The 72,089-nt window shown below is 43.4% G+C and overlaps 1 long non-coding RNA gene across 1 annotated transcript; it reads left to right on the top strand.

Annotated features, from left to right (window-relative positions):
* The first annotated feature begins 56,054 nt into the window (after positions 1-56,054).
* Positions 56,055-56,277, top strand: LOC147849971 (uncharacterized). The gene is made up of 2 exons (XR_015531713.1): positions 56,055-56,088; positions 56,176-56,277. It is a non-coding gene; the product is annotated as an uncharacterized LOC147849971 (long non-coding RNA).
* The last annotated feature ends 15,812 nt before the right edge of the window (positions 56,278-72,089 follow it).

Below are 72,089 nucleotides of genomic sequence, written 5' to 3'. Positions count from 1 at the left end.
ATGACTTTCTCTAACCATTACCCGATAGTTGGTTATTTTCAATTGCACTCAAAATGGGGGCCATTCCAGCATCGCATCCCACACACTATTTACACAGTGATAGAAGTGAAGGAACAACTCTCCAACAAATGGTCATTACCCATCAATGATTCATCACTATCTGGCAAACTTCTAGCTAAATTAACAAGAGCCTCAACTCTCCTACATGAGATTGTCAAGACCAGAAGCAAGGAGGCTCAGGAAAAGCGATAGAAGACAAAACGGGAACTAATAGCCTTACAATGACTCCAACAGAGATACCCGTCATGTAGTTGGATTGCAAGACAAGTTGCCATGGCTAAACATGAACTCAGCATGGCGGAAAAGGAAATATATGAGATGGAGTTTCATGGAAGCATGGTGCGATGGATTCGAGTAGGGGACAAAACCACAAAGAAATTCTTCCGCTCCAAAGGCCCAAGGCATGCTAGAACGATGATGCGCAGCCTCAACCGAGAGGATGGAACGACCACTGGGGATGGCGACGAAATGAGGAATATTGCCACAAGTTACTATAAACGCCTACTTACCGAAGATACTATGGCCATAGGGGAAGACATAAGAGAAGATATTATCCTCCAAAGCATACCCGAGAAAGTCACGATGGAAATGAATACATGGCTCGTGTGTCCCCTATCAATCATCGAGATATGGGAGGCCCTCTCTGATTTGGATGCAGATAGTTGTCCCGGAATCGACGGCCTCCCCCCTCACTTTTTCACATGCCTTTAGGACACTATTAAAGAAGACCTCCTCCAGGCATATGAGGAGATCATCACCTCTGAAAACATGCCGGAGGAATTTGGACAGGGGATGATACATCTCATTCCTGAAAGTGGTGGGTGGGAGTGCCAACGACATTAGTAAGTGGCGGCCCATAACTATTTTCAATACCATCTATAAGTTGCTCGCAAAAATCGTGGCACGCCGTTTAACACCACTTCTCCCTCAACTCTTTCATCCGTCCCAAACAAGTTTCATTAGAAATCGAAGCATCCTAGACAACCTATTCTCATTCTGGGAGGTAGTAGCCCTTGCGAAGAGTACCAACAACAAGGTAGTGGTGGTGCTACTAGATTTTGAGAAAGCATATGACAGGGTATGCTGGAACTTTCTAGAAAGTGTGATGGGGAAACTCGGCTTTCAAGAGACATGGATCAAACTCATTGCAGGACTTTATAGGAACGACAACAGTTGCATTTCACTGGCAGGTGAAAGGGGCCCCTTTTTCAGAATATCCCAATTTGTATGATAGGAATGCCCACTAGCTCAATCCTGATTTCTATTATACGCCGAAGCACTCTCTTGCTTTCTCAACTCGCGACATCTCAGCCTATGTGGTCTTCACGTACCTCATTTTCACCAAAGCATACTGGATATAGAATTTGTTGATGATAAATTGTGGTCTACCTACAAGGGCACTTGGAAAACCTCCAAAAGCTAGAAAGTGGGTTAGCCATATTTTGCAAGAGATCCAATGCCATGATCAATTGGCACAAATCGTGTGCAATATGGTTTTCTCATGAAACGCATCATGCGTGGCACCCACATCCCGCCTTCAAATGGATCAATCAAGGAGCGAGCACCAAATATTTGGGTTTCCAAATTGGTTTCAACATACCGTCCGAGTCTATGATTGCACCCGTTATCCATTCCATTCGACAAAAGTTGATACATTGGAGTTTGAAAAAACTGTCGCTAGCAGGTCGCATCATAGTGGCAAACCAGGTACTACTTGCAACAACATGATACAGTCTATCATGTTGGACAATCTCCAAGGAAAGTATACATCAGATTCAAGGACTGGTACACAATTACATTTGGTTTGGTAAGGAAGATCATGTAACTTGCGCCAAGGTGGCTTTGATGTGTGGTTTTTCACACACGATATGAAAACTTATAAAAAATTTATTTAAGATTATCTTAATGTATTTATATATATAGATGTCTTCAAGAGTTTCATAGCGTATTTTACTACGCATGAAACGGATAAACAAGTATCAAGCTATGTGAGTGTGAAGTTTGAAGAAAAAGAAAAGACAAGAAAAAACTGTGGGATATCCCACATAGATAGGACAACATTGGAACCTAGAATATATAAGGAAAACCAAAACATATTCATTCTATCAATGTGTGGAGCATAGAATGTTCAAGGTGACTTGGGCTATACTATGTGGTGTGCACACTTCGAGTGTACATGCGTGTGGATGGTCGCGTGGACGTTCTTGGACGTATGTGCGTGTGCAATTTTTGGGCGTACGCGTGTATGTGCGGACGAGCGCGCGGACGCGTGTGTGCGCACGCGCGCATGCGTGGATGCGTACACTACAGTGTGGTTGAGACTTTTGCGCGCGGATGCATACACGGTGCAGGTTGGACACGCGTGCGTGTGGATGCATACACTACGGCGCGGTCGGGACATGCGCATGCGTGGATGCGTACACTACTACGCGGTCGAGACTTTTGCGTGCGAACGCGTCTACGGTTTGGTTGCGACGCACGTACGGATTGTGCACGAGCTAAACTTTATGGATGATTGTGTCATTTGACCAAATTATACGGACAATCGCATGCCACCAAAAGCCAAGGCCATGCAACTAAAAGTAAAAGGCATGCAACTAAAAGCAGAGGCCATGCAACTAAAAATAGAGGCCATCCAACTAAAAGTGGGCATGCAAAGTAACATTGGGGAGGAGTAGCAACGAGGAGCTCAATATATGTCCCATTTTTTCCCTCGTAGTTTTTTTTTTTCCTTCTTCTTCCCTCTCGGATTCAAGAAACAAATTATCTCACATATTGATATCAAACTCTTAGCTTTGTTTACTTGATCTTTCTTGTAAAAAATTATCTATGGTATTCATATCGGACCACTCCTTGCATTGTTGTGGGCTCCTTTCTTTGAAAAATTAATCTCTCATTTCCATACCCAACCCATTGTAACACGATTCTGAAATGATAAAGTATCGATTTTCTTTTGCAATAAACTAATGATTTGTCTCTCCCACTTGTCTTATGCTTAAAACTTGCTTGTGTTGTACATGTTGCTCTAAATCCTTCTAGTCCAGAACCCTCGCGGTTCTGTCTCACGATCCGCAAATAGTGTCAGATTTTCACGACATAGTTAAGTGGTGAACCTGACATGAAAGAGGCGGTAGGGAGGATAGCAAGTGCAACGATGGCTTCCACAAGCGGAACTCAAGGAGAGGAATTAACGAAAGGCATGGTGTCCGTAGTGGAATACATGCTGAAGGTGAGAGATTGAGAAGCTTTAATCGACAAAGCTGTTTATCATACGATCGAGATAGCTGGACGATTTGGTGGCAAGAACATCACGGATTTTCTTGCTATCTATCGGAACGAGATGCAACAAAGGGATGTCAATGATCTCAAACAAATTTCTAGCTTCAAACGTGTGGTGGAACCAGGGATCCTTGAGCGCGTCATGGAGATCCTAAACGAGCATGCAACTTGGGCAAAGTTCGAAAAGGCGCTTCTCGCTGAATACATGCTTGAAGACGCATCACAGATGACTCGACATATGCTAATGACATGGATCGAGATGAAAGGGAAGAATATGTGTGCGTCGGGAGTATATGCAAAATTCGACCAAAAGTACAACCGACTTCCGAGTGTTGATCAACGAGTTCTCGATGGAGATAAAGTCCTACTATTCCTGAAGGCAGTGGATGCAAAAGATCGGCGAGAACTGGGAAACTTTTTGGAGGACGAAACACAACCGAATGGCTTGGTAGCGGACTGGGCGATGGTGAAGAAGGCTTGTAGCCGTTTTGACAAGCGTCGACAATGGCAAGAGGAAACTGATATGGAGAATCCACAATCGTGGAGGAGGAAGGCACCTGTGATGATTGAGTCTAACAAGCAGATCAACAATTTGGACAAGAAAGCGATGTTAGGAATCTATAATCGAAGAGCTCTCCAAGAAGTTTGAAGCGGCATCGCTGGACAACTTAGGTTGACGCGGGCTGAAGGGAAAAGAAGCGTATAGATGTGTGTGGTGCGACAGTTTCGAGCACTCGCGAAGGGAGTGCATTGACTTGCAAGACGTGATTCGCAAGAATGTCGTCTATTTGGACGGCAACATGATCCACTCGAGTGAGACCCGAAAGCCACTATGAGTGAACTTCGGAAGAGGCGAGCTGAATAAGATCATGGAAGAGGAAGATGCGAGGCATGTGGAAGCCATGTACTATGCCGCATCGGCCGGGATACGAGTCGGAAGAGAGAATCTAAAGACGATCAAGCTAGGAGTTGGGTTTTGGCCAACGGTATTCGAGTGTGAAAAGAAAGGAAAAATAGATTTAGAAGATCTAAAGCATGATGATCGGAATGTGCGACGAGTTACCGGATGGTCGGATCCAGTCGACGATAACACAAGTTTTGCGGAGGTTGTGTGCGACAACTATGAGGCTCTTCTCGAAGAGAAGAGGAAAAGAACCAGTGAAGAAGATGGCACCTCAAAGCGTCACAATACAAGGAATGCAGGGAAAGAAGGACAAGCCCAACCTACGCCATGAAAAGAGATAGGAGAGACAAGCATGAAGCCCGGTGGATCGAGCCAACCTTCTCAGATGGAAGTTGATGAATCTTTGAAGAAAGGAAAGGAACGAGTGGCGCCGACTTACAAGCTAAGGTCGGACATAGAACAAACAACCAACTTGCGGAAGGTCCTTGAGGAGAAGGTTTTAGACAGTCATGTTGACCTTACTTTGAGAGAGCTACTTGGGATCGCTAAGAAGGAGTTCCACGATACTATCGTGGACTTGATTAAGCGGAAGCGGCAACAATCGGATGAAGAAGAGGTGAAAACAAGTTCCATAACCATGGCAAGATCCGAAGAGGAGGAGGAAGAAGAAGTGATGGCGGACAACCATTACTCTCGGCCTCATTGGGCAAGAGCGACAACGGAGACGCCGGTGAAGATCGGAGAGAAGAATGAGACCGTGGTAGCCTTGATTGACCATGGTTCGGAGATTAACCTCATGTCAACCGAATTCTACAAGAAAGGAAGATGGCCGATCAACACAAACCACGGATGGAAGATATGAGCGGCAACGAAGGCCACAGAAGACCTATACGGAGCTTGCCCCAATGTTAAAGTGACGATCGGAGATGTGGAGATGGATCAACACTTCTTCGTGCAAGACTCGGCTTCACATTCCGTCATCCTAGGACAACCATATATCACATCTTCCCGTATGGAGACTAAGGTGTTCAATAATGGAGCGGCCTTCGTGCAAGTCAAGAGCCTTGACAATCAAAGATCTGTTCAATTCCTTACGGTGCGGGCTAATCACGAAAGGAACCGAGATAGCCTTGGAGGCGAATCCTTGGATTTTTAGAGCGGACTATTGAAGTGTGGGGCACAAATAGTCCGAGCAATCATAAGTCCCCACAAGGAAGCGAAATAAGTGGATCACAAGGAGAAGCAACATGTGTGACACCTAGTGACGCATGTAAACTAACACTACTCAACAAGAAGGACAAGCGTAAGATACAAGACTTCGAGAAGATGCTGAAAGAAGAAAGCATAATCGAAGAAGAAGAATTCTTGTCTCATATTATAGAGGAAGCCTCATTTAACGACACCATCGATGAAATCGAGGAAGTCGTGGACTTGAGCTACCCTCACGATCAAAATGTGATTTCGGTTAACTCCGTCAACATGTACGCTATCATCGATGAATATCATCGAGGTATCTTGATGGAGGAAGCTGAAGTCAACACAAAATATAAAACGGTGGATAAGAAGATCAAGCTAGTTGCGGTTCCGCTACCGGAAGATAGCTGGCAAAAGATGAAGGAAGTTGCCAATGATCCGAGCTTAAGGGATCCAAAGGCAATAGGTCATGTCTTCACCAAAGAGATGAAAGGAAAGCTCCAAGTTGGAAGGGAAGATTTCCTTCTCCCCGAAGAGGAGAGAATGTTCCGTGGAATGCTTGAGAGACATGGGAAAGCCTTTTCCTTCTCTCCATAAGAGATCGGATGTGTCGACCTGAAGATGATAGAGCCGATGGTGATTTTTATGGTGCCGCATGTACCTTTGAACCTCAAGCCGATACCGGCTCCAAGAGCTCAAATTCCAAAGTTGATTGAGCTTCTAAAGGAAAAGGTTAGGATGGGAATTCTTGAGCCATCCAATGCTCCCTACTCTAATAGATGGTTTACGGTGCCGAAGAAGAATGGGTCCTTACACTTTATACAAGATCTCCAACCCGTCAACAAGGTGACGATCCGAAATGCCGGAATTGGTCCAAGCGTGGATGAATTTGCCAAAGCCTTCACGGGAAGATCGATCTATTCCGTTGGTGATCTCTACTCGGGCTATGATTAGTTTCAATTGGCCATCGATAGTAGAGACATAATGACAATGAGGACACTGATCGGGTTGGTAAGGATGTGCACCTTACCCCAAGGTGCGACAAATTCCGTAGCCCACACGGTGAATGCCATGAACAAAGTGTTGAGGGATTGTATCCCTGATATCACAATGCCCTTCTTAGACGACATTCCAATCAAAGGATGCTTGATGGAAGAAAAAGATGAATCAAAAGATGACAATGGTTGCCGAAGATTCGTCATCGATCATATAAAGGATAGCGAGAAGGTGTTGCAAAAGCTTGAGGATGCGAATCTCACATTTTCGGGAGAGAAGTCTGCATTTGGTCAACTAGAAATATTGGTAGTAGGACACTTATGTGGGTCTTATGGCCGGAAGCCATCTCCATCCAAGGTGAACGCTATTCAAGAGATGAAAGAAGAATGTGTGTCTCAAACGGAGGTGCGAAGATTCTTGGGAGCATGTGCATTCTATCACATATGGATTCCACATTATGCCCATGTCGTTGAACCATTGTATGGACTATTAAAGAAAAGGAAGAAGTTCGAATGGGAAGATGAGCATACCTACGCGATTCAAAAGCTAAAGAAACTATTATTGGAAGCTCCAACATTGCGCAAAGCCGACTACACTGATGGTACCCCGATATATGTGACGGTGGATACGAGCCCAACCGGAATTGGATGGGTGATAAACCTAGAAGACAAAGAAAAGAATCGGTATGCAATCCGATTCGGTGCGAAGGTGTTAACCGAAAGACAAAGGAAGTATGCTCAAGTAAAGAGAGAGCTATGGGGAATAGTATCCGCGGTTAAAACCAACCGTGACTACCTTATAGGAACAGAGGTCATAATCGAAACCAATTGTCTACCTATTCTTGGAATGATATCCGGTTGTGCTACACCGGATATTGCTATGCGGCGATGGATTGCCTATATCAAGTCCCTCAACCCCGAGATTCGGCATATAAATGGGAGGCATAATGTGGTCGCCGATATGTTGTCAAGGGCGAGGTATGAGGGTGAAGAAGATTTGCACTCCGACGAAGAGGATGTTGGCCTAAACTTCTTTACGGTTTCTTGTGCTCGGGTGCTAGCAATGTTCAAAGTAGAAGATTATGAGAGTGAATTCATTGAAATTGGCAAATACTTAAGCTCTCTTACAAAAGATGAATCATGGTCAAAGGAAGACTTCTACCGAATTAGGAAGAAGGACAACAAGTTCTTCCTCAAAGAAGGACATATATGGAAGTTTCCGAAGAAGAAGAATGGAACTCCACTTTGAGTGGTGTGCAAGAAACTGGATCAACAAACACTAACTGCTGAATCTCATGATAGTGTGTGGGCAGGTCATCGTGGTATATGGGCAACATTGCAAAGCTCAAAGAGAAGTATTGGTGGTCGGGTGTTTACAAAGATGTAGCAAGCTATGTTGAAACATGTGAGCAATGCCATTTATACTCGAATATTCAACATAGGGATGAACTTCATCCGACATATCCATTATCAATGCACTATAAGTGGTTGGTAGACATAGTGGTTATGTCGATGGGATTGGGGCAAATGAAGTATCTCGTGCTAGCAAGAGAGGATCTCACCAACCAAGTAGAAGGACAGGCGCTAAGGAATAAAACAACTTCGGCGGTTTGTAGATTTCTCCTTGAAGATGTTATTTGTCGATACGGATGTGTCGGCAAAATAGTGGCCGATACAGGAGAATTAGATGCGAATGAAGGTAAAGAGTTCTTTTCAAGAATAGGCGTCAAATTATCGCTCACCATGGCATACAACCCGGACGCAAATGGGAAGGTAGAACGAGGACATAGTCCAATTGTAAAAGCTCTAGCAAAGGCTTGCGACGGCAAAATGGGAAATTGGCCACGATTACTACCTTATGCATTGTGGGCAAATAGAACTACACATAGCACGACTACGGGATATATGCCCGCCGAACTCATATTAGGACAAAAACCAATAATGCCTATTAAGCAAAGTGTTGCTTCGTGGACATCTTTGCCATGGTAAGAGGAAATGAGTCGGGAAGCCTTGCTAGCCACGAGGATTCAACAATTAGAACGGAGGTTCGAAGATGTCGAGTTGGTAGTAGAACGGTTGCGTCAAGCTCGATTGAAGAACAAGGAGAATTTTGATAGAAAGCATCGTCTTCGACAAAGAAAAATTGAAGAAGGAGATTGGGTTCTTGTCTATGATAGTAGTTTCGATAATCAATATAGCACTACTCGAAAGTTCGCAAAACGATGGTTTGGCCCGTATATGGTCAAGAAAATAGAAAGCAATGCAACCTATTTTTTAGCAGAGTTAGATGGAACTCGACTTGCTTTGCCAATAGTAGGGAAGAGGATCAAGATCTTTATGAGAAGAGAAGCCAAATCTTGAGATCGAAGATCTAGATGATGTATCCTCGAACATCGAGGTTGAAGAAGAGTAATTAAAAAAAACAGGGAACCTCACCACAATTGGCACATACCGGTGGATGTGTAGGTTTGGTGGGGGTGAATGTCATGTGGTTTTTCACACACGATATGAAAACTTGTAAAAAATTTATTTAAGATTAGCTTAATGTATTCATATAGATAGATGTCTTCAAGAGTTTCATAGCGTATTTTACTACGCATAAAACGGATAAACAAGTATCAAGCTATGTGAGTGTGAAGTTTGAAGAAAAAGAAAAGACAAGACAAAACTGTGGGATATCCCACATAGATAGGACAACATTGGAACCTAGAATATATATAGGAAACCAAAACATATTCATTTTATCAATGTGTGGAGCATAGAATGTTCAAGGTGACTTGGGCTATACTATGTGGTGTGCACACTTCGGGCATACGCGTGTATGCACGAAACACTTCGAGCGTACACGCGTGTGCATGGCCGCATGGACGTTTTCGGACGTACGCGCGCATGGACGTCTTCGGATGTACGTGTGGACGTTTTTGGGCGTACGTGTGGACGTTTCAGACAGATGTGTATGTGCGGACGAGCGCGCGGACGCGTGTGTGCGCATGCGTGGATGCGTACACTACAGTGCGGTTGAGATGTTTGCGCGCGGATGCGTATATGGTGCAGGTTGGAAGCGCTCGCGCATGGATGCATACACTACGGCGGGCATACGTGTGGACGTTTTAGATGGATGTGTATGTGCGAACGAGCGCGCGGACGCGTGTGTGCGCATGCGTGGATGCGTACACTACAATGCGGTTGAGACTTTTGCGCGCGGATGCGTATATGGTGCAGGTTGGAAGCGCGCGCGCATGGATGCATACACTACGGCGTGGTCGGGACATGCGCATGCGTGGATGCGTACACTACTATGAGGTCGAGACTTTTGCGCGCGGACGAGTCTACGGTTTGGTTGCGACGCACGTACGGATTGCGCACGGGCTAAACTTTATGGATGATTGTGTCATTTGGCCAAATTATACAGACAATCGCATGCAACCAAAAGCCAAGGTCATGCAACTAAAAGTAAAAGGCATGCATCTAAAAATGGAAGCATGCAACTAAAAGCAGACGCCATGCAACTAAAAGCAGAGGCCATGCAACTAAAAGTAGAGGCCATCCAACTAAAAGTGGGCATGCAAAGTAACATTGGGGAGGAGGTGCAACGAGGAGCTCGATATATGTCCCATTTTTTCCCTCCTAGTTTTTTTTTTTCCTTCCTTCTTCTTCCCTCTCGGATTCAAGAAACAAATTATCTCACATATTGATATCAAACTCTTAGCTTTGTTTACTTGATCTTTCTTGTCAAAAATTATCTGTGGTATTCATATCAGACCACTCTTTGCATGGTTGTTGGCTCCTTTCTTTGAAAAATTAATCTCTCATTTCCATACCCAATGTTGGGATTTCGGTCCCTCCGAATGGGATGTCCGGTTACGGTTACGGTTACAGTTACGGTTACGGTCCCGGCTACGGAGCCGGATGATGAAGACCCCGGCTACGGAGCCGGATGATGAATGTACCCGGAGCGAGATCCGGATGCGGGGACATATTTGTGAATATGTTTGCCAAGGGCCCTTGTGGCTATATTTGTAAATAACCCGAAAGTCATATGTGTATAAATATGACTTAGGGCAAACAGTTTTATGTTGCTACTCATTTTTCTGTTTTTTTCACTCAAGAGGAGTGAAGAGAGAGCAGCCGTGAGAGAGAGAGAGATAGAGCGCGAGAGAGGAAGAGGTAGACGCCTCTGTGTATTTCCGCCGCCTGTGGCCAGGACAGCGAGCTCAAGGTCGTCGCCTTGCAGCTCGTCATTGTATATTTCTCTGTGCATAGTTTTGGTTTGGAGTCTTGTACTCCCGTGGTTTTTCCCGTACAGGGTTTTCCACGTTAAATCGTGTGTCCATCTATTATTTCTGCGTTTCCCATTTTCTGCAACAACGATTCGTGTGGTTCCTTGGTTGTGGACGAGAGGTGAAGATCGGAAAGGATCGATTATTTCCATCAATTTGGTATCAGAGCGAACTGCTGCAGAAAATGGATGGCGGCGGCAGCGGGCAGCCGGGGATGATGGTGCTGAATGCGCAGAATTACGCCGACTGGAAGATCAAGATGGAGGATCTTCTGATTGTTCGGGACCTGTACGAACCGATTGACAGGTCGGAAATACCGAAGGGGGTACTTGAGTCGGAATGGAGGCTTCTGAACCGGAAAGCCGTTGCAACCATTCGGCAATACGTCGACGTGAGCGTTCTACAACATGTGGCGAACGACACCAACGCATATGAGATGTGGCGGAAGCTGTCGGGCCTCTACGAGAGGAAGAATGCGTTGAACCGGACCTCCCTGATGAGGAAGATAGTGAACCTCAAGTACCGGGACGGCGAGAGTATGGTGGAACACGTAAGCACGTTCATGGGATTCGTGAACCAGCTTGCGGCGATCAAGTTCCCGTTGGAGGATGCAATGCAAGCCATCATCCTGATGTGTACATTGCCGGAAAGCTGGGAGAACCTGGTGGTGACTCTCAGCACCTCCTGCACGAAAGATAACTTGTCCCTACAAACGGTAAAGACAAGTATTTTGAACGAAGAAGCGTGTCGGAGAGATAAAGAACCGGCCTCCGACTCGAAGGCGCTGCTTACCGAATCGGAACGGGGAAGACACTGGAACCGGAGTCCGCAAAGACGGGAGAAGTCGGGGACCCGGTCGCAGTCAAGAGGAAGACCCACATGCTTCCACTGTGGGAAGTCGGGGCACTTCCGGAAGAATTGTCGGCATTACCGAAAGGACAACGGAGCCGACGACACCGATTCGAAGAAGTCACCGGAGAGAAGCGGTGCATACCGGGGAGCCACGGACCGGAGAGGTCCGGATCGGCGAGGGCAGGACCGGAAAGGAACGATGGCACTCGCGGCAAGTGAAGAAGAGATAATGCTCATTACCGAAGAGACGGAGCTGAACCTTGCCGGTGAAGAGATGACTTGGGTGGTCGATTCCGGAGCGTCGTTCCACCTGACCCCGGAGAAGAAATACTTCTCATCCTACACAGCCGGTGAGCACGGCTGTGTCCGGATGGGAAATGAAGGTACATGCCGGATTGCCGGCATGGGAGACGTGTGGCTGATGACATCAACCGGATGCAAGATGCTGCTGAAGGATGTCCGACACGTTCCGGAGGTTCGATTGAACCTGATTTCGGCCGGGAGGCTAGACGATGAAGGCTACACGGGTAGCATCCGGAACGGCGTCATGAAGTTCAGCAAAGGGAGCCTGATAGTGGCTCGGGCCCGGAAGATCAACACACTGTACCTCATGAATTCCCGGCTATGTCCGGAGGAGCTGAACGTGGCAGCCGATACTGCCGGCGAGTTGTGGCACAAGAGACTGTGTCACATGAGTGAGAAGGGGATGAAGAGGCTTGCAGAAGACAACCTTATTCCAGTGAAGCATGTGCACCTGGAGAAGTGCACCGATTGCCTGGCCGGTAAACAGAACCGAACCTCCTTCCACTCAAGGCCACCGACGAGACGAAGCGCACCATTGGAGTTGGTGCACACTGACGTGTGTCAAGTAGAAACGAAGTCACATGGCGGAGCCCAGTACTTCGTGACATTCATTGATGATCACAGCCGGAAGCTGTGGACGGCACCGTTGAAGACAAAGGACCAAGTGTTGTGCGTCTTCAAAGAACTCCACGCGAGAGTGGAAAGGGAATCCGGCAAGAAGCTGAAAGCGATACGAGCGGATAACGGAGGGGAATACCGGGGGCAGTTCGCGGAGTACTGTCGCTCGAAGGGAATCCGGCTCGAGTTTACTGTGCCGAAGACGCCGGAACTGAACGGGTTGGCCGAGAGGATGAACCGGACCATAATGGAGAGGGTCCGGAGTATGCTGGCGCATGCGAAATTACCCAAGGGGTTTTGGGTTGAGGCAATGTCGACGGCGACATACGTGATAAACAGATCACCCTCAGTACCTTTGGACGGAGACACACCGCAGAGAGTGTGGACCGGTAGGGAAGTATCCTACCGGCATCTGAAGGTGTTCGGGTGTCTCGCATATGTGCATGTGGCTAAGGACCGGAGAGGAAAGCTAGATCCAAAGACCTGGCCATGCATATTCCTCGGTTACGGCGATGACGAGTTCGGCTACCGAGTATGGGACCCGGTCGACAAGAAGATATTCCGGAGTCGTGATATCATCTTCATGGAGAACAAGACACTCGCCGACTGGGAGTCGGAGAAGAAGATGAAGAGCTCCAAGTCGACCGGTGAGGATCAACTCTACGAGGAGCAGTCCCGACCGGCAAGGGACCGGTTAGCACTCGAGGATCCGGCCGAAGACGGTAAAGAAACAGAACCGGCCGAAGAAGATGAAAATGATACCGGAACCGGCCCCGATCCCGAAATGGATTCGGATGAAGAAGAATTGGAAGAACCGGTTACCGAAGCTCCGGAACGGAGATATCCTCTAAGAGAGAGAAGGGCCCCCCGGAGATTTCCGGAACCAGAGCACGTGCTGCTAACCGATGAAGGGGAGCCGGAGAGCTTTGAAGAAGCAAAGAATGACACCCAGAGCCGCAGGTGGTTGAGTGCCATGCAGGACGAGATGGATTCCCTGCATGAGAACCACACATATGAACTTGTGGAGTTGCCAAAAGGAAAGCGGGCACTTCGAAACAAGTGGGTGTTCAAGCTGAAACCGGGAGATGCCGGAAACCCCCCGAGATACAAAGCCAGGATCGTGGTGAAGGGGTTTCAGCAGAAGAAGGGCGTCGACTTCGACGAGATATTTGCCCCGGTAGTGAAGATGACCTCCATCCGGACGGTGCTGAGCATAGCGGCAAGCATGGACCTCGAGATAGAACAGATGGACGTGAAGACGGCATTCCTTCACGGTGACCTCGAAGAAGAGATCTACATGCAGCAACCGGAAGGATTCGAGAAGAAAGGGAAGGAGCACCTGGTATGCCGGTTGAAGAAGAGCCTTTACGGACTGAAGCAGGCTCCCCGGCAATGGTACCGGAAGTTCGACTCCTTCATGACCGACGAAGGGTACCTCAAAACGCAGTCCGACCACTGCGTGTTTGTGAAGAAGTTCGAAGGAGGAGACTTTCTAATACTCCTCCTGTACGTGGACGACATGTTGATCGTCGGACGGGACCAGGTCAAGATACGGATGCTGAAGAAGGCTCTTCACCGAACCTTCTCAATGAAGGACTTGGGTCCGGCGAGGCAAATACTAGGGATGCACATCATCCGGGACCGGAAGAAGAAGCAGTTGTGGCTGTCACAGGAGAAGTACGTGACAAAGGTGCTTCACCGGTTCAACATGTCGGAAGCGAGACCGGTCGGGTCAACCCTCCCGGCAAACTGCAAGCTGTCCAGCAAGCAAAGCCCCAAGACAAAGGCTGAGAAGGAGGACATGATGAAAGTACCATATGCCTCTGCCGTCGGAAGCTTGATGTACGCAATGGTGTGTACAAGACCGGACATAGGATATGCAGTCGGAGTGGTGAGCCGGTACATGAGCAATCCCGGCAAAGAGCACTGGAACGCGGTCAAGTGGATACTCCGATACCTGAAGGGCACGACAAACGTGTGCCTCCGATTCGGTTCCGGTAAGCCCGAACTCGACGGTTTCACCGATTCGGATATGTCGGCTGATGCTGATACCAGCCGGTCCACATCAGGGTATGTGATGACGTATGCAGGGGGAGCTGTTTCATGGCAGTCGAGGCTGCAGAAGACGGTTGCGCTGTCAACCACGAAGGCGGAGTACATGGCGGCTGTTGAAGCCGGCAAGGAAATAATATGGATGAAGGACTTCATTAGAGAGCTCGGTATCCGGCAGGAGGAGTACCGACTCTACTGCGACAGTCAGAGTGCAATCCACCTTGCGAAGAACGCGGCCTATCACTCCCGGACGAAGCACATCCAGCGAAGATATCACTGGATCCGGGAAAGGATAGAAGACAAGGAGTTCGTGCTGACGAAGGTCCACACGGACGAGAACGGGTCGGATATGCTGACCAAGGTGCTCACACCCGACAAGCTAGAAGCATGCCGGAAGAGGATCGGATTGGAGAGACATCCCATGCCGAAGTGAAGGGGGAGTTTGTTGGGATTTCGGTCCCTCCGAATGGGATGTCCAGTTACGGTTACGGTTACGGTTACGGTTACGGTTACGGTCCCGGCTACGGAGCCGGATGATGAAGACCCCGGCTACGGAGCCGGATGATGAATGTACCCGGAGCGAGATCCGGATGCGGGGACATATTTGTGAATATGTTTGCCAAGAGCCCTTGTGGCTATATTTGTAAATAACCCGAAAGTCATATGTGTATAAATATGACTTAGGGCAAACAGTTTTATGTTGCTACTCATTTTTCTGTTTTTTTCACTCAAGAGGAGTGAAGAGAGAGCAGCCGTGAGAGAGAGAGAGATAGAGCGCGAGAGAGGAAGAGGTAGACGCCTCTGTGTATTTCCGCCGCCTGTGGCCAGGACAGCGAGCTCAAGGTCGCCTCCTTGCAGCTCGTCATTGTATATTTCTCTGTGCATAGTTTTGGTTTGGAGTCTTGTACTCCCGTGGTTTTTCCCGTACAGGGTTTTCCACGTTAAATCGTGTGTCCATCTATTATTTCTGCGTTTCCCATTTTCTGCAACAACGATTCGTGTGGTTCCTTGGTTGTGGCCGAGAGGTGAAGATCGGAAAGGATCGATTATTTCCATCACCCAACCCATTGTAATACGATTCTGAAATGATAAAGAATCGATTTTCTTTTGCAATAAACTAATGATTTGTCTCTCCCACTTGTCTTATGCTTAAAACTTGCTTGTGTTGTATATGTTGCTCTAAATCCTTCTAGTCCAGAACCCCCGCGGTTCCGTCTCACGATCCGCACATAGTGACGTATTTTCACTGTTTTCTTCTTCTTCGTCATCTTCTTCATCATTGTCTCTTCTTGATGAGAATAGCGCGGAATATTGCTTGCCCACAACCGAGTCTTGAACACTTTGATGAGAATGGAGAACATAGAAATGAGAACTATAGAATGAACACAAGATGTTTACGTGGAAAACCCTAATAGGGAAAAACCACGGGAGCCCACAGACTCTGAACTATTACTGTGAAGAGAAGGGGTACAATTAGAGACTTGTAGGCAATGACATCGACCTCGGTTTCTTCACCAGGCGGCGGTTACAACAGAGTCTCACTCTGTATCTCTCTCACCCTCTCTATCGCTCTCTTCTATACAACAACAACAACAACTCATAAATTGATTGCCCTAAGTCATATTTATACTTATCTGAACTTAGGGCTATTTAGCCTCAATAGGCTTACTCAAAACATATTTATAGATATGTCTTCTCTTTTGGTTCTCACTGGCTCTCTTCCACTTCTCACCGGGTCCTCTTTATACATTATCGAATCCCATCCGAAGAGACCGATTTCCCAACAATCTCCCCCTTCACTACGGCATGGGATGTCTTGTCAGCCCGATTCACTTTCGGTATGCGTCCAGCTTGTTGGTCGTCAACACCTTGGTCAGCATATCCGACCCGTTCTCCTCTATGTAGATCTTCGTCACCATGAACTCTTGATCTTCTACTCTCTCTCGGAGCCAGTGGTACCTCCGCTGGATATGTTTCTTCTGGGAATGGTAGGCTGCATTCTTTGCAAGGTGGATGGCACTTTGACTATCGTAGTAGAGCCGGTATTCCTCATGTTGGATCCCTACCTCTCCGATGAAATCCTTCATCCAAATTATCTCCTTGCTGGCTTCTACAGTTGTGATGTACTCTGCCTCCGTGGTTGCCAATGCAACCGTCTTCTACAGCCTCGACTGCCATGATATAGGTCCCCCTGCATAAGTCATGACATATCCGGATGTAGACCGGCTGGTATCCGAACCAGTCGACATATCTGAATCAGTGAATCCGTCAAGTTGAGGATTACCGGAGCCAAACCGAAGGCACATACTCGAAGTGCCTCTCTACTTTCGGTTTACGCTGTTTGTTGTTCATAGCCGAATGATCTGAACAAACACTTCCGCATAAACATTGACACCCGCACAACAAGTGGTATTAGAGCAATTTCGTTATGCGGTGGCAACAGACAACAGAAGGAAAGTTGAAAGAAAAGACCAGGTCAGAAATCTCAAATCTACAAATAGAATATGGCTTTAACATCCGGAACAGGAGTTGAAATCAGAAAGTTCGACGGCAAAAACTTTGCCTTGTGGAAAGAGATGATATAGGATGTGCTGATCATCCGAAGGCAGGTCGAAGCCATTTGACACAATGAGAAACCTGCTTCGATGACAACAGAAGAGTGGAGATCATTGGACGAAATAGCGCGCTCCATCATCTGAATGCATCTAGCTGAAAAAGTCTATTTCAGCATGGTAAGAGAGACGACATTGTTCTCATTGTGGGAGAAATTACAGGCTGTAAATGAGAAGAAGTCCTCATCTTCAAAACTGATATTGATCAAACAATTGTTCAACATGAAGATGAAAGAGACCGATCCGGCAACCTCCCACATCAACACCTTCAGTCGGGTGTTGTCAGAGCTCTCGTCCCAAGGGATCAACTTCGAAGAAGAAGCAAAAGCCCTTGCCCTCCTTTCGAGCTTGCCAGAGAGTTGGGAGGTATTCTGTACGACATACGCCAATAGCTGACCGATCCTGAATTTGTACGAAACAACCGGCCAAGTCCTCACAGAGGATATCAGGCGAAAATCGATGGGACTATCCATCGACGAGTCGGCAGAAGCCCATCACTCGACCGAGTCGTTTGATCGACAGAGTCGAACGAAAGAACAAGCCGACAGAACCGGTCGACGATATAGCCGATCGAAAACAAGAGGGAACCGACAACGATCGAAGTTGAAAATGGACCGAACAGGTGAGTACTGCACACATTGCAGGAAAGTTGGCCACAACATTTCCGATTGCTGATCGATAAAAAGAAAAGAGAGTGGTCAGCGATCCGAGTGGAATCAGGAACATTCTGATTCGGACAACTCTCTAGTCGACAATCAGATCGATGTTGCTGACACCCGATCCGGAGAAATCCTCTCCCTAGAGGATTCGATGATCGGAGAAGTCCTCTATAGAGCACAAGATGCCACATTTCACGTGACCCCCAACATCGAGTGGTTTTCGAACTATTCAGCTGACGCTAGCAACACAATCCGGCTGGGAAACGGGCATGAGTGCCAGATAGCCCGAACCGAGGAGGCAAATGGCAACACAATAACCCTGCACCGAGTTCGGCACGTACCCGATCTAAAGAGGAGTTTGGTCTCCATCGGCATGTTAGCCGAAGACAGGTATTGAACGACTCGACATGAGTCGACATGGGTGATCAGATGGGGAAACCTAAAAATCGGGAGTGGGTACAAGTACAACAATCTGTACCCATTGATGGCGATCAACCCTGAAGGGGCCATGAACAAGCCGAAAAGACCGAACCGAACCTATGGCATGGCCGACTCGGCCATATGTCACAAGCCGGACTTGATCGGCTGATGTGAGTCGGCTACATTTCGAAACTCCAAGCAAAGAAGGACTTCTGTGAGCATTGTCGATACGGGAAATAGACCTGAAGTCCGCATTCTCTCCATTACAAGATGGTACAATAGCCCCTAGAGCTCGTGCACATAGATATATGTGGGCCTATGCCAGAGCGATCACTAGGAGGCTCTCGGTACTTCATCACATACGTAGATGATTGTACACGAAAATTTTGGGCATACTCCATCAAGTCCAAAGACGAAGTGGTTGAGGTCTTCCTTCGATGGATAACTGAAGTGGAGAATCGGTCAGGCCACAAAGTGAAGACACTCCGATCTGACAACGGAGGTGAGTACACCTCTAGAGCCTTTAAACAATACCTGTCCGGAAAAGGGATCTGGCATCAAAAGACCGTGCCATACACACCCATGCAGAATGGGGTGGCTGAACGGATCAACCGAACGATCCAAGAGAGGGTGACGGCAATGCTCCAGCAAGCCGGACTAAAGCTGGAATTCTAGGCCAAGGCATTGCAGACGGCAGTGTAACTGATAAATTTGTCGTTGTCAAGAGCCATCAGGCTCGAAGTTCCACAAGCACTATGGTCAGGCAAACAACCGACCTACAATAGGCTTCGTATATTCGGATGCGAAGCCTACGCGTTCATCCCCAAGGACAAAAGGACGAAGTTGTCGCCCCATGCAACGAAGTGCATATGGGATTTCGGCTACCGGCTATGGGACCCTGAGAATCGGAAATTGATCCGGAGCAGCGACGTAGTCTTCAATGAAGACTCTACCTTCTCTCAACAGAACCAGTAGAAGACAATGGGCAAGAAGGTATCCTTTGAAGATGACAACGTCATCGTAGAAAGATCGACCCATCGGGCCGAATCAGAGAGTCAACAGACAGTTGAACTCCAACCAACCAACACCGAATCGGCAATAAGTCTGAACGTCGAACTCAAAGACAAAGTCATCAAAGACAGAGCCGAATCGACGAAGGTCGATCAAGGTAGAGTCAACAAAGGACAAGTCAGAAAAGAGTCGACAACAACCATAGGGGAGAACAACACCGCCAAAATCCTAAACCGGGGGTGGAATACCGAACAAGACTTGTGACACAACTGATTCAAGAAATATCGATCGCCGATTGGAACCGATCGAAGGATCCGAACTAGACATTACGGCACCCAGGAGATCTGGACGAGCTCGAAGGCAAACAAATTTTTATCAACCGGGCCTCGACTATGTCAACTACACAAATGCAGGCGAACCAAGCACGTATGACGAAGCTATGGTCGCACCGGACGCCAAAATATGGCTGCAAGCCATGAAATCTGAAATGGACTTGATTCATTAGAATCAGACATGGGAGTTGGTCGAACTACCAGCAGGAAGAAAGCCGCTACCTTGCAAATGGGTGTTCTGATACAAGTACGTATCCGAATAAGAGAAACCCAAGTTCAAAGCTCGACCTGTCAGGAAAGGATTCAAACAGGAATATGGGGTCAACTATGACGAGATGTTACCTGGACGGCAAGAAGGCTTAAGGATGTCCACACCAGAGTGTGAAAGGAATAGTTTATTAGGGAACTGTTGTAATTATTTTATTAATAGGAACGGACAGACCGGAATTGGTATGCCGATCGGATCGATCATTTTCCAAATTGATTCGGAAAGTGGCGGAGGAGTCACTCTGTCTGCAACAAAACGCCTACCCGGACGAAGGAAGCAGCTTAAGTAGTCTCCAAGAAGCGGAATCCCTTCTCCAGGCCTTGGCCAGAAGAGACGGCGAATACGAAGCATTTTCAGCGCTGGAATCGGATTTGGAAGGGGGTTACAGCGCGCACACGAACTATCCCAGCAGTAACAACACCCCAGGAGGACCAGAGGACGAGGAGTTGAATACATTACTGACACCGGAACCAGAGTTGTTAGATCGGGAACCCCCGGCACTAGACGTGGAGCAACCTCCGGAGATGGAAGAAGACAAAGAAAGACCTCCGACACCGGAAGTTGAGCCGGAAACACCAAAGGAAGACCGGCAAAGACCTCCGACGCGGACGGAACAACAAGAAAGACCACCGACACCGCCAGCCCGTGTACCGACCCCGGACGACGACATGTCGTTCCAGTACTCCAAGTATAGGGATGACCCGGACGCGGAGGCTCATGTTCACGTGTTTCAACAAACATGGGAGGCGAACCATGTGTCACAACGGTTAACCACGGCTGAAGAGGAACGATCTAAGATAGCCGAATTCGGTGTGACATTGGTAGGACCGGCTGCCAGATGGCACCGGATGCAAGACCCCAGCACCATCACCACCTTTGCGAACCTGAAAGATAAATTCTTGCACTTCTTTCAGAAGGAGGTGGACTAGAGAGAAATGATGGGCCTATTTTATAGCATCCGGCAGGACCCCGAGGAGAGCATTCCGCAGTTTGTCGTCCGTTTTCAACGGATGCACAATCAGCTTACCCGTGCACTTCCGGAGGAAGAAACACAGGCTATATTCTTATCCGCGCTCCGGGAACCTCTATGAACGGTATGCACGGTCATGGACTTTCGCACAAGCACCGTCGACCAGGTCATCGACCGGGTTAGAGAAATGGAGAAAAAGAGCTCTTGGCTAACAATGGGAGCCCTCCAACGAGCGTTACCAACCAATGAGGATCTTCGGTTTCGGCAAGCAATCCAATGCAGGACTTGCTTGAATTCCGGATACTCGGCACTGGAGTGCACTATGTGGACGCACTGCTTACTCAGCCAATCTACAAGCCACACGATGGACCGGTGCGAATATAACTTATTGAATCAGCAAGCACCACCAGTCCGGCAAATCAAGCCACGTAGTAGTCGTGACAAAGGAGACGAATGTTGGCGGCGGGAGGAGCGATATCGACCGGCACAGGATGTCCGACACGGCGATCGGCGAGACAACTATGACCGGTACGAGAGATATGACAGGTCCCGAGATTACAATGGATGGTATGAGCATTACAACCGGGATCACTCCCCCGGGTATCACCAACGACGGGAAGACTACGGGAGATATGACGACCAACCCCGTCAAGGGTACCGCAACAAAAAGAACTTTAATAAAAAATGGCATTTAAAAAAAGGGAGCCACCCACGTGAACCGGAAAAAGGCGCCTCAAGTAGCCAACCCGATCAAAGCCCCGCGGTTACCACAGGTCCTCCACCGGGTACAGGAAACAATGCCGAATCCAGCAATACTCAGAAAGCATATTGCTATTATTGCCAGCAAGAAGGACATTATAGTAATCAATGTCCGTCAAAGAGCTATGACAAGCGACCGACAGTAAACATGGTAGTCGCTGAAGTCGCAGACCTGTAGCAGGTTACCACAAGGTCGAAGGGCAAGCCGACGGAATGGGAGACATAAGAGGCCATCCAGAAGCAGGCAACAGAATGGGTGAAGAAGGAAAATGAGCGAAACGTAGCAGAACTTGTGCAACAAAAGGAGAACACCGAAGAGCTCGCCAACGGCAGTCAGACTGAAAATGCAACACGACAGGTATTGCAGGAGTGCCAAATCACGCTACCATTAGGATGGCTCCTGCAACTAGTGCCCAGATTCACAGAAGGACTCAAAACAGGCATGACGGTAGGAGAAACACCGCTGGCACCAACATTCTTCTCAAATCCAGAGGAGGGACCAGCGGTGGTAGACACAAACAGTCCGGCGATCATAGCCATCGTGAAGGGAAAGGAGTTACCCGGAACATTAATAGATGGAGGATCCGGCATCAATGTGATTAGCCTCTGAACATGCACAACCTTAGGAATCCAAGAGTGGGAACCATGCCCGTTCTGGCTACGGATGGCGAATACAAGCTCAGTGCGACCGACCGGCTTGATATGAGATTTGGAAGTAACAATCGGCGGCCACATATTTCGCATCTTGGCAGTAGTGCTACAATTACAGGCACAAGGAGCTTACCCGCTATATTTGGGGCGGCCGTGGCTAAAAACGGCGCACATTAAACAAAACTGGAGGAAGAATATAATCACCTTCCGGCGGGGAAAAGCAAAAGTACGGGTACCGACACAACCACGGACAGATACCGGGAAGGAATTAACACCCCTATATGCCGAATGTGTCAATATGCTGGACGGATTAGTAGACGAAGAGGTGGATCAATACTTGCAAGAGAATCCGAAGATAGTACCTCTGTTCGAAATCGACGTAGCTGAAGCCGTATCACCATACATACTGCCACCGGACGAAGCGGACGAAGAACCAAATAAAGAAGTGATCCGGGAGCTACGGCAAGCACAAGAAGCGCTGGAAAGAGAAATGGCCGTATCACAACGGGTTAAAGCATCCCAACTAGACGGGGTAAATCTAGGAACTACGGAAGAGGCTAGACCGATGCAGATAGCAAAGGAAATGACTACAGAGAACAGAACAATGATGATTACACTTCTCAAAGAGTTTTAGGACATGTTTGCCTGGTCCTACGAGGATATGAGAGGGCTCGATCCTCAACTATATCAGCATTAGATACATTTGAGCAAAGACGCCAAACCGGTAGCACATCGACGGTACCGGATGAATCCAAACTACGCCGCCAAAGTCAAGGAGGAAATTGACAAGTTGCTGAGGGTTGGCTTTATCCGTCCTATAAAGAAATCTACATGGCTGAGCCCGATAGTAGTCGTACCAAAGAAAAATGGCAAAATCAGAGTATGTGTCGACTACCAGAAGCTTAATGCGGCGACAGTAACTGATGCATGTCCACTTCCATTTACGGATGGAGTTTTGGACACATTCGCCGACCATGAGGTATATAGTTTTTTAGAAGGATTTAGCGGATACAACCAGATCCGGATGCACCCCGATGACTAGGAGAAAACGGCTTTCGTCACTGAATGGGGAGTGTTTGTTGCCGTAGTGATGATGTTCGGACTAAAAACGGCGTCGACAACGTTCTAGAGGATCATCATGGAAATATTCGGAGAATTCATACCGGCATTCATGCAAGTGTTCCTCGACGACTTCGCCGTTTATAGTCGGGAAGGAGACCACCGTAGGCACCTCCGACTCTGTCTAGAAAAGTGTAGGGCTTACCGGCTAAGCCTGAATCTGACAAAGTGTGTATTCGGCTTGTCCAGCGGAACGCTACTGGTGCACATTGTGAGCAAGGAGGGCATCGCCGTGGATCCGGACAAAGTAAAAGCAATCCTGGAGGTACCGGCACCAACAACGGCAAATGCATTGAGCCGTTTCTTAGGCCAAATTCGTTAGCATAGCCGAATGCTCAGGTATTTGGCGGACCTAGCTACACCACTGCATGCTGCGGTACACTAAACACGGTTGCAGTGGACCGACACCGAAGACAAGGCGTACCGGGCACTCAAAGTTCTATTGTCGCAAGCACCGATAGTGCAACCCCCGGATTGGGCGAAGGAATTTCATGTGTTCGTGGATGCGTCCGACATTGCAATCGGAAGTGCGTTGATGCAACTTACGGAGCCAAGATGGTACCGGCCCGTATATTACGCAAGCCGGAAGTTATCCCAAGCCGAACGAAATTATTCCACCACGAAAAGGGAAGCTTTAGGCATGATCTACAGCGTAACAAAATTCAAACATTATTTATTGGGAAGAAAGTTTTCCTTTCATGTAGATCATTCGGCACTCCTCTACCTAGTGTCCAAAGCGTCACTTACCGGTAAGTTGGCCCGGTGGACTTTGCTATTACAGGAATTCGAATTCGAGATATTCCACCGACCCGGCATACAGCATGCAGTAGCAGATTATTTAAGCTGGTTGGATTCTGGCGAAACCGGCGGCGGAGTACCGGACGAGTTTCTGGATGCTGAGCTATTTCAAGTCATTATGGAAACGGCAACAGATGAAATGGTGGCACCAGAAGATAAGTGGCTAACAAATATGCACCAATTTCTGAGCACCGGATTGCCTCCAGAGGAGATGAACCGAGACGAGAGGAAACTCCTGGCGGTACAAAGCCAACACTTCTGTTTATTACAGGACACGCTATACCACAAAGGTGCGGACGGTATATGGCGACGAGCGGTGCGCAACGACGAGAAAGAGGTAAAACTACGGGAAGCACACTGTTGAGTCGTCGGAGGCCATTATTCCGGGGATGCTACGGCAAGGAAGATATGGCAAAGTGGCCTATGGTGGCCGACTACATTGAAAGACACAGTCCGGTACGCGAAAGTGTGTGATCTATGCCAGCGAATGGGCCAGCCAACGGAACAAGCTAGGATGCCGCACCAGCCAGTACTAGCGCTAGAACCATTTCAGAAATGGGGACTGGATTTTGTTGGACCATGTAAACCACCGACAATGAGAACTGGCAACCGGTATGTGATCGTCGTGATGGACTACTACACTAAATGGGTGGAAGCCAAAGCCCTACGAGACAACACCGCGGCGTCAACGGCAAAATTCTTATATGATTACATTTGGTGCCGGTACAGATGCCCCATAGAGCTGATAAGCGACCAAGGAGGGCACTTTCTTGGACAGGTAGTGGACAGCTTGACGTCATTCTATGCGGTAGTACATAAATGGAGCACCCCATACTACCCACAAGCCAATGGATTAGCCGAGTCAACAAACAAAACGCTACAGAATATCCTACGCAAGATCGTCAATGAGAATCGGACAGATTGGGACACGAAGCTGCACAGTGCGCTTTGGGCTTACCAGACAGCCTACAAAACAAGCATTCAAACCACACCATGCCGGTCGAGTTCCAGGTACCGAGCTTACGGATCCAGATTCGGGAACGACTTAATGAAAAAGAATCAGAGGCAATTCGGTTAAAGGCTCTGTGTGAACTAGAAGAACATCGACTGGCGAGCATCATGCACCTGGAATTGGAACAACGGCAACGGAAAGCGTTTGTAGATCGGCACCGGAAGGGAAACGAAAAGATGTTTGAAATCGGCAAGCCGGTACTAGTGTTCCAGACCCGGATGAGTAAAATGCCAGGCAAACTACGGTTTAGATGGACCGGACCGTACTGGATCACACGCGGGTTCAATGGGTCTTACCAGTTAGGGACACTTGCCGGCGAGGTGCTGGGTAAATGGGTCAATGGATTTAGACTAAAGCCATACAAAGGACCTATGCCCAAGAACCCATTTGAATGAAGGACCGACACCGGATCGGACGCCGACAGACCAACCAAGACGGCAACCTGTGAGGAAAACGACTACCACCAAGCCAGTAAGGAGGAGCACGAGTCGGCAACTAGGGAGAGCAAAACAACGGCAAACCGTCAAGAGGCCGGCAAGATGCGCATTTTGGGTAACGGTCCGGTAGGACCAGAGGCGAAGTAACCTAATAATCACATATTTAAAAAAATAAAATAAAATAAAAATCGAATGGAATCAAAGAAATCATGGAAAGGAGTGGTGGGAACGGCCATGCAAATGAGGAGTAAAGAGGCACTTCGAAAAGGTACGAGGAAGCTATGAATAGGACATTAAACCACCACCACATGGTACGTAATACTATTATAGTACACGACCTGCACATGCCAAATACTGTCTGAAGCCGCCAAGAGATGGCTACGGCAACACGGATTGGAGGGTTTCTATACGATCATGGAGGCGGCGCCACACAAGGAGGCTGAAAAGATTATCAAAGACATTGACACCGACCTGATCACGGAGGAAGCGATCCGTGCGTTAACAGGCCTTCCAGAGGGGGCCATCTACACGATCAACAATCCTTCCTCTGAGCAGTTCATCAAATATTTCGGTGAGTATTCTCTCGCAAGCAAGGGCTACAGGACACAGGGTGTCGAAGATATGTTATTCCGCGAAATTGCCCATGTACTCCATTGCCCATGTGCCACGTATACCCTCCCCGTTATGCCTCAGAACCAAGCAAGCTTGATTATCGCAACGTACGAAGGGGTCAAGGTGGATTGGCTGGTGTTGATCGCTGACGGATTGTAAGCGGCTATTGATACCATAAGAGGTAAGGAAGGCAAAGAAGGCCAAAAAATATGGCATGCGGTGACACAATGGCTCACCCTATTGGCGCCACCTGGAGATGGCCCGGTTCAGAATCCGGTGCCTCGAACAAGACTTGGATCGGGTCATAGAAGACCTGGCCAAAATGACCTTAACAACAACATAGATCCAAGCACCGGTGACTCCGGTGGATGTACAAACGAATAAGACCCCGGAGACGGAAACTGTTCCGGAGAAAGATGCGGTGCAAGCCCAAGAGCTTGCCGACTTAAGAGACGAACTTGCCGCACAAGAAGCATTACGGAGCCGCGAACGCGACTTGAAGAAGGCGGCTGAAGAAGAATTAAAGAAGACTACTGAGAACCTCCACCGAGCAGAGGAAAACCTGCGTAAAGGACATCAAGCTTACGACCGGCTAAAGGAGGAAAAAGAGAAATTGCTGGAGGAGAAAGACAAGCTGCGACGGATGGCGGAGACGGAAATCGAACGGCTGAAGGAAGAACTCCGTCAACAGAAGGACCGGGAGGACCGCGCGCGCCGGCAGATCAAACAGTGGCTGAAGTAGAAGACCGATGATTTTGATCATCTGCACCGGGACTACAAGCAGCTAGAGACAGAGTATAAGCAACAGCAGGAAAGGCTGCCGAGCTCCGGCAAGAAGTTGATAGGGCCACAACGGCACTCACCGACGAACGTGCTGAGAATTCAAAGCTATTGGAGGAAGCGGCGATGGACCAGATGGAGCTCCACAAGCAGATCCATGAAGAAAAGGAAACGGCGACAATGGTGTTACAGAGGTTGCAAACAACCTATCAAAGTCAATTGTCACATTATAGGGAGCAAGAGGCGAACACGGTCAGAATCATCAAGCAATTGAAAGAGGAGCGACATGCCGCGGAGAACAAATCACGGATGGGAACCGAACGGATCCAGTGTATCTTCCGGGCATGGCTCACCAAGACCAAACGCTTGATTGACGAGAGCTCTATGCAATGGTGGACGAAATGGGCGTAGAATACGGCGGAACTCCAATTGCTCAGGGCGGACGTGGAAAACCGGCGGAAGGAAGGTGACGACTGTTATATGCTGACATCGGAGGACTTGACCGCCATAAGGGATGAGCTAGCCGAAGATCTCACAGCCCTGGTGGATGAACAATTGGTGCAGGTCTAGCAGCTCATAGCTCAACTGGATGACGATTGGCTGGAGGCTCAAATCCAGTTTGAGAGCTATGAGCGGTCTCGGCTCCGGGAAGAAAAAGCAAGGAAGGCGGCAACGATCAACCTTAGTGATGAGGAACCGTCGCCGATACAAGGACCAGATGGGGACCAGGCCGGGGTCAGTCAGCCAACAACAACTCCGACGGAGGAAACAACGAAGGAAACGCTGGTGCTAGAGCGACAAACGGAGCAGCAGCCCCAAACGGAGAAGGCACTAACGGAGCAACCACCACAACAGCCACAAACGGAACAGCAGCCACAGCAGCAACAACAGATTCCCGACGAGCCATTGGAAATTCAGGAGCAAAGCATTCTAGACATTTTGGACGAAGAGTAGCAGGGCCGTATAATGGGTTCGACGTACAACGTACTGTCCCATGGGCGTGCCATGTGTTACCCGGCCGGCAAGAAGGCTTAAGGATGTCCAGACCAGAGTGTGAAAGGAATAGTTTACTCGGGAACTGTTGTAATTATTTTATTAATATGAACGGACGGACCGGAATCGGTATGTCGATCCGGATCTGGACTGATTCCGAATAGGTGCCAGTTGGCACCATTTTGTACTTCGCACTGGAGACCTATATAAAGGCCCGGTTACAATGTAATTGACAACGGATAATTAATAGAACTTATTGCCTTAATCCTTCAGTACTGATTACCGTTCTGTGCTTATTCTATATCTTACGCATGTTAATGATGTATTGCTAAGTAACTAATTAAGGTCTAATTAAGCGTTGTGTTGTAAGTCATCCTGTCGTAACACCCTTTGGTGAAGTGTCTTAAGTGGACACCCTGTGTTAGGCTGTTGTCCAGCCCTAGGATTAACAAGAGATATTCTCACCAGTAGTCAAGATGATCACCCTCCGATTCTTATTAGGAGTCGTGGTGACAGAAGATCTAGAGCTCAAGCAGATGGACATAAAGACGACATTCCTGCATGGAGATCTGGAAGAAGACATATACATGTCTCAACCGGCAGGCTTCACGGCGACGGGGGAGGACAATCACCTCGTATGCAGACTAAAGAAAAGTCTATATGGCCTCAAACAAGCGCCAAGAATGTGGTACCAGAAGTTCGACTCCCACATAAGGCAGCTTGGATACAACAGATCAGACTGTGACCCATGCATGTATGTTCGGCAACTGGCCGACGAGTCTAGGATCTATCTGATCCTATATGTCGACGGAAAAGATCGGTAAGCTGAAGCGGAGCCTTCATGCAAAATTCGCGATGAAGGAACTAGGACAAGCCCGACACATACTAGGCATGAGGATAGAGCAAAATCGGACGACCAGGACTCTCCGACTCTCCTAATCTGACTACATCCACAAGGTGCTAAAGCGCTTCAACGTAGAGAATGCGAAGCCAACATCAATATGGCTTCCGATGTTGATCAGACTATCGGACAGAGACCCTCCTGCAAACGACAAGGAGAGAGAGCTTAATGGAAAGATACCCTACGCATCAGCAGTACGAAGTATCATGTACGCAATGGTGGTGACCCGGCCCGACCTAGCCTATGTCGTAGGGGTGGTCAGCCAGTACATGTCAAACCTAGGGAAGAAGCATTGGGAGGCCGTCAAGCACATCCTTAGATATCTGAAAGGAACCACGGATGCACAACTGACTTTCGGACTGATAAACTTAGCCGAAGTCGAAGGCTATACCGATTCCGACTACGTTGCAAATACAAACAATCGAAAATTGACATTAGGTTACACCTTCACCTATGCTGGTGGTGCAATATCATGGAGGTCGAAACTTCAAGAGTGCACGACTTTGTCTACCACACAAGCCGAGTACATAACAACGTCGGAAGCAGCGAAGGAAGCGATCTAGCTGCATCGATTGTCTGCTGATTTCGGAACTGCAAACCGAATAAACCAACTAGCGCCGACCATCTATTGCGACTCACAAAGTGTAATACACCTCATTAATGATCCCGTCTACCATGCGAAGATGAAGCACATTGAGGTGCAGTATCATCATATCCGAGAGATTGAAGTTCGGAAGATCGACACCGAGGTGAACATCGCCGATTGCTTGACGAAGCCACTCCCAGATCAACGGTTTGGAACACTAAGGAAGAAGATAGGGCTACGACAATCGACCGAGCAAAAGAAAGTTGAACGAGGAGCTGAAGGTAAGAGCTGACTGACACTTATACTATACCTCTGCCGACTTGGCTACTTGCTGACAGACTTGTAACATAAGATCTAGTTAAATATGTAATCTAGGTTTACGGGTGAGATAACTGTAAGCATTTGTACATGGAAAAAAGAGAGTATTCCTTTTATGGGGGAGTTTGTTGGCATAAAAGGCCGACTCCTTCCAAGTTGTATTTGTCCGAGTGTGAACTCGTTAATAAGTTAGGGCTTAGTATATAAGCGAATACCTAACATTGTAATGAGATGACGATGAGGAGGACGAGTGTAATTCGGAGAGAAAACGCTCTGTGCAGAAAATAAGAAGCTTTCCATTAAAGCTCGTATCTGTGTAAGTCTCAATTTGCCCTCTCTACTTTCTGTTTACGTTGTTTGTTGTTCATAGCCGAATGATCCGAACAAACACTTCCGCATAAATATCGACACCCGCACAACACATCATATCCGTCTTCTCTGCCTTTGTCCTCGGGCTTTGTTTTCAGGATAGCTTGATGTTTGCTGGAAATGTTGATCTGACCGGTTTTGCCTATGAAACCCTAAATCGTTGAAGCACCTTTGTCACATACTTCTCTTCTGACAGCCACACCAACTTCTTCGATCGATCCTGGATGATGTGCATTCCCAAGATCTGTCTTGCCGGCCCTAAGTCTTTCATTGAGAAGGTCTGGTTCAGAGCCTTCTTCAGCATCCGAATATTGCCTTGGTTTCGTTCGACGATCAACATATCATCCACACATACAGGAGGAGTATCAGGAAATCTCCTCCATCAAATTTTTTCACAAACACGTAGTGATCGGCCTGCGTCTTGTGGTACCCTTGGTCGGTCATGAAGGAGTCAAACTTCCGGTACCATTGCCGGGGAGTTTGCTTCAGTCCGTATAGGCTCTTTTTCAGCTAGCACACCAAGTGCTCCTTCCCTTTCTTCTCAAATCCTTCCGGTTGATGCATGTAAACACGTTCGCGTTCACAAGTGGAAGGATCGCGCATAAATGGAAGGATAAGGGAAATTTTAGGGGTTTTTCAATGATTTTACAAAACACATTGATACCAGTATCATACATGTTCAAACATACTATGAAAAAGGTTAAAAATCCACTATTTTCGTGATTTAGAAGTAACTAAAAAAAGACGAATTTCAAAAAGATACATTCTCAATTTATATCACAAACTTTACAACCAATGTTATTTTATAAGAAACGATTTTTTAGAAATCATAAGAATTCAAAACACATGATTTTATATTACTCGATTTGTTACAAGCGGAATGTCGTTACACTTAATAGCCAAATATACATTCATGATCACTCCTTTACGGAGAATCACTACTATAACTAATATACAATGACGATTCCTCCTCATCATCCTCGGATGTACCAGTCAGTGCATTATCTTCGTCATAAACCAAATGGTTTGACTCTAGATTATATGTAGCAGATCTCGTTTGCCTTTGACTCGAGCCACCTTGTAGACCTGGTAATTTTTCTTTTATTATATCTATTGTTGACTTCCTTAATCGTTCGGCTTTTGTAAGTGTGAAGTTGTACACGATGATATCCACATCAGAGATATCAAGGGTCGAGGTGTTACGAATGTTTCGCTTCCTCTTCCTACCTCCCCTTCTTGTTTGGCATTCAATCATCTCCAATGTATACTTACTTGTAAAAGCATTTGCACTTCTAGTGTTGTACCAATGAACATTTATAGACTTGATCGTGTTTTCTATTTCATGCATTAGCACTTCTAGAATTTTACCAACCCAAAATTGGTGGCCATGTGAGTTCTCATCAGCCGGCGTTGCAATCAACATCCCCGCGGTGAGCTCTTGCAAATTTCCTTGCCATCTAGCTTCGGCTGCTTTGGTCATCCTTGGTCCCACATAAATGTCTCTTTGTTGTGGATGGACCAAGCTGTCATTAATCGCATTTACTAGTTGCTCCGGACTTCTATTTACGCGATCATGTTGCAGCGACCATGTGAATGGCGTTTCCAAATTCCAATTATCAACAGATACACAATTGTCTATAATTTCTTTCTCATCACTATAAAATACATCCCATCATGACGTGTCTTGTTGTGCGGCATATTTCTTGGCGGCCTCAATCTGCTTTCTTTTTTCTTCTAAGGCTTGGAGCCATGAACGTTTTTGTTCTGATACCAAGTCGCTCTGCAACTGTCCTTTCTTCTCAATTGGCATTTGTTTAGCTCCATGGACAATTGTACTCGGCATACAAAGTAATAACTGGCAACCACCTTCAGGTTCCCATGTTGTAGAAGATGAATATTGTTTAGCATACAAAAGTGTAGAACCACTTATTCCATTTTTCTTTATCATAAAAATGTGATTGAAACTTATATTATTTAACTGAGCAAGCACTTTAACATTCCCACCACCCCCATCTAATATATATCTCTTAAAGTCATATACCTCCTTCAAGTGTAACACTTTTGGGCGTGGTGTATAAGCATCACAAATGACATCAAATAGTTTAGGTAAAGTGAAAGCATCATGCCGAGACAACTGTCTGGAGAATGTGCTAAACATCTTATCTATATGGTCATGTGTATGGCCAACCAAAAGGAAATTGACTTTCACTTTCCTAAACAATTCTAGGTTGACCAACATACTTAGATAGCCAAATACAGTTGAATTTTTGTTCTCTCTAGCAGTATTGTCCAATTGAATGTATAGAACAGGGGGGAAAGGTTGTCCCCAAGACATCAAAACTCGGTGAATCACTGTAACTGTTAGGTTAGGGTCATTGTGAACATTGGGGTAAGTAATGAAGACGTGAGGTCGAACATACCTATTATAAGCCAAGCATCCCACCAAGTGCATTTGAACAAGGCACTCATCATTGACATCTTTGGGGAGCCTCCGCATATGCGGCAAGCATGTCTTCTTCTGGTCCATGCCATCTATCATTAAGCACATGTATTGTTCGGGCCTCTTCAAACACTTCTCTCTATGATGCATCGCCTTCCTTCATTCTAAGGATTGTGCCTCACGATGCTCTTGTAGTAACTTCTTACTCGTATCCTTTTCCATTGATGTCTTTGCACCTTTAGCCAAACTTTTAAGATTTGCACAAATGGAGCAATACCCCATACGTACTTTACGAGGAATAATAGCATTTGAAAACTGAGCTCTCCATAATCTTGTGAATTGGCTATAGGTGATAGACTTATTACGTGAGCCCAGCATATCAGATCGATAGACATCATAAACTTCCCGACGTGTATAATTATCAGAAAGATGCATCCTACCTGTAGTGGGCATTACTTCACAATTTAACTGAAAGTAAGTTTTCATCCAGCCAATAGCATGTCTTCCAATTGCACCTTTCATACTTGGAACCTCTTTACAATTGAGCATCTGATCCCCGCTAAGTAGACGTTGTTGTACTCTATGTAGCCGCATGTTACTAACACATAACGCAATTTTGAATGCAACTCTACATATCTGTTGCGCATGGAAGATATAATACTCGAATGATACTTTGATCCCCGTACATTTGTCAGATACTAGTTGCATATGTGACCCGAGGTAAGTGTCTTGGTCATCACCGGTCATCGAAAAATAGTATCGCCTTAATTCTCGCAACTTTGATTTTCCAATCATAGACATACAACCACGGGCACAACATATTTTTTTGACATCAAATCCAATCTGTTTATCTGATGTCACCAAGCTAAATCTAGCCAGACGAATTCTTCGTGGGATTCTTCTAATATGCATAGGGCTCCCAGATTTCTCTTCCTGCATAGAGGTTGGTGTAACCTTGTTACAGTCTAATTCTCTGTTGTGACCATCGCCAATGTTATTCAATGTTTCCTGGGCACTTCCTTCATTCTCGGTATCTTTATTAATATCGTATTCTTCAATAGAGAACTCTTCACATGTGTCATTATTTACATTCCCTGTAGATGAGCTCAGACAATATTCTTCGATAGAATATGGTGAGTCGGTCGACAGACAATATTCTTCAATCGAATATGGTGACTCTGTTGACAAACAATACTCTTCAGTAGAAAACGATGGGTCTGATGACAAACAATATTCTTCAATCGAGAATGGTGAATCTTCACTCATGGCTTAAGGTCTAGATAGGGCTCTCTAAGTTATGTTCTTAGGGTAAGGAAAAAAACTAATAAGCTCCTCTCTAAACATATACTCCTCTCTAAACATAAACTTCTCTCTAAACAAAAGCCAAATCAATAGAATGTCTATATTATGTAATATTCTATTAATACAATACATCAAAAAATTATTTTTAATAAAGTAATTGTACTTAAAATATCAATTATTATATAAACTAGATCTATATGAAGTTAAATGAAGTAAAATATAAAACTAATCATTAACAAGCCATGAATATGTTGGATTAATGTTAAAATCATTGGCTAATTAATGGCACCCATTTTGATATAGAACGTCTCACTCATTGGTTCTTTAATGCTCACCATTTTAAATATTAGACTTATCAATCATTGGTTAATTCATGCCATTATCTTTAATACATAGCATTTGAGAGTCATAAAAATTGTTGCTTTTAGTAATCAATCATTGGTACATTCATGAACCTCTATCATTGTCTCCTTTATAACCTTTGAAGTCATTGTAGGTTGTTATGACTATAAAAGATTGATCAATATGTTAGTTTGACTTTGTAATCATTAATACAATCATAAGTTACTCTAGTTAATGTGACTATGGTTACCAACTAACTATCCTCAAAGTTACCAACCTTGGTTAAGGTGACTATGGTTACTTTAACCAATGTTGTCAATCCCTATAAATAGGAAGACCTCGTCATATTTCACTCACAAGAGCGTACAGAGCACACAGAACGTAGAGAGCACACAAAGCACACAGAGCACACAGAGCACAAAGCACGAAAGCGCGATCTCCGCCTCCACTTCCACACGATCAACCATGTCTTCAAAGAGAATCGAGCGCGAGGACTCCAAGTAGGCCTCTGACACTGTGAACATTTTTGTAAATATGTTTCGTCGCTCAAGAACTCGATACGCCATATCGAGTTCATGTATACAATACAAACTTTATACATGAACTCGATACGGCGTATCGAGTTCATAATTTGTTTTTGCTTTTTAAACGGGAACTCGATACGGTGTATCGAGTTCCTGTTTAAAAGCTACACTTTAAATAGGAACTCGATACGGCATATCGAGTTCCTGTTTAAAACCTAAACATTAAACAGGAACTCGATACACCATATCGAGTTCCCGTTTAAAACCTAAACTTTAAACACGAACTCGATACGCCGTATCGAGTTCGTGTTTAAAACCTAAACTCTAAACACGAACTCGATACGGCGTATCGAGTTCGTGTTTAAAATCCAAACTTTAAACACGAACTCGATACGGCGTATCGAGTTCGTATTTAAAGTGTAGGTTTTAAACAGAAACTCGTTACGCCGTATCGAGTTCCCGTTTAAAACCTACACTTTAAACGGGAACTCGATACGGCGTATCGAGTTCGTGTTTAAAGTTTGGATTTTAAACAGGAACTCGATATGCCGTATCGAGTTCGTGTTTAAAGTTTAGGTTTTAAACATGAACTCGATACGCTGTATCGAGTTCCCGTTTAAAAAGCAAAGAAAGCAGAGGAACTCGATACGGCGTATCGAGTTCCCGTTTAAAGTTTAGGAATTAAACAAGAACTCGATACGCCGTATCGAGTTCCTGTATAAAAGAAGGTTGTGAGAGAGAAAAATTGTGTTTTTGGGGTAACAAATAATTATGGGGTGGAAAAGATATCAAATTGTCTAGCAAAATCAGTCTTTTTTATGTTGACTTTCCTTACTTTTAAAAAAAAACATGCTCTAATTATAGGTGTTTTATGACCTACTTTAGCTTAAAATAGTAGAAAATGATCCACAAATTGCCTTTACGATAGCAAATTCTCCTCAATACAGGTTTGGAATCTATATAAGTCATACCTACTATTTAAAAGAATATATAACCCTGTTTACTTATTACGATATATATTTTCTAGGTTGAATAGCCCTGCCTATAATAGATTTTTGAATATAGGACTGCTAGTGGGAACTGTTCTTCATGTTAATATACAACCTTAATCTACGTGACTACCTAACTTATGTTTTTGCATATACTTTCATAAATAGGTCGTTTGAGAACCAGTCGGACCGACCCGTGAAGAAAATAAAGCTTCGCATACAAGGTTCTCCAATCGAAGCCCAGACCAAGGTAGCTCCAGAGACCATGAAGAGAGGAAAAAAGCTTCTCTTTAACGAAGAGACAAAATCTCAGCCACATAGTGATGTTAGCCAAAAGAAACTTGTCGCCGCTACTGGAGGTGAAGACCTTCCTGACCGAGATCTAACGGACAAGGAATGGCGTATGCAATATGTCAACTCAAAGAAAAAATTCGTATTGTATACAGCAAAGAAGAAGGGTGAGGGGTAGCTTGGAAAGGAAACCCCATTTATGTATGGCCGTATTCTACGATTTGACTACGAAGATGTAGATTCGGCCAACATACTGGTAATGATAGAGTGCTCCAAGGGGGTACGTAAAGTGTTCCTTTCAGAAGATCTTTTAGTAAAGGAATCTTGTGGGCCAGAAGCATTCAAAAAAGCACTTGATAGCTCACAAAACCTTATTGTTACCTTGAGGCCTTATATACAAGGCCATGTAACTCTAAGAGATGAAATGCCCTCCCCATTGAAGGCCACAAAAAGGGTATCCAAAGTCCAGTCAAGACCACCAAAGAAGAAGACAACCAAAATGTCGGATACGGATTCAACAAGTGAAAACGAAGAGGAGGATAATAAGGGGACGCCAGGAGCTGAGCTGGCCTCGGGTGTTTTGTCATCTGAGCAGAATAAGATAAGGAGAGAGTTAATGCAACGGAAACTGGTCAGGAAAGGGCAAGTGTTTAATTTGCCTATAACACACATCCATCGGCCCCCTATTGATGAAAAAACAGGTCGACGACCACTTGAGATTAGAGAACCACACCGCATGCATGTTCAAAATCTCAAGAAAAAAATGAAAATTAATCCTCATGCCACTGTGGTGCCTTTTATTGTTATGGTAGATCCTGAAGAATGTGAAACCATTGAAGATTTTGATATTAGAAAGCATGATCAATATAATTATTTTGTCATTGGTGGATCGCATTCAGCAGATGCACGTCGGCAACTTGTGAGAGAACATCCAACAACTTTCTTCTTTAAGTATGCCGAGTGCAAAATTTATGTTAGGCTCACAACCGAAGAGGCTAAGCTGTTGGCATGGGACCATAATAATGATAATGACTATAGGCAGAAAATGTCGTCCATTGAGCGTATACGGTTCTTCCACCATGAGTATTTAGACGTGAAACAAAAGTTTGGTGTGAAGTTACATCCAGGCCTTCGACGTCAATGTCTGCATGAAGTCGGCATTGTGGTAGATGATAATGTTAGGTCCGATGGTCTTCGAAAGTATGAGTCTTGGTTTCAATTGGCGTTTAGAGATGGAGAAGTATGGGACCTACAAGATCAAATCTTCTCAATGTGGGAGAATAAGGAGGTAAAGGGTCAACGACAAAAGAAATGTAGGGTTGACCCTCAACTAGACTTAAAGTCACAAGCCGCCAAGAAAATTGACTTGACAATTGAAGAAGCGGCAGACGACATGAAGCTGTCTCTATGGAGAGCGATGCAAGGTATTAAGGACGAGCAGCTTCTTGTGTCGGTTTTGTCAAGGGTTGTGGTGAAAGATTTAAGCCTTGAAGAAATGGTCATTGAGTTCAATAAGTAAGTCTTTCAAATACTGAAATTGTAGTCTATCTGGTGTAATTCAAAGTTCTAATCTTGATTTCTAATTTTACAGTCATAAGGTGTACATGAAGATTCAAGAAGTTATGATGAAACAACTTGGATGTATAACTTGGGAACAAGTGACCGAGGATTATCCTCTAACGTCTTCGTATAAGGCGTTAGCAGAGTATTTTATTGCATTCAAGGATTGGGTTAGTATTCATGGTTTTTCATTACCCTTTCATCATATGTAGAGCTTGTATAATAATACCTGATGTCCTATTGCTTCTATTAGAAACCGTGTCGAGGCAAGAAACAAGGAGAAGTTAAGGATATACACGATTTCCCTACATCCTTCCTTGCACATCTCGAGCGAGCCAGAAAAGAAAAGGATCGTCGCTTAGTCAAGGCGTACGAAATGGAGGAAGATGGCTCCTTTAAAAAATTTAGCCACAAAAAAGATATTACGAGAGATCTTTACTACAATGTGGTTTGCGGTGATGTCATCGACTTGATCCAGAAGGTGCCAAAGAAGGAATATATGCTAATGATTGCGGATATTCCTTACGGATTTCGAATGGCTGGGTCATCATACGACGATGAACCATTTAGGTTTAAACAATTGGAGAAGATGGTCAAGGATTTCGCTGAGCTAACAACCGCATCCTTGTGGCGAATAGTTGTCTTTCATAGTATGGACCAAGGGTACTTGGTAGCTCAAGCTTTGAGATCTCGTTGCCATGGCATCGAGAACCTTGCATGGTAAGGATTATTTATAGGTGTCTTTCACTATATTGCATTTCTTAAGGTTGTTGAATCTATTCTTAACTCGATGAATTATTTTTTATAGGATCAAGACCAATGTAAATAGAGGGCCAACTTTTCGGTTCGTTAATGCCATTGAATACATAACGGTTGGCTACTTCGATGAAATTAAGAAACAGAGAATCAAAGAGCATTCTAATGAAGTGGGAGGTTCAAATCTGTTGGTATATCCAGCAGTGACACGGAAATTGCGACATGTCACCACGACAGAACGAGGACTTGTCAACCCATACCAAAAACCTCAACGACTTATGATGCGCTTGATCGAGATGTTTTCTGTCGAAGGAGACTGGATATTAGATCTCTTTTCTGGCACAGGTATTCCTCGAACTAGGGTAACAATCTTGAGATAACCAATCCCTTTTTTTTCGTTTGACAACTAAATCTTATTGTTACTTACATCACAGGAACTACGTCTGCATGTGCATTGAAGCTGTTTAGAAATACAGTTGCATTGGAGAAGGACGAGGACCAAGTTATATTTATTAATATGCAGATTAAGGCTTTGTGGGAGTGCCCAGACCAAGATGAGGAGGTCGGTGCAAAGAACCTCGCCAATACAGAAAGGTTTCAACCTGCTTCGCGAGAGCCTATTCCTCCGTTAGCCGGCGAACCGGGGGAGCTAATAGAGCTTGATGATGAGCTTATAGAAGATATTTCGTTGGCTCGGCTAACAGGGGAAACCAATGCACGTATAGCCGAAGATAGTTCTACACAAGATGATGAAGAAAATGACGTTGATGAATTGATTGCTATGTAATAGACTCTATGAAGAATATGACACTGACGATTTGTTAAGATTTCACATTATTAATACAAATTTTGGGTTTTACCTAGTGGATTCTATTCTTTATAATCTTCTATATGTTTCAATTTTATTTTTATATACTTGATTAGTAGATTTATGACATTGGTTTCACCGCGTGCATAGCTGACTACCAAACTTATGGAGAAACATGAACTAGTTTAAATGGAGGCTGATTTTGGTCCAAGCTAACCTTAACAGAACATGGCCCTATAATTGTTGCCATGACTGTCCATGTTGTTATTATGGATCTTTGTCTTCTATTGTTAAAACTATTATGTTTCTATTCCATTGCTGCTTAGATTGTGTAGTGTGTTGATAATGGTTCCAGTTGCGTTATCGTTCGGAGTTTGATCTTGTGTGAATCACCTAAGCAATAGAGTAGATCAATTTTAAATACAGGTATGAAAGCCTAATAGGTTTGTTATTTCCACGACATTATCGTAAAGTTCATTGCCTTACATTGTCCACAATTATAAACATATGGTTTGATCCCATATGAACAAACTGAGGAATAGATTAGATCAACTTTAAATACAAGTATTGAATACTTTAATAAGTTAGTTATTCCAATCACTTATCCTAATGTGCACTATCCTACATTTTCCACAATTACATACATGCACGTATGGGTCAAAGTATAAATTATATCTCATTTTATTAGTATGGATACAAGTACACCTGATATTTTTGTAAAACTTACCTAATTAATATAAGTCTTTAAGTTAGTGTTTCCCTTGTCGCACAGTAGTGACATATTGAGCCATAGTTGAACTTTATTATGCCTACATTAACTTATCAACATGTCTAAACTTGCATGATTTCTAATGATCTCCAGTCGTAGATCTATCATGTATTTTTATATTTGCAAATTCTCATCAAGTTGAGGAACATGTGATACTAGTGCATCCAATTTTTGTAGAGAGGGTGTATTTGCTTCGTTTTAAGAAGATTCTACAAGTAGAATGTGCAATCCTTCCACTTGTGAACGCGAACGTGTTTGTAGATCTCCTGTTCGAGGTCACCATGGAGGAATGTCGTCTTCTCGTCCAACTGCTCTACCTCGAGGTCCATGCTTGCCGCTATGCCCAATACCGTCTGGATGGATGTCATCTTTACTACCAGGGCAAAGATCTCATCGAAGTCCACTACTTTCTTCTATTGGAAGCCCCTCACCACGATTCGGGCCTTATACCTTGGTGGATTTCCGGCATCTCCCGGTTTCAACTTGTACACCCACTTGTTCCAGAGTGCCCTCTTTCCTTTCAACAACTTTATCAGTTCATACGTGCGGTACTCATGCAGGGAATCCATCTCATCCTGCATGGCACTCAACCACTTGCGGCTGTGGGTGTCTCTCTTTGCTTCTTCGAAGCTTTCCGGCTCCCCCTCATCGGTTAGCAACACATTCTTTGCATCCGGAAATCTCCGAGAGGCTCTTCTCTCTCAGAGAGGATATCTCTGTCCATGGTTTCTGATTGTCGGTACCTTCATTTGTTCCTCATCCTCATCCGATTCGGGATCTTGTCCAGTTTCAGTGTCTTCTTCTTCTTGTTCGTCGTCTTCTTCGGTCGGTTTGGATTCCTGTCCGTATCTGGCCGGTTCGTCGAGTGTCATCCGGTTATCGGCTAGCGTCCAGTTTTCAACCGGGTAATTCCTTTTGTCCTCGAGCCGGTTTTCATTGAATGATCCGACATTCATCACCTACTTCTCCGACTCCCTGTCGGCAATGGTCATGTCTTCCATGAAGACTATGTCCCGACTCCGGAACACCTTCTTCTCGACCAGATCCCACACCCGGTAACTGAACTCATCATCGCCGTATCCAAGGAATATGCATGGCCTGGACGTCGGATCCAGCTTTGCTCTCTTGTCCTTTGCCGCATGCACGTATGCGAGACACCTGAACACCTTCAGATGCCGGTAAGATACATCTTTGCCGGTCCATACTTTCTAAGGTGAGTCTCCTTCCAAGGGTACTGAGGGTGATCTGTTTATCACGTAGGTCGCCGTCGTCAACGTCTCAACCCAAAACATCTTGGGTAACTTGGCATGTGCAAGCATGCTCCAGACTCTCTCCATTATGGCCTGGTTCATTCTTTCGGCCAACCCGTTTAGTTCTGGTGTCTTCGGCACGGTAAATTCGAGCCGGATTCCCTTCGACCGGCAGTACTCCTCGAATTGCCCCCGGTATTATCCTCCATTATCTGCTCGAACCGCCTTCAGCTTCCGGCCAGTTTCTTTTTCCACTCTCGCATGGAGCTCCTTGAAGATGGAGAGCACCTGATCCTTCATCTTCATTGTTGAGACCCACAACTTCCGGTTGTGGTCATCTATGAACGTCACGAAGTACTGCGATCCGGCATGTGACTTCGTGTCCACTTGACACACATCAGTATGCACCAGCTCTAGTGGGGCATTCCGTCTCATCTATGGTCCTCACCGGAAGGAGGTTTGTTTTTGTTTGTCGGCCAAGCAATCGATGCACTTCTCAAGTTGCACGTCCTTCACTGGAATGAGGTTGTCTTCGGGAATCACTCATGTGACACAGTCTTTTGTGCCACAGCTCACAGGCAGTGTCAGATGCTACGTTTACTTCTTCCTGGCATATCCGAGTATTCATCAAGTATAGTGTGTTGATCTTCTGGGCTCGAGCCACTATTAGACTCCCTTTGCTGAACTTCATGACTCTGTTCCCCATGCTACCCATGTAGCTTTCATCATCTAGCCGACCTGTTGATATTAGGTTCAGTCGAACCTCTGGAACATGTTGGACATCCTTCAGTAGCAACTTGCATCTGGTTGATGTTGTCAACAACACATCTCCTATGCCGACAATTCGACATGTGCCTTCATTCCCCATCCGGACACAACCATGCTCATCGGTTGTGTAGGATGAGAAGCATTTCCGGTCCGGAATCGACAACCCACTCTCCTCGGTGATGAGCATTAGTTCCTCTTCACTTACCGCGATCGCCTTCATTCCCTTCCAGTCCGAGCCTCGCCGATCCGAACCGTTTCGGTCCGGTGACTTCTTCGAATCGGTACTGTAAGTTCTCTTGTCTTTTCGGAAATGCCGACAGTTCTTCTGGAAGTGCCCCGGCTTGCCGCAATAGAAGCAAGTGGGTCTCCCCCTAGACTTTGACCGTGTCCCCGACTTTTCCCAGTTTTGGGGACTCCGATTCCTTTGTCTTCCGCTTTCCGATTTGGTAAGGAGGGCTTTGGCGTCAGAGATCACCTCCTTGTCTTTCCGACACACATCCTCATCTAGCAAGCTCGAGTTGACTCTTGTTAGGGATAGCTATTTTACTTCCGGCCCGGTGTTGCCCAACGTGACAACTAACGTCTCCTAGCTATCAGGGAGGGAACCGAGTAGGAGCAATGCAAGTACCTCATTAGCAAGAGGTACTTCCAACGAGGTTGCCTGGTGGATCAGTCCCTGGAAGGCCTTGATGTGCTCCACCATACTGGAGCCATCTTCGTATCGGAGCCTCACTAGCTTCCGGAATATCGAAACCCGATTAACAACATTCATGTTTCTAGAACATGATGCAGATCATCTCCCAGTGTTCATGAGCCTTGCTCCTTTCATTGAAGTTGTTGTACAGGCTCATGTCGATGAAGCATTGAATGTATGCCACCGTCTTCATGTGCATCACCTCCCACACAGTGGCGTCAATCTTATCCAGTCTCTTGTCCCCGAATTGAACTGGCAACCAAAGATCTTTAAACACCAACATATCCCTCATCTTTGACTTCCACACTGAGTAGTTGGAGCTAGTAAGCTTGAATATGCCGCCGAACGATTCTTCCATTTTCTGTGTTGTTCGCTCGAATACCAGATTGACGAGAATAGCATGGAATATTGCTCAGCCACAACCAAGTCTTGAACACTTTGATGAGAATGGAGAACACAGAAATGAAAACTAAAGAATGAACTCAAGATGTTTACGTGGAAAACCCTAATAGGGAAAAACCACGAGAGCCCATAGACTCCGAACAATCACTATGAAGAGAAGGGGTACAATCAGAGACTCATAGGCAACGACTTCGAGCTCGTTTTCTTCGCTAGGCGGCGGTTACAACAGAGTATCGCTCTGTATCTCTCTCTCCCTCTCTGTCGCTCTCTTTTGTACAACAGTTCCAACAACAACTCATAAAGTGATTGCCCTAAGTCATATTTATACTTATATGAACTTAGGGTTATTTACAAATATAGCCTCAATAGGCTTACTCAAAACATATTTATAGATATGTCTTCTCTTCCAGTTCTCACCGGGTCCTCTTTATTCATCACCGGATCCCATCCGGAGAGACCGATTTCCCAACACTTCTATTCTTCTTTCTTCCTTCCTTTGGCTTCTTTTTAACTAAAATCTTTTTTTTCTTTTGCTTTTTGTTGGGGTTTTACATGCATTTTTTTTATAAATACATATTATACCTGTTTTTTTATAAATACGTTAAATACCGTATTAGACGAATCTACATGATATTGGACTGAACAACATTGAGGTATAGTATGTACTATACAAATGACGAGGTACTATACGTATTTAAACATTAAATATGGGTACGTAAACAACCATGAGCCTTACTTGCCAAATTTGTGGTGCGAGGATTCCAACCAGGAAATGACTATTGGAAAATGCTACTGCAGTTACGTTTTGCTTACTTTAGGCCACGAAAAGGGGTCAATTGGGCCCCCCAAATGGGATGGATTCTAAACATGGATCTCAAACCTAGTTTCTCCTGCCAATTGGAGGATAGATTCAGTGCATCCATGTGGAAAGCATGGTGTCACATTAGACGAGGGCTCACGTGCGATCAACCGAGGTCCGAACCTACTTGGCTCAGTCAATGTATCCTGTGGAGCCCATGTATCAAGGATGAATCTAATCAACTACGGGGATCACATAAGGGGTTCTCATGGGGATACATTGCAGAAGGTCTAGGAAAAAGTATAGAATGTTGGAGATGGTTTATGTCACTGCCACTACAAGATCAAGCCAACATACTCCATTGAATCAGGGATGGATGGACTATGAGACCAGAAATCATTAACACTCTCTGATTAGGGAAGTTATTACTCAAAGGACGACAATGGAGAAATGGATAGGCTACGAGGAGGAGGGATCTTTGATCTCGAGAGGTAGGGGAACACCAGACAAGATTGAAGGCTTTGAATTGCGAGACACTGAGACACAAACATAGAATACCACAATTCGAGTAGTTGCATATATTGGTCATAAATGGATTGTAGATCATGATCCGATCAAAGTAGAACCCGATTGGCACATATGTACTCATGAAAACACATGGCTACGTAAGGTCAGTTGGGACCCTTTGCAATGGACATGGCGTGATCCTTATGTGGTGCAAGGAACCAAACCCATCCCTTTCTTCCAATTCATAACTAGATTGGGTCACCACATTCTAGCTCCTCAAACTGCCCGAGAGCCGGCTACTACAAAGGTTTGGCACACATTTCAAGTTCCTCACACAATTATCACCAAGTTTTGGTAGAAAATCTAGAAACGCCAACACGTGACGTGAATTACCACGTTCCAATGGCTATTAATACATGGTGGGAGCATGGCAACATGGCAACCTTAGCTCTCCTAATTGTGTAGAGTGCCCAAATGCAGTAGAATCAATATGACACGCTCTATGGGATTGCCTAATGTCCCATTGAATATGGGGTCTTCTCCAACCAAACCGCGCATCCAACAAGGTTACTACAAGAGATATGGAGTGAAATTGTAGCCACTCTAAAGAGCCAATATGATGGCCTCAAGGGCGACTCTGATGGAGTTGAAAGACAACGAATAGCCTTCATCCAACAATGGTTGTCCTCTCCCTTTCTTGAGTTAGTGGGCATCCACATAAGATGGAACTATCGCATCCCTACAGGGATTTGTACATAATAGTCTCATTTGTAAATTTTTATAACTAATGGAAGGAGTTTTTTTTTGGAAAAAAAAAGAAAAAGAAAAAAAGCTTTTGAAAAATCTACTCTCATCTTAAAGGGCATTGCTTGTAGGGCTTGCTTAACGACACACTGGATGCAACTCTTTGATCATCCATAGGGATGTCAAGAGTAGTAACATTTTGTTGACCAAAGATTTAGAAGGAAAAATATCTGATTTTGGTATATCAACGCTACAAGCCAATGGGGACGACTTCACAACAAGGTTGATTGGTAGCATGGAATATCTGGATCCTGAGTACGTTTTCATATAATCCATTTATTCTTAGAATGTTTCAGAAGTTAACATTTTAAATCATCTAAAGTTAATTAACACAACTATTTGTAGTAGCTTTTGTGTGAGGAGTAAAATTTGATGTTTATCTCGTGAATGTAATTTGTGAAATCACAAATTGTTTACTCCAAATCATGATTTCTTTCAATGTCCTTTTAATCTAGGTATGCATTGACGTTGATATTGACAGAAAGAGTTGATGTATATAGTTTGGGGTAGTTCTCTTCGAAGTTATGTGGGGTCAACAACCTTCAATAAGAGACACAAAAACCGGAAATACTAACATTCAGATATCTCAAAGGGTAATCATCATTTATGCCAATATATTTGAGCTTAGGGAACATCTCTTTTAGATTGATTACAAAAGTAATTTAGGTTTCAAATGCTTTACGACCAAGGTGAAATAGAAAAAATTGTCGACAAAAGACATAGGAATGAGTACAACGTATCATCTATATGGAAAGTGGCTGAGATAGCAATGGCATGTGTCCAATATGAGGGGAGCACATGACCGGCAATGAATATTATTTGCATCGAATGATGGACGCCATAAGATTAGAATTTGGTTATGTTGGAGTTTCACCTGCCACAACAAGAGAATTTTTCTCTTCAATACAACTGCGAGCTTGATGATCTAATTTAAAGTCATAATGACAAATTATTATTATCTTATTGTATTGTTTTATTTATTCGTTTAATAAATTTCCCTTTTGCAAGATATGGGAAAATTTCATGTGTGTACCCTTAAATGGAGGAACTATAATGGGTTTTCCTAATGTGAAATAACCGAAGTTATGTATATATATGTGTGAGGAAATATGCTTACTTATTAGCAAAATTGGGTACTATATTTTTTCGTTGGAACCTTTTTTAGCCCAGACAAGAATGCTTTGCTTGCAATGCATGCTTTAGAATTGTGATAAAAACTTAATGTGATGTGCTCTAACAAAGAAATATAGGCACTAACCAAGTTGCAATTGTCACAGAAAAGCTAGTCCTAAAGCGGAACCATTTGGATAAATTGTTTCGCTAAATTCCCAAACATTGCCACACAAATATGTTGACATTGCGTGATCACTCATATGTGTGCTACTTAAGCGCGACAATTTGGAACGTTCACCAAGAAGACATGATACTGATGGAGGGTTGCTTAGCATGACAATCCTTATTTGTGTCTAGTGTTGGACAAACCTTATAAGCTAATTAGCTACCACTATTGCTAATTAGCATTAGAATATGACCATAGCTAATTAGCTACTTGAAATAGCTAGCTAGGTACTAGCAATAGCTGACTAGCTATTATCAACTAATTAGCTACCACAATAGCTAATTAGCTACATCAAAATATCATCATAGCTAATTAGCTACTCAAAATAGCTAACTAGCAATAGCTGACTAGCTATTATCAGCTAATTAGCTACCACAATAGCTAATTAGCTACATCAGAATATGATCATAACTAACTAGCTATTAGTAATAACTAACTCACTAGGAATAGCCAATAGCTATTGGTAATACCTAACTAGCTACATCAGATAGCATTAGAATACTCACTGGATTCTCTTCTTATTATGTAGGTAGATTTATTTATTAGGTTTAAGCGAATGCATCCAAATATCAAAGTTCAACTACGAACATTCGAGTATCTTAAGCCACACTTTGTGAGATGCTTAAAGGATAGATACACATGATGTTGCATTTACCATGTACAAATGGGTTTTCTCAAGGATTCTGTTAATCTACTACGTCACCATAACTCTTGCCTAAACGATGCAGTCTGCACTTGTGAGTGCCCAATTTGTTGATCTAGACTCCAAAATCATTGTAAATCATCAGAGTATGTTATCTTTTCCATGAGTGGTACTTTAGATTCACTATTGTGTCCGAGAGAATCTGAGGCTATCTTCCACAATTATAAATGTGTCATGGGTTTATGTCAAGATTGTGGACCTAGCCAATTTAGGTGGTGTCCAAAAGAGTTGAGTAGTGAAATATTAATCTCTATGAAGCTATTTAAGTTTGTGGACACCAATTTCAAAGGAAAGGTGTGTAAAAGAAAGGACCTAGTTAGGAAGTCGCTTAAACAAAAGGGATTTGGCGTCTCTAGTTGTATCTCTAGGAAAGTTCATTAAACACAACTTCATTTATTCATGGCAGGCCCATCATTTTAAGACTTGCATATCTGATTTTCTAAATGATATAGTAGTCTCAATAGTAGATTTTGCAGAGAACTATACCTTCATATAGTAGAAGGAAATTCAATCCATGCATTGGTGTTTAATGCAAGTAACCATTTTTAGGCACATAACATATTTTCGAGTTTCAGGTGATGTTAAGAAAGTAATTCATTTTTTTATTTCTGATGATAAGAAGTATTATACCTTATTTATCCAACATTGTTTTAAGTTACATTGGCAATGGTTATTATGTCAACATTTGGAGCTTACTGAACATTGGGTCTGGCCTAACGGAGGTGCATCACAATTCAAGGCTAGAAGTCCAGTTTATTTTGTTGGAAGGTATCCTTCTGTAACAAGTTTGGAGATGAGATGGAACTAATATGTCAACGAGTGCAACTGGTGTTTATTCCTTGTAGGTCTAAGATATCAAACGCGTATTTTGGGAAGTGAGGATAGATGAAGTAAATAGGGAGAATACATGGGAGTGGCAAGGAATTCCCAATTTGTGATCTCTCCATGTTGTTTGGGGTTATTCTAGGTTGGATGATCATTGTATTGTGGTTAGAGAATTAACTAGTTTTTGCTTCCATTGTGTGTGGGCAAATTGGAGGCATTGTTTAAACAAAGCATATATTTAGAATTGGGAGCACCATACATTGAATGATAAGGAAGCGATTGATGGAGAAACAAAAAACAATGCTGACTTCACATATCATGGACGTCGAGATACTCTAAGTGACGTCATAAATGTTGGGGATAATTTCTCTATAAATGCAGAAGAAGATAATTCAGAGGGTGTTGGTTTCTATCCATTGAAGTGCACGGTTTGTAAACAATGTGCAACGCAAAATATTGTAGATGCTTGGGAAAATTTTGAATCGGTCGAGACATTCTACATCAAAGGTATTTTTTATGGAAGACTAGATGATTACGATTATGTGTATAGGCTTTTAGAAGACTAACCAGTAGCGTACATGTACTCCCATTTGGTCAGGCGCATCAACATCTCGATGTTGCAATACAATAGCTGCTCAGATTTATACACTATTAGTGCTAATATGTATGAATGTATTTACAATAGTATGCCGTGGAATTTGTAGCTACTGTGAGATCATACCAGTTTTCTTGTAAAGTGGACAAAGTAGTTGTATTACAAAAAAATAGTTTAATAAAATCATTTGGGAGTCTTCTTTTTTATATTTAGTCTTCTTTTTGTTCTTGTTTCTTAATAAACCTGTTTTGTAGTCTATTAAATGCATCTTTCATTTTTAGTGTCTGTTAATTGTGTATTTACTGTCTCGAATACATGTTGGCAATGAATTTTTTACTCTCAACTGAAACATGTACAAGTTCAAACACTATTTTGAGAACAAGTAACAACAAGAAATTAGAAATCAAGGACCTATTTAAAAATTACACTAGAAAATTTACTCAAAACAAGGGATTTAATTCTTCATTGATTAATTTGTCATCAAATTACATATTTATAATACACCATTGGCAATGTCTACAAATCACCTATAAACAACTAAGGTCTTGCCAGTCAATGGAACTTCTCTACATATGTGATATGCATACCAAACTCGGTATGGAGTCCACAACCATGCATTTAGTTGGCAGCTAAAAGTGTTCACCATGTATTTATTAGGCATTTCTTTGGGCACAATGAGACAACATCTGCGAAGGTTGAAGTAATGCCAGAAATGTTTCGTATCGACAATCAACATATTGTCTTCATTATATTTTAGCCAGGTATCCCAAAAATTAGAAAGTCTTTTGAACCATGCAGTATCCTTCTACTCACATTTTTCTCGTGTCCATTGACCTTTGAAATGTTGTTGGCACTTTGGGAAGAATCTTTCTACACACTTCCACACATCTGTACGTGGTTTTTCACTCCAAATAAACAAATCAAAGTATTGCACAACCCACTCTAGAAATTGATTCACATCCCTCCTTGGCTGCATATATCACACATTCATCAGGGCTTTATCAAGCTCCAAGATCAAGCCTCTTCTTTCGTCTTCTAATGGTTTAGGTTTCCATTCTTGCAACTGAGCCTCTATTACACCAAGTTTTGGTAGCACACGATCAATTTTAATAAACTTAGGTTCTGTTAATACAATTGGTGTTCTTTTCCTCTTCAAACCCCTGGTTGACTATGTCGTTGGGTCTAGTTTTATATTGTTTTCGTATTGTGCAGTCGTTGGGTCTAGTTTTACATTGTTTTCGTATTGTGTAGTCGTTGGGTGTGGCTTTGTCCATGTAGATACTTCTGCTTTCCATATCATCCCACTGGTATCACATGCTACATCTACCTGCAAAATTAGATCATCTGTGCAACATGCTTGAACTACTTGCGTGACCAGATCATCATTGCAACATGCTTGATCTACTTGCGTGACCAAATCATTTGTGTCAATACCTACATCTACTTTCAAGATGGGGCCCGCTAAACACGCAACAACATCAACAATTTCTACATTGTTGTCGGCCTTAGGAGCAATAGTTTCAAACCCTTTAGACTCTGCAACATCAGAAAACACCAACATATTCACACTCACAAAGTATCTAGCACTCTTACAAAACAACATTATGAACATGAAATATTCTACAACAGAAAAATAATATTGAGTTCCATTACATAATACGAATCAAGCAACAACCAATTTGAGGTTTAACTTATCCAAATAGATCATAAGAAAACTTCATAATTTTCTAGGAAAATAGTTAATAGTCATATTATCCCACTAATTAGTAATTCAAGAGCACCTTCGCCGAGTAACTGGTCTTGTCCCCGATTGCGGCCCCGTCTTCCACCTTTTTCTAGAAGGTTTCCCATTTAACCGCGCTTCTTTCACCCATTGCACAAACGTGTCCTCCTCGGACAACCTTTCCATCGCCTCAGTAGCGGCTTGCACGTCAACCGGGACTTGCACTAGCTGTTCAAGTAGAGTGGGATATGGTGGGACATCATCAACAGTTGGGCTCGGTGGGGTTGAATCAAGGTTCTGAGATTCGAAGAAATGTTGCATCAACTGTTCAAAAATACTATTGTTATGAAGCTCAGATTTACATGTTGGGTCGAGTATTTCATGGCTTTTCACAACATTGCCTAATTTAGTACAATCTTCCAAAAGAATAGGGTGAAGTTGATCTAAAGGAAATGTGATAGCAGGACTCTTACTTTCAGCCACATTGCTAGTTATCTCCTCATCCTTTGTGACGTCATCGGCACCAGACACCTCATGCAACCTCCTTAATCCACGAGATTCTACAACAACATGTCAGCTAATTAGCGGCTTCCCTTTAGCTACTACTTTTTCAAGATAGGTGTAGCTACTTTTATGAAGCTATTTATCCACTACACTATTGTGCTTTTTTACCACCTTACCTACACTCTCGATACTTCTTTGCCAATCATTTACAACTTCGCTAATTAGCTATTATACTCTAGTTTGGTAGTAGCTAATTAGGTATCAGTGTTGATATTGCTTAGCTAATTAGCTACAACTTAGCTAATTAGCTACTACTATATAGATTGACAGTAGTTAATAAGCTACCACTCTTGATACTGCTTAGGTAATTAACTACAACTTAGTTGATTAGCAACTATAGTTTGGAAGTAGCTAATTAGCTACACTCACAATATTGCTCAACTAATTAGCTACAACTTAGCTAATTAGCTACTACACTATAGATTGGCAGTAGTTAATAAGCTATCACTCTTGATACTACTTAGCTAATTAGCTACTATACTTTAGTTTGGTAGTAGCTAATTGGCTACACTCATGATACTACTTCGCTAATTAGCTACTACACTATAGATTGGTAATAGCTAATAAGCTACCACTCTTGATACTCTTTTAGTTAACTTGCTACTATACTATAGATTGGCAATAGGTAATTAGCTAACACACTTTATACTACTTAGCTAATTAGCTACTATACTACAGAGCCACAATAGTAATTAGATACCACACATTATATTGCTTAGCTAATTAGCTAAGTTGTAACTAATTAACTATTACACTATAGAGACAAGCAACAAATTTACCTATATGTTTTCTCTACTCATCAGGGAGAGTTGTATTGCAATCCCCCTAACATACTGTACAAGTGTAATAGGCATATGTAAAACAAGCGATATGGTATGTATGCTAGCATGCTCGTAGGTGTACCAACAGGGTAGTAGTTCTGTCGTTTGGGGCTAAGCCGCAAGCGATGCAACATACTTGAACAGTCAATATATTGTTGCCTGGTTCTCCTACTTTTGGGAAGGGAGCAAGAATGTAGAGGTCCAATTCTTGTCTATACCTTACCATCCCCTCCACAAATTTTAGCTGCTTCTTAAGGCAACTAACTACGTGTTCTTGATTTGTGTATTGTTCCTACAACACAGCCAACAATTTTACCGATTTATCATTCCTTAACGAGGAAGACTGAACAACAAGAAACAAGAATCATTAACTTACTTCGAGGTTCTCCAAATTTTTATCAACGACAGGATTAAGCCCTAGAAGATCCAGGTTCATTGAAAGAACTTGAATCTCTGTTTGTAGCTATATTTTCCGCTGGTGATCTAGCGGCCCTTCAGTTTCGAGCTCATGTTGAGCAACTTGTTCTAGATAATGCCTCACTAAGTAGATTTTCATGTACAAGCTATTTATAACACACTAGCAAAAAAATAGCTACCTGAATCTTGTTTCTAATTGTTGTCACTGCCAAAATGACCTTGCTTTCCATTGCAGCAGCCAAAGTTGCTTTCTCTACAACAGACTTTGTTGTCTCTAATGTTTCACAGGCTTCATGGACATTTTTTAGCATATAGCTAATCAATGTCTCATCTGTATCATTCACGTTTGCTTTCATTTTTTTTATGTGTGGTGTCTCCTTCTGGGTTTGTTGAGAGTCGGCAGTTGCATCATCAACTGCAATGCTCTAGAATCATGCCATCTTTTGTTGCAAGCTCCCCATCTTCCGGCATCGTTCCACTAACGCCTCATCTGCAAGAGCCCAAGCTACCATGTACATTTCAAGGTTAGTTGCTTACTTTGTTATTTTGCAATACTCGTAGGCAAAAGCTCTAGCCAATGCAACAGACACTTCGATGTTGACGGTGATCTCTTGACGTACTTTTTGGTGGAGCCTCATGCAGACTTCATACAACTCTAGTCGTACATGCTTCAACTTCACCTTGCCTTTCACTGTGGGTGCTTTATAGACTGACAACCATTCTATATCACTAATCGATTTATCTGTTAACACAACAAGGTCATTACCCTCCACTCACAGACCATATATGTGGTTGAATTCCTCCTTTGTCTCGCAAAACTTGGCAAAGTTCAGCACCCTAGGATATGGAGGAACATGCCACCTGAAATAAAAAATCAATACATGTTACCTTTGCTCTACTGGGACATGTCTATTTAAAATCATAATTAGTAGGGAAGAATCAAAAAAATAAACACCATGCACATGCATCAAAATCATAAATCAAGTTTGGAGGAAATTTGTAGACATACAAACATTGTAATTAGAAATGTGTATTGATGCAAAATTTCAACCCTAAATCAAAAAATTTCAACCATAAAAAAAAATCAACCGCTTAAAGAAATTAGAAACCCTAATAAAAAATCAACTGCTTAAAGAAATCAAAAACCTTAATTTAAAATATGTTTGAAATCAACCCTAATCAAAATTATTGGCAATCAGAAACACACCTGCTGCTACACCCCAATTTTCACGACATCCTTGTTTGGGACTGCAACGACTTCGCCCTAATCTTTTTTTATAAAAGATGAACAGGCAAGACAGTTATCAGAAACAAAAAAAAATAAGATTTTTGAATGCATGTAATGTGTAATTGATGCATACCTAGACTAGGATAACTAGTGGTGTTGTGGTACTCTAAAGGTGCAATGTTGATATCAGAGTTTTCTGGTGTTGCGGGAGCTTTGTCTATGCTCGTGCTCAGAGTACTCCATCTGTTTGGATCTCGAACTCCAACTCGGCATTACTAGGACTTTGTTGACATTCAAGTCAAGTTTAGATGTGGGCATTGTTCCCCAAGTTCCACCATGTCAGAAACCAAAGTTCAAATTTTTGAGTATTCTCATAAATTACCTATTGACCATAATAAATGACATGTATTAAAGTAATAAAGCAAAAACAAATTGTAAATGATCCTTATGATTTACCCATGAAAAATTAGCTAAACAAATACTTAAATAGCTATGGCCATTTTAGCAGCTAATTAGCTATAATAGTGTTTCCATCCCATGCCTTTACCCTAACCCTAAAGCCTACAACATGTAAAATATCACTTGAGGTATTGAGAGATGCCAATATCGGACTAATAGTGGATCTTAGATTATGGAAAAGAATAAAACAAGGAATATTTTTAATGGGGGATTAAATATATTTAAAGGATTCTCCTAATTTAAGGATATGCTATATTGATCAATGGGGAGAAATAGTGGCAAATGCTCATGTTAAAACTAGCCATTTCGGGCTAAAAGATAAATTGCACAAAATTTAAAAAGGTTGGTTTGTAGACAGACGATATCACTAGTTATCCAAGGTGTATGTGAAAGCTTGCATTGATGCCTATGGATGTCAAAATGTATACTAAAAATGACATCTTTAGACACACAACATCATACTAGTAGTGCTCCAAATGAAGTTTGTAGTAGAAGAATCCACGTTGAGGATGGTATTAGATGACGTTCAAGTTAAATACTCTACATACTTAAAGAAGTGTTATACCAATGCCAAATATCTAGAAAGTTATATTTGTCATTGTGGGGGAAAATCAAGAAAGGGTAGCAAATGCATTTGTAGATGTAAGACTACCAAACAATGTAGATGCGCTTTTCATGTGGATGTTCGCAAGTCAATTGGAGATAGAAAACTATTGTCCATGAATATATATGATCAACACAGTCGCCATGATCCAAATTGCACCAGGTGAGGTATATCATTTGACGATGCATCCAAATTTCATTAGATGTTGTATGGATGATCTTTTTGACATTGGGTGTGAGGCACGTAGCAAGGATAAGCGTGAGAAAAGCTATTATCCATAAGACCAAAGTGACTCCTGTTGAGAGAGTTGTGTTTAAGTTCTTTATGCTCACAAAGGAGCTTCATAACATGGCTAGAAAGTTTATTGTTAAAAAAGTTATACCAGTAGATGATTGGGTTACAATGATGCAAGAAGCATATGCATTGAAGGTACAAGGTAAAGTAGCTTATGTTCAACCATATATTCCTATGAAGCAACCATTTGTTTTGATAATGCAATATAAGTGGATGTCAAACATGTGTATTCGCCTTTATATGTTGCGGATTGCACCAAATGAGCATGGTGTCGGCATCCCATTGTGGTACATGCTTTGCACCAATGATGCGGGATCTCAACATGAAGAACTCGCGCTAGAAATGACATTAAAGATCGTATTTGAAAGAATGGAAGGTGTAATACCTAAAGCCTTGGTAATAGATAAGTCTTGGACTGAATACAACTCATTGAAAAAAGTTATTGAAGCTCATTCAGGTTGTTGGGAGATGGTGAATGACCGTAAACGACAACAAACAACTTGCTTGATTTTGCTATGTTCGTTCCATGTGAAGAAGGATTGGGTTGACCATCTATTTCCAAAAGTACAAGGCATGGAAAGAGCTTTTCGCTTTTAAAATTTGTATATCAAATGACATGTTAGTTTTTGTAATCTTATGGCATATGACATACATCTTTAAAAAATGCCAGTCAAAAAACTTTGATACTAACCCGTCAAATTTAGGCCCTGGGTGGGGCATACAAGGATCGAAAGTGGGTTCGTCTACCGAGATGTATCAAGGTTAAATGTATGCATTGTAATTCTTTGGTGCTAATATTCGGTAAAAACCAAACATCACATTGCAATCATTGTGATAGCACGTTGCCTTTAAATCATAATCATGGTGATATATTCAATTGTTGTGAAAGCTTTGAAGGGCCAACGTATATGGATTGATGATGGGGTAGGGTGCATAACAAGTGCTACAATTGTTGCTATTCACTACTCAAATGGTGTGGGAGAACACTGGTTCACAATAACAAATTGCAATGGAGTATCTCTCACTAATATTTATGCTTCAAAGTTTGAATTCTTGCTACATAGATTTGTTGTTTAAACATATTTGTTCGGACTTTGGTGTGATTCAGTTTTGCCAAGTTTGATTCCATTCTTAAATTTATATTTTTATTCATTTGCATATTCATATTTGTACATTGTTGAATGGTAACCTTGTTTGGCTTCTTTTATAGGGTCCATGGACATGAGATGATGTTGATGCCTTTTTGCAAGTAGGGAGGTTGACTCGATTATTGTCTCTTAAGTTTCAACTTCTGTAAATACACAAACTCAAATATTGTATCTTTAGTTTGAACTTGTAAATACACAATCTCCCATATTGTATCTTCAGTTTTTACTTGTAAATATACATTCTCCCATATTGTATCTTCAGTTTCAACTTCTGTAAATATTCAAACTTGAATATTGTATCTTCAGTTTCAACTCTTGTAAATACTCAAACTCAAATATTATATCTTCGTGTTATGTAATGGTTTTATGCGTTAATGGAAAATTTATTTTAATTGTCTTCACTTTGTATCTTCACTTTTGATTAAGTTCTTAGTGTTCTTAGTCTTCAAAAATTGGTTCATTTGCCCTATTGGTTTTGCATGAACATTTTGAAACAATAGCAGACAACATGTCGTGTATATAGCTAGTGTTGTTTTATTGACCGGATAAGAAGCTTATTCTGTGGTTATCTACATAACGTATCACATCCCAACTCCCTAATTTTCAATCATCTTGAATCTTTGAACTTTGTTTTCATTGATTACAGTTTGCAATACAAATGCATTCTTCTACTGTTCTATTTTGTTCTAAATTGAGCCTTGATGAGTTACCAAAACCCCATATCTGAAGTTTTATTGATACGATTTTTTGTTTGCATGTAGTGAGATCTACTACGTCTACTATACATCATTATTGTTTTTTATCGTGCCTATAAATGAGGTTATTATAATATAGTTTCGATAAACATTATGGTATAGCTCGTGGTTTTATCCTTGATTTGGCATTTTTCCACATAAATCAGAGAAGATAGTACTCTATTACCAAAAGGGTAGTTCCCAAATTACACGCTAGCTCTTTACAAAGGATTTCCACCGTTTATATACATAGGACTTTTAGTCCGTTACACACCTAGCATGAACTGTTACATGCATTTCTTTAATGCTTCTAATAATATATTCTATTTGTCTAAGTATTAGGTCCGACGGACAACACTTGGCACGCTTGTGGGACAGTGCCCTGGCACGTCGAACCTGTCCCTCTACTCATCGTTCGAAATGTCCACGATGTTTCACTCTGTCCGTACGGCTTGGTCTGGAAACGGTGTGACGTCCGCAGGTGCTTCGTTATTCTGCTCGACCGGCTCCTCAAACTACGTGTCGTCCATTTCACCATGTTCGGCCGGTGTGTGAGTTTCCATGTTGTCATCTGTACTCCGCATGATCAGGGCCAGCTCCTTTGGTTTGATGTCCGAATCATTCGTCCACGGTTCTAGGGTGGGCTCTTTAGTCTGTGGGCAAGGGGTCGGACGGAGCTCTTCCCTGTCCGTTTCTTCCATAGCATTGACAGGCATAGTGGTCACCTCTGAAGGGTTGTTTGAATTGGGCTAAGGCTCAGCTTGTTCAGCGGAATCACTGTTTGGTACTGCAATTGTCTCCGTCCTCTATTGTTCGCTACTAACCTCCATTAGCCGGTGGAAAATGTCTTCCTGACTTTCCCTGAAATCTTCCAATAGTTGCGTGAGTGCTTTAGAGTGCTAGTCTGCTAACGTGTGATAGTTCTACGTGAGGTCTTCGCGTACTACCGCAATGCTTTCCTCATTGAGCTTGTGGACGCCTCTGCCTTCTTTTCATCGGTTCTCCCAGTTCACCCGGTAGGTGTGCAAATCTGCTGCTTGCATTGCCCATGCCATCCATCCTTTGTCCAATGCCGCTTTCAACTGTGTCGTAAACCACTCACAATTTTTTTGAAGAAGGACGCGTACATTGTCCGTTATTGTTTGGGGGCAGGTGTGCACGTCGTCCAGGGCTTTCTTGAGGTTTTCGACTTTACGTTTATTGGCCGTAGCCTATTCCTCATAGAGGCTCTTCATTTTCGTCCATATCTAGGATTCTTTCAAGTGTATTTCCTCGAGTAGGCCCATTTCATTGTTCAGGCGGACATCTACCTGATGCTTTAGTTCCTGTTCCTGCACGAGCTGCTCATCGTACCATGCCTTCTTTCATTCCAATAACTCTTGAAGCCCCGTGATAATGGCTTCTGTCTTTTGGGCTTCCTCACGCAACTTCTTGTTTTCTTCTTTTGTGTGGGTATGCGCCACTCTCTCTGCCTCGAGCTTATCCTCTAGTGCTTTCACCACCCTACATCCTTTTGCCCGGACATCCTTTTCTCTGTCTGATGATTGCCGCAGTTCCGCGCGAAGGCGGTCAATCTCGGACTCAGCTAATTGCGTAACTCTTTTTTCTTTGGCGCAATGGCGGTTTGTGCTTCGACTTCCTCTCGTAAAGTCATTGATGTGTCATCGCTGGATGCCAGTCTCGGGTTTTGCTACGCCGTAGTTGTGCTGCGTTCTAATTCCGCAATGTGCTCTTGGGCCTTCTATAGTTGGGTTTGAGACAGAGCTTGACTATTTTCCAGACATTCTTATTTTTGATAGCCATATCTTTGGATCCCAATTTTGACTGTGGCCAACTCCCTATGTACTTTGACGAGGGTCGTATTCAATGGGGGTAATTCAATGCCCATGTGGCGAATCCCTGCGTTCCGCTGTCTACCTATCTTGGCGAGGGGTCTCTCATCGTCACTTTGCGCCATTCTCGTCAACACACGCTCAATCATTTGTTGTTCTGCGTGCTCCTCGGCCATTCTCTGCAACACCTTGATCTGTTGTGTTGCCAAAAAATCCATGAGTTCGTAAGTCGTCCCAAACTGTAATAGCGCGCCGAACTCATGGGCCGTATCCGGGATGTCTGGATACTAGAGGACTTCGCTTTCCGCTGTGAGCACTCCTTTGCCACGTTGCGACTGAGCCGTAATGATCGGCTAGGGTTCCCGGATGATCTCAAATGTAGTGATGTGCTCCGTAGGGGCAGAAGTGTCGACTCGTGCGGTTGTATCTTTGACTAGTCCGCAGCCATCCTTCCGATCTAATCTTCGCCGTTTTGGCCTCGGCTTTCTTGATTTTGTTCAGTTTCGTGTTCAATCGTTGTTGTTGGTGCTTCGACCGGCCTTGTTGGTTGTTCTGGCTGCAATGATTGCACTACAGGGTGGGGAGGTTGTGGTTCCTCTTCCCATTCCGTGGTTGCCAATTCCGATAACCATCATTTCACGGATCTTGGTGGAGGCGTAGGTTTACTGGGTGGTGGGGTGGGCAGACCGCGAGGCGGAAACAGTATTGTAAGGTACTGTTGTATAATCGGTCGTAGCCTTTTGCTAGCCTGGTATGCGTGCATGCCCTCTTTTAGCGTTGGTACCATAATCACTCCCCAATCTACTGCGCGCCCTTCGAATGTATCAATGATAATGCCTGCCTTTTCTTTCAGCATCCCGTACGTGTTGACGTGCACGCAACTGACCTCAAGTAGGAACGTGGCTATTTCTTGAAAGAATAGGTTCAGGATGTCTTTCGTTTGGTATGCCTTGGTTGATATAGAGTATTCCCCAAAATATTCTTCTAGGGTTTCTGTAGAAGGAATATCGAAGTGTTTCTCCCTAGTCGTAGATAGGTCTAATTTTTTTCGAATATTGGTGTTTGTCACCGTGTCCACATTGAGCTTTTTGGCGATGTCGAGAGCATCAGGTTGTAATGGTGCCTCTGCGACCCTGATGTACTCCTCAAAACCCTTTTCCAAGAGCCACTTGCGTAACGTTGTAGAGATGGAGACCGACATCGTGGGTGGAAGAGGCTCGTGTGGAATAGGTGAAGTTCTCAAGCCACGGTGATTGTGGACTCTGTTGTATGTTGGGGAGTGAGGAGAGCGAGTGAAGCGAGAAGGGTTAGGAGAGTTATTGTGTTTTCTGTAGTGTGCAAAAAACCATCTTTTTCCCTCTTTTTGTGCTCTAGGGTTCATAGGGTTGTGTGACATCGTGGTGCCGCGTGTGCTTGATCTTGAAGTTTGCGCATGCACAAACACCTTTTAATAGTCGTGACTATCCTCTCTTTTTTTCTTTTTTTTTTAATGGTAATGTACAATATTACTGTTACTTTTTATTACACGTGGGTCCCATCTACGGATTAGTGTAGGGACCTCTCTGTCGTGTCAGTTACAACGTGGAACAGGTTCGGGGGCGTAGGTCCCAGATAAGGTTTTAATCAAAACCCATTCACTTTTTGCCGAAGTATAACTCCAGCGAGGGTACCCAATTGGAAGGTGCCATTTTCCGCTCCAACTATCCAATACGGCCCTGTCCACCGGAACCGTAACTTGCCTGGCACTTGACACATGCGTGTTGGAAAGACCAATACGGTGTCGCGAAGATCCATCACTACGCGTAGATCGTGAGGTGGAACCACCGGGGTTCTGGACCGGAAGGACTCGAAGTTTGCATTAGCTTTAGATTGAGAGAGATTAAGATTGAACTCTTGACTTTAGATTTGAAGAACAAGATTGATACATCAATTAGATAACGAATTTTTTACTTTTAATTTCTTGATTAATACATCGCTCCCCTTAATCTTTTTCATCCACCCTTTTATAGATGCTCCCATGCATATGATGCATGTGAGGGTCAAGACATTCATACAATGCATGGAATGCATGTGATGCATGTTTGCCATTTGGCGCTCATCAATCATATGTCACTCAATCAAGCTCTAATATGAGAATTTACATCTAAAACTATAATGATTAAAATGTAAATCCCTGAAGAGATGATTTGGTTTAATGGTAAGCCTATTGCTTCCTATCTTGGAGGTGCAAAGTTCGAGTCTTGCTTATATCTTTTCTTTTATGCACAAAATACTATTAGGCTTTTGGACCAAATATCTTTAAGACACCATGCACCGCGATCAACCGACCCGACCGATCCGGTTAGGTCCGCATCCCGAGTCGCTTGGCAGTCACCAGTCGGTCACTGCTTGTTGGTCGCCGGCTCCGTCGCTGGTGGTTGGCCAAAACCTTTACAAGTAGCTAGGCCACACCCACTTATCCAATTAGTTTAGTTCAAGTCGCCCTGAACTTTCTATGCTCCACACATAAATACAAAGATAATAGCTTTTGCTCTACCTTATATATGGTGAGATCCTTTTTTGTCCTGTCTATGTGGGATATCTCACAGTTTTATCTTTCTCTTTTTTCCTTTGCAAACTTCCTACCCACATAACTTGAGACTTAGATGTTCGTTTCTTATGTAGTAAATTGCATTCAAAAGCTCTTGAAGACCTCCATCTTTTTGTACTAAGATATTAAACTTATTTAAAATAGTATTTTTACTATTATTGTTTTATATGATTTATACTCGATTTCGTATGTTTTATGCAATTTTCACACCATTACCGAAAATTTTCACGACATCGACCTTCCCAATAGCAAAGTATTTCTCCTTTGTGCCCCGATGTCAATCCATGAACGCTTTACACCGTCGCTGATCTTGCTCGAGCACAACCATACTACTCGCCTAATTTGAGAAGTTGTAGCCGTATTTTCTCGGACTTGCCTTCTGATAGTCGGTCTCGTACTTGAATTCTCAAACTGGGCACCTAGAATTCGATGGGCATTATGGCTTCTAACCCAAACGTGAGCAGGAAGGGTGTGGACTATACGCTAGTTTTGTAACTCGTCCAATATGCCCACAAGGCACTGTGCAACTTCGTATCCTAGTCTGTCCTATTTTCATTCATGATCTTTTTCATTATGGTCTGTAAGGTCTTGTTTGTGGACTCCAATAACCCATTCGCCTGTGGGTAATATGGTGTGCTCTTCTTATGCACTACGGCGTAATGTTGTGTTAGCTCGAAAATGACTACATTTAGAAAGTAGCTCCCTTGATCACTGATGAGCTCCATTGGGCAACCAAAACGACACCAAATGTATTCGTAAAGAAATTTTGCCATGGATGTCGCCATACTATCCCATAACGCTTTTGCTTCTACCCACTTCGTGTTGTAATCCATTGGTACGAGAATGTACTTATTGCTCGTCCGCGTCGTTGCCGGTGTAAAGGGAACGGAAAATTCCATACCCCATTTCTAGAATGGATCCAATGGAAGAACCGGTTGGTGCGGCATCAGTGCGAGCTTCGTAGGTTGCCCCAACTGTTGACATAGATCACACTGTCTATAGTATTGATATGCGTCTTTCTGCGTAGTTCACCACCATAGCCCTTCTTGCCATATTTTTCGGGCCGTAACATCACCCGCGTAATGTCCCCCGGTCGTACCGCAATGAGCTTCACGCAGAAGGGCTTCCTTTTCATCCTAGCATATCCCGCGTTGCCAGATCCTGTTAAGAGTCTATTACTAATCAATAGACCAAATCAAGTAAAAAGGAAGAAAATAGATTGGATAGAAGAACCCGTTCCACCCGACCACCCCCGAGCTATGATCTAGACATAGCCAACCTACCACCGACGTCCCATACCGCCGGATATTAGGATGACTAATACCTTGGAAGAGATAAACACGATCGTCGAGACGAAAGCCTAGCCCGCACCACCGGTGTCTACGACAGCAGCCTTCCGACGTGATTCCTATGAGGGTAGCTAAGCCTCATATTTATACCTTTTCCTAGGCCCCTTGAATAGATGTGCCTTTCTAAAAGGCTCTCTATTCATTGGTTGTCTAAATCATGATAGTGCATGCACATATCATTCATTCTATCCAATCATTAGTCCCCTTTTTAATAATAGTGAACATACCCTTCACTAATGTAAATATTAGTGACCTACCCTCACCAACATTATGTGTACATAACATACTCCCCTACTTCAAAAGATTGCACTCTTGCAATATAAAGTGAGGAAATTGTGCCTTAAGCGAATGCTCGCGTTCCCATGTGGCATCATCAATAGGTTTATCCATCCATTTGATCTTGAATAGCCGAATCTCTTTAGAACGTAAACGTTTAGTACGAGAATCAAGAATTCGTTCAGGAACATGAGGTTTGTAAGAAAAATCCTCTAATGTTACAAGATCTTGGATTGTGATGGTGTTATCACCGGAGCCTAAAAATGGTTTTAGACGACTGACGTGAAAAACAGGATGAATACCAACGTTACGAGGTAAGGCAAGGTGATAAGCAGATGACCCAACTCGCTTAAGGATTTCAAATGGGCCACAATATCGTGGGGCTAACTTAGCGCACTTGCCCGTAGATAATGACGTAGAATCAGTCGGGACACGCAAAAAAACTTTTTGACCAATAGTAAATGCACGAGGACGTCTATCCTGATCAGCATAAAATCGAGCACGATCTTGAGTTGTCTTGACATTTTCTTTGGCAATATGCAACATTTGGTTCATGTCTTGCAAAAAATTGCGTGTACTGTCTAATGTATCACGATGAATCGTGACATCAACTGGGGCACGTGGCTGAAAACCATACATCAACATAAAAGGACTATATCCAGTGGATGTATGTTTAGAGCTATTATAGGCAAATTCTAAGATAGGAAGGTATTGCTCCCACTTAGAAGGGGTTTTTGCTACATAAGCTCGAAGCATGTCCTCAATAATTTGATTAACTCGTTCAGTTTGTCCATCAGACTGAGGATGATCTGCGGAACTCATGCTCAACGTAGTTTCTAGTTTCTTAAAGACCTGAGTCCAAAAGTCACTAGTAAACTTGGAATCTCGATCACTAACAATATCCATCGGTAATCCATAAAAACGAAATAACTCATCAATAAATTGATAAGCCAACTGTTGAGCGGTTACCGTGGTTTTTGTAGGAATAAATCTAGCTAATTTTGTTAGCCTGTCAACGACAACCCATATGGCATCATGACCCCTCTGTGTACGAGGTAAACTAACAATAAAATCCATCGAGATACTTTCCCATTTATTGTTGGGAATATCTAAGGGATGTAAAAGACCAGCAGCTTTAAGTCGTTCCGACTTATTAATCTGACATTGTAAGCATTGAGTTACGTATTTATGCACATCAGAGCGCATCTTAGGCCAGAAAAAAGTACACGAGATGAGAACGAGTGTGCGTTGTATTCCAGGATGACCAACAGATGGTGCATCATGACATTCATGAAAAAATTTCTGTTTAACATTTGGTAAATCTGGAACACAGACCTTTCCACTACGGTAGAGCAAACCGTTTGTAATGTGAAAGGTCGCCTTCGAGGGTAGGGTGCTAGTATCGGCATCTAAACCAGATTCGGCTTTCGTCCAGTATTTTGAGAAATAACTGTCATCAAGGTATTTCCCTCGAAGGTGATCTAAAAGATCAAATTTTATTTCCGTGAAGCTAAGCATGTTAACTTCTTTAATGCGACTAAGAGCATCAGCAACGGTGTTCATAGAACCCTTGCGATATCGTATGGAAAAATCAAAATCTTGCATAAGGTCAGCCCAACGGCCTTTACGACCAACAAGATCGGGCTGGTCACAAAAATACTTTAATGATTGATGGTCTGTTGTAACCACAAATTTATTTCCATAGAGATAGTGCCTCCATGTTTTAAGTGCGTGTATCACCGCAAACAACTCTTTCTCTTGAACCGAATACCGAGATTGAGCAGCATCAAGCTTCTTACTTTCAAAAGCAATAGGGTGACCACCTTGATAAAGAACGGCACCAATAGCATAATCACTAGCATCGGTTTCAATTGAGAAAGGCTTAGAAGGGTCTGGTAATAGAAGAGTGGGAGCCTGACACACATGCTCCTTGAGTGTCTCAAATGATTTGTCAAGTTGTTCATTCCATGAAATTGGTTTGACAGACTTACGTGGATGACCTTTTAAAAGGTCAGTTAATGGCGTAGTCAATTTGGAATAGTTACGAATTGATTTTCGTAAAAATCCAACAAACCCTAAGAATGATCTAAGTTCACGAATATTACGAGGAATGGGCCAAAGTTTAACCTTTTCAATACGAGAAGGTTCAATTTCAACGCCATTTTCTGTAATTAAATGACCTAGGTACACAATAGATTTTTGGAAGAAGTCACATTTTGAATGTTTTGCATAGAAAGAGTTGTCACGCAACTTTCGCAAAACAAATCGAACATGTTGAACATGATCTTGCAAGGTACGGCTATATATCAAAATATCATCCAAGAAGACGACAACAAAATCACCGAGTTGATCTCGGAAAACATCATTCATCGCTTGTTGGAATGTGACTGGAGCATTAGTCAACCCAAATGGCATGACTAAAAACTCATAATGGCCATAGCGCGTACGAAAAGCGGTTTTAGGAATATCATCCTCGGCGATGCGAATTTGATGATAACCAGTTCGTAAGTCAATTTTCGTAAAATATCGAGCCCCGTGCAAACGATCAATCAAATCATCGGCACGAGGTAATGGATATGCATTCTTAATTGTCATTTTATTCAAACGGCGATAATTGATACACATTCGCCACGAACCTTCCTTCTTCTTGACTAATAGAACTGGCGCACCCCAAGGTGATTTACTATACCTAATGTGGCCCATACTCAAGTATTCCTTAAGTTGTTTAGCGATCTCATCCTCTTCTAATCGACTAAGTCGGTAAGGTGGAATGCTCACAGGAGCAGCCCCAGGGATGAGTTCAATTTGATGGTCCACATTACGTTTAGGTGGTAAAGTAAGCGGTAATTCAGTAGGAAACACATCTTGAAAATCCTCTAAAATAGAGTCGAGTAATCGTTGCTCAAAATGTGGTAATTGTGTGGCGTCAATATTAAAATAATAAAATTGAATCGCAGGATCAATTACACACGAATAAATTAATGAACTAGAATACTCACTTAAAGATTTAGAAGACACAAGTGAATGAGAAGGAAGTTTGGAACATTGAATAAAATGTTTACAATTATTAAGTTCAAATGTGATTGAGTGATTAACCCAATCAATGGACAAAGAAGGGTTTTTATTAAAAAACCAAGGATATCCTAAAATGACATCTGCGGATTGTAATTTCATAACATGAAAGTCAAGCTTCTCCAAATAAGTATCTATTTGAATTGGCAGTTGACAAACAATGCCACTGATGTATTGAACGTTTCCATTTGCCATGTGAACTTGATAGATATGATCACTTGCGTTTATGTGGAGCTCCATTTGCTGCACAAAGTGATCATTAAGAAAATTGTGAGAACTACCGGAATCAAACAAGAAATGTGCTTGTGTTCCATTGATATATCCGACTGCTCGGAGTAAATCATTAGGTCCAAGTAAATGTGAAGGAAAAGTGCATTCACATAAACTTAAGTGATTGGTATGAACTTCAACAATATCAAAAGACTCACCTGTGTGACTCGTAGATTTGTCTTGAGGAGGGGTGTTCATTGACTTCCTCTCAAGACGACGACAGGTATCCTTTGTGTGGCCCCGCTTCTTGCAATATGCACAGAAGAGGTTCGGTTTCTTTGAGTCGCGGTCAAGAGTGTCACTGGATTGCTTACGTTTCCCAATGAACTTGACATTCGGAGTTTTGGCGAACTCAGGTTTATTGTGGTCTTTCTTGGAAGTCCTATGGTATCGCAGCACAATGTTGACGGCTTCCTCGAAAGTTGTGGGGTCCTTGTCATGGACAATCCAATGATAATCCCCATTGGGAATACCATTCAAAAAACAAGCGACAAACCATTTCTCACCCGTAAGTCCCGATTTTTGGATCTGGGTCCGAGCGTGATGCACATAATCCTCGAGAGAGGTAAATGGCTTACTAGACAATGTGAGCAAGTGTTGCGCTTGTTCGGTTTGAGAAGGTGGCTGCAAGAATTGTTTCTTAAAAACATCAACGAAACCTTCCCAAGTTGTGGGTAAGTTTTTTTGCGGTCCTTAGGCCACGCCACCAAGCAGCAACTCGGCCACCTAACTCACGACCGACATAACCAATTTTTACTGCATCGGGCTTGGGATGAAGCTCAAAGTGAGACTCCCAACAACCAAGCCAAGTGCTAATAGCCTCCTCGGTTCTTTCTTTCTTATCTCCCTTGAAAGGCGTGACTACGAAGGAAGGTTCACCTTCTTTCTTGGACTCAATAGTTAATTCTTGGAATTTCTTTTCCAATGCCATATTGGCCTGTCTCATTTCGGCCAATTGATTCAAGGTAGTAGTGAGCAATTGCTCAATAGTGATCTCAGCTTGTGTGCGAGATGCGGATTGGGGTTGAGAGGTCTCATTTGGAGAGATCGTTCCAACTGCGTTCAAAACTTGTTCCATGATGCACGCTGTGGGTATGGAATAAAATAAGGAGGTTCAGAAAATACACAAGCAAAATGAATGCTTGAAATTTTGATTGAAAGAACTTTATCCAAGAAAGTATCTCATGTCTTTACCCCTCTAGACATATGAGATGTGATTCGAGATCCGATAACTATGGTAACACTATGGTGTTTTAAAAACCATGGGGGAAAACATAGCTAAGATATATTTCTCGGATCTCTATCTTGAGTAATCATGGCGGCTCCCCGAGGCTCAACCATGGTTCTTACATCAATGAAATTTCCTAGATAGCCTTATATTAATGCCAACCCATCATGTATTATATGGTCGAGAAAGTGTATTACGTGAAAAATCAAGTGCACTCACAAGTAATATTCTAGTCTTGCGAGCAATAAGCAAACGTGATGATAAAATGATAAAATAAGGCACTACTCATAAGAGTTAAGTAGTGACGAAAACAAGGGTAAAATAAATAAATAAATTAATTAAATAAAATAAAAAAAGAACCCATGTGTTACCTACGAAAAAAAACAATGTCACAAATAAATGGGAAGTGCAAGGTATGCACATATACATCCCAATATGATTGTTATAACTTGCACAATTGTGACATAAGCCACAAATTGATACAAGTGATGACGGTGTTGTGCGCAAAGATGTAATACTCAAATCCATGAGTAAAACATCAATAAGGGAACTCATATGGTTTTACTCGTTTTCTAAGGCTTGATGATAAGAGTTAAACCTAGATGACCCGTTGAAAAAAAAAAAAAAAAATCGTTCAACAAGCCACTCCATACGAAAAAAATAGTCTACACGTAAAGGTTACATTAAAAATAAACGATGTAAATACTTTATACATGAAAAGGAAGTGGAAAAAGGAGAGTTAATTGTGGGCGGGTAAATAATAATTACTAGAAAATCATATAAGTGAAACAATACTTATGAAATTAAAATTTAATTAGAATAATCAACAATTAGGTGTATGGAATCAAACATGCCCTAAGATACGAAACCCTAGGGTAGTTGACATGCACCTCCTCAAGACCACCACATATCCCTAGAATCGGCCAAGTAATGGCTAATTAAAGAGGAAAGTGGCATAGGTAAGTGACATATACCTCGTCAAGGCCACATCATCCCTTAGAATCGGCCAAGTGATGGCTCAATCGAGGGGAAGAGTGGTATACTCAACATCATATGCAAAACGGCCATGAGATAAGCGTGTGCGATTAGAGCAAACACGCTCGACCCAATGCACAAGAATAATTATTATCGTAAGAGTTCAAGAGAGGAGAGAGTGGGATATATATCGCAATATGCAAAAGGCCATGAGTTGAGCGTGTGCGATTAGTGCAAACACGCTCGGCCCGATGCATAATAATAAGTAAAATCGTAGCGTAGTAGGAGCTAGAAAGAAAGAGAATAAAACGTAATACCAATTTGATTCGACCATAAAGAATGCATAATAGAAAAAGAGAAGAGATAAAAAAAGAAGAATACCGGGTTTAGAGTGTTGTTTTGATCCTGAGAAGAGCATGACGAGCCTTGTTAGATCCCCCTCGCTCACACGCAAAAAACATCAAAACAACAAAAAAATTGTTAGTAAAAGCTCTGATACCACTGTTAAGAGTCTATTACTAATCAATAGACCAAATCAAGTAAAAAGGAAGAAAATAGATTGGATAGAAGAACCCGTTCCACCCGACCACCCCCGAGCTATGATCTAGACATAGCCAACCTACCACCGACGTCCCATACCGCCGGATATTAGGATGACTAATACCTTGGAAGAGATAAACACGATCGTCGAGACGAAAGCCTAGCCCGCACCACCGGTGTCTACGACAGCAGCCTTCCGACGTGATTCCTATGAGGGTAGCTAAGCCTCATATTTATACCTTTTCCTAGGCCCCTTGAATAGATGTGCCTTTCTAAAAGGCTCTCTATTCATTGGTTGTCTAAATCATGATAGTGCATGCACATATCATTCATTCTATCCAATCATTAGTCCCCTTTTTAATAATAGTGAACATGCCCTTCACTAATGCAAATATTAGTGACCTACCCTCACCAACGTTATGTGTACATAACAGATCCCATCGCTGCCCTTGTGGTAAAGGACCCCTTCGACCAGGCAAAAGTTACGACTGCGGACAACCAGCCGTTTCTTCTCATCCATCCTTAACTGCGGAGGTGGTAGTCCCGTAGTCAGAAAGTACGTCATTTCCACCAGCCAACGATCCGGAAAATTCATTCTGCTTGTGATGCCCTAGTCAAGATCCTCAGAATGTGAAGTCAATGCTAAATTGTGAAGTCAAACTCCTAGAGAAGTAGCATCCATCTAACCAGCTTCCCTATCAGTGCCTGCTTGTCAACTAGATATAGTAATGTCGCGTGATCTACGTGGAACGTAAATATGCGCCCTAACAAATAATGCCGGAATTTGTTGATGCTATATATCATCCCCAAGGCTTGAAGATCGGTTGTGGAGTAGTTTCAAACTAACTCGGAGATGGCCCAAATGTTCAACTCGTGTTCCATATACCGTGAAATCGTCGAGAAAGACTTGCATAAAGGCGGCTATGTAATCCCCAAAAATCTCCGTAATTGTTCGTTGAAACGTTGCAGGTGCCGTCTTTAGGCCAAACACCATGACCACAACGACGAAAACACCCCACTCCTTGACGAATGCAGTCTTCTCCTAGTCGTAAGGTTGCATGCGTACCTAATTGTATCCGCTAAAACCATCTAGAAAACTATACATGTCATGGCCCGCGACCGCGTCTAGTACGCTATCGGTGACGGGTAAGGGAAACGCATCTATTATCGTTACGGCGTTGAGCTTCCGATAATCCATGCAAACGCGGATTTTACCATTTTTCTTTGGTACCACGACGATCGGGCTTAGTCACATGGCCTACTTCACTGGTTGGATAAACCCTATTTTTAGAAGTTTGTCAATCTCTTCTTTTACGTGAACTGCGTAATTCCAGTTCATCCAATAGCGACGCTGGGGCACCAGTTTTGCGTCGATGGACAAGTTGATCTTGTGCTTATAGAATTTGGGATCCAACCCCTGCATATCATCATGTGACCATATGAAAACATCCTTATATTCCTTGAGCAGCTTGATCATTGTCCTCTTCTCACTTGGGACCAAATCCTTCGCAATTGAGAGTAGTCGAGGTTCCAGGTTCCGATATTGACTTCTTCGAATACCTCAATGGTGACTCGCCGTGAGATTTCCATTTCTCTCTCGAACGTTGCACGTGCTCTACTTAACTCCATCAGCAACTCCGAGTTTGGTTCGTATGCAGCTTCCTGTAGCGTGTTAGGTGGGGCGTATTCCGCAACGGTTTCTATGACGTCAATTTTGAATAATGGAACGAGCAATAATGGGTATGCTCTCAGGAAGTCTAGGGCAAGCACTACCACAGAGATGTCGAAGCGATGGCTGCCAATGACGATGCCTAGTTTCTGGATTCACCCCAAGGGTCTGACAGAGTGGGTGTCCGCCATGCTTAGCCAGAATGGGCATGCTTCCCAACCTGTAATGCCTAGTCGTGTGCATGCATTCGTACTGATGACATTAACACCAGATCCCCCATCACTAATACAACCCGAGATTTCCTGTCCTTGCAGTACCAACTTAATGGCTGGATTGTGATGATCTACGACGGTTGGCCCTGTACTCGACTCCGCAAAATTTTCTGAGACAGCTAATCCGACATTTCCTCTTATGTGATTTTCTACGACTTGCCGGAAGCGTGGCACAAGTCGGAGAAGCTTATCCATGGTCATTGTTATCTAATAGTCCACCAATGCTTGCCATATGGGATCCGGTGAGGACGCATTTTCTTTCCTTGGTAAATTGTCGTTTGCGGACTCATGCTTCATTCGTTCCACGTTTGCCGCATTTGCTTTTTCTACCCAATCCTAGGCTGCCTTGTGTATCTCATCTTGTTCTGCCCAGTCTACACTCGTCGCATGTTGCCGTGTTGTGACTAGTTGGACTTCTGTTGTGATGGTATTCATGGTTGCCTCTTTTCCTTTTCGACGTGGGCAATGCGTCGCGTAATGACCGGGTTGTTGACACACGAAACAGTGTACGTTGGACTCGCCTCTCTCCACTTTTAGGGGTGTATTAGTTTCCGCCAGTACTACTTGTTAGTCTCGGTTATGCTGGAGTGGCCTGTTCTTATTCCGGGGTTGTTGACGGTATTCTTGTCGTGGCTCTTGGCGACAGTCATCCTCTGAACTTTCGTCATAACGGCGTTGGTCCTTATGCGGTCAATTGGGTCCGTTTGGACGGCCCTCGTTGAATCCTCGGCGATTGTTTGTAGGTCGTCAATTTTCGTAACAATGCCCCCCACGATTGTATCGATTGGTACTCCAGTAGTATAATAACCAAGATCATTAATCCTAAAATAAATTTATAAAAGATACAATCATACTGAAAATGCGTGTTACCACCCATTCGCCCCCGCGCTAGAGTCGACAACACAGACGAGGACTGATCTGTCCCATACCAGCCAGGATCTCCACGTCAAGACCTTGGTAGATGACTAGTCCACATCAAAGAGAACTTTGTCTGAACCACTCATGGGGCCTCCCCTTAACCAAGGAGAATCTCCCCTATTTATAGGACCTAGGCCATGTAATGACATCTACCTGACCAATCATGTGCGGGGTACCCTATCACACACATTAGGTCAGTCCAATAAAGCCGACGACTCAGATATTACAGTATGATAGCTCCCTAATAAGCACGTCTAAACCAATGAACATTACATATTCCCCCCCTCCGTTTAATTGCACTCTTACAATGGGAAGTTAGGAAAATGTTTGCGTAATGTCTCTTCAGTTTCCCATGTGTTGTCTTCTTCCAATCTATCCTTCCACTTAACCTTATAGCGATGAACAACTTTTGACCTTAGGTTTCTAGACCTATGGTCAAGGATTCTCTCGGGTTCATGTGGAGCAAAATGATCATCCTCTAATGTCGATAAATTA

The sequence above is a fragment of the Azolla caroliniana genome, unplaced genomic scaffold (genome assembly GCF_043228905.1).
Source record: "Azolla caroliniana isolate FFs.n. ecotype wild unplaced genomic scaffold, voAzoCaro1.0.p SCAF_22, whole genome shotgun sequence".
Lineage (NCBI taxonomy): Eukaryota > Viridiplantae > Streptophyta > Polypodiopsida > Salviniales > Salviniaceae > Azolla > Azolla caroliniana.
This window is presented reverse-complemented; position numbering and strand designations above follow the sequence as displayed.